Below are 53,642 nucleotides of genomic sequence, written 5' to 3' on the forward strand. Positions count from 1 at the left end.
CTGTAGAGTCCTGGAAGACCTGGAGTCTGATCCAGACCTGTAGAGTCCTGGAAGACCTGGAGTCTGATCCAGACCTGTAGAGTCCTGAAAGACCTGGAGTCTGATCCAGACCTGTAGAGTCCTGGAAGACCTGGAGTCTGATCCAGACCTGTGTTCTAAGGAATCAGAATGGTGATGTATTTTGCATACATACAGGACACTGCCGATGATGATGATGATGTATTTCCTGTTGACGTCGGCATCATGACCCACTGTGTTGTTTTAGTTTCTTTTCTTTCTAGTTTTTCTTTATTCCACTGAACGTCTCTGATGTTTCCTGAACCGAGTCTTTGTCCGTCCTATACCTCCACATTGTCCCCCAGAAGAACCAAAGCAGACAATCTGTTTCAGAGTGGACCGGTCAGGACCAGAAGTTCTAGAAGGTCAGTGAGAGTCTGAACCCAGTTCCCATTGTGGCCTGTCATCTCTGCTTTGTTCTGGTTTTAATGGTGACTAAAGAGACCAGAAGAAGAGTTCTGGTTCTGTCTGATGGTTGAATCTGTCAGACTGTCTATGTTACAGGACCAGCAGAGACCAGAACCAGTAAACCAACCATAGCAGTTCTGGTTTGAGATCAGAACACAGGTCCCAGATCAGAGTAAACACCCCGTCCCAGTTCTCCCAGTTTGTACTTACTGTGCTGGCGTGGCGGCTCCTCGGCTGGCGGCGGCGTCTGAGCGGTGGCGTCCAGAGGCCGGGACAAAGTCCTATCTACCTCGCTCGACCGCTCTCTCTCTAACGGGGTGTGTGCAAACACTTGACTCGGTAAAACACACCACATTAATAATTGACATATTTTTATGAGACGGTAACCATGGAGACCAGGAAGGACTATTGTCCCTTTCAAACCAACACGGTGACACATCAAACTTTCCTTATTTCCACTGAGATCGTTCAGCCGTGGAAAAGTCCCACGTCTCCATGGAAACCAGATGAGATGAAACCTGACGAAGACCAACAAGTCCCAACAAGGACAGAAAGACGGATCGTGTTGGAGGATCCAGGAACATCTGGACTCCAAGGCTGCTTTAGAACTGGAGAACCGGACCAGACAGGTTAGGAGACAGCTGCTGGGACATCCTGCAGACGGTCGAGAGGATATGGATGTCCTCCAAGGACCAACGTGTCCTCCAGGGACCAGCATGTCCTCCAGGGACAAACGTGTCCCCCAGGGACCAACGTGTCCCCCAGGGATGAGGTTCTCTTCACGGGACAACATGTCTTCCAGGGACACGTGTCTCCAGGGACCAGGATGTCTTCAAGGGACAAACATGTCTCCAGGGACCAGGATGTCTTCAAGGGACAAACGTGTCTCCAGGGACCAAGATGTCTTCAAGGGACAAACGTGTCTCCAGGGACCAAGATGTCTTCAAGGGACAAACGTGTCTCCAGGGACCAGGATGTCTTCAAGGGACAAAAGTGTCTCCAGGGACCAAGATGTCTTCAAGGGACAAACGTGTCCTTCGGGGACCAGGATGTCTTAAAGGGACAAACGTGTCTCCAGGGACCAAGATGTCTTCAAGGGACAAACGTGTCTCCAGGGACCAGGATGTCTTCAAGGGACAAAAGTGTCTCCAGAGACCAAGATGTCTTCAAGGGACAAACGTGTCCTTCGGGGACCAGGATGTCTTAAAGGGACAAACGTGTCTCCAGGGACCAAGATGTCTTCAAGGGACAAACGTGTCTCCAGGGACCAGGATGTCTTCAAGGGACAAAAGTGTCTCCAGAGACCAAGATGTCTTCAAGGGACAAACGTGTCCTTCGGGGACCAGGATGTCTTAAAGGGACAAACGTGTCTCCAGGGACCAAGATGTCTTCAAGGGACAAACGTGTCTCCAGGGACCAGGATGTCTTCAAGGGACAAACATGTCTTCCAGGGACAAACGTGTCTTCCAAGGACCAGAATGTCTTCCAAGGATCAGAATGTCTTCCAGGCACCGGCGTATCCTCCGGGGACCGGGATGTCATCCAGGGACCAGGATGTCCTCCGGGGACCGGGATGTCTTCCAGGGACAGGGATGTCTTCCAAGGACCAGAATATCTTCCAGGGACCAGGATGTCCTCTGGGCACCAGCGTGTCTCCAGGGACCAACGTGTCCTCCAGGGACCAACGTGTCCTCCAGGGACCGGGATGTCTTCCAGGGACCAGGATGTCCTCCAGAGACCAGCATGTCCTTTAGAGACCGGGATGTCTTCCAGGGACCAATGTGTCTTCCGGGGACCGGGATGTCTTCCAGGGACCAACGTGTCTTCCGGGGACCGGGATGTCTTCCAGGGACCAACGTGTCCTCCGGGGACCAGGATGTCCTCCAGGGACCAACGTGTCCTCCAGGGACCAACGTGTTTTCCGGGGACCGGGATGTCTTCCAGGGACCAACGTGTCCTCCGGGGACCAGGATGTCCTCCAGGGACCAACGTGTCCTCCAGGGAGCAACGTGTCATCCGGGGACCAGGATGTCTTCCAGGGACCAGGATGTCCTCCAGGGAGCAACGTGTCTTCCAGGGACCAGGATGTCCTCCAGGGACCAACGTGTCATCCGGGGACCAGGATGTCCTCCGGGGACCAGGATGTCCTCCAGGGACCAGGATGTCCTCCGGGGACCAACGTGTCCTCCGGGGACCAGGATGTCCTCCGGGGACCAGGATGTCTTCCTGTAGTCTTGTATCATCGATAAAACCATGAACCAAGCTGCTGGTCGGTTCTCATGGTCTCATCTTATCGCCATGGAAACACCGCTGCTGGAAAGCAGGAGGTTTTATTGAAAAGCAGCTGCATTCACTGACATCAGAAAATCTGAACTGTTAACTAGAAGAGAAACCAGGACAACAAATTCACGAAAACAGTTTTTAATTTTATCATATTAGGTCCTCCTCTGGACCAGAACCGCTTCTGGTCTGGTTCAGGACCACAAATCTGAGGGGTTTTATAACCACATCCGATCCGGATTTATTCCCACTGAATGCCTCGCGGTTCGGGTTTCACTTCCTGTCCTGAAGGTGGTGCTGAGGGACATGGAGGTCTGGATCACATGGAGGTCTGGATCAATTAGAGGTCTGGATCACATGGAGGTCTGGATCACATGGAGGTCTGGATCACATGGAGGTCTGGATCACATGGAGGTCTGGATCAATTAGAGGTCTGGATCAATTAGAGGTCTGGATCAATTAGAGGTCTGGATCACATGGAGGTCTGGATCAATTAGAGGTCAGGATCACATGTAGGTCTGGATCACATGGAGGTCTGGATCACATGGAGGTCTGGATCAATTAGAGGTCTGGATCACATGGAGGTCTGGATCACATGGAGGTCTGGATCAATTAGAGGTCTGGATCAATTAGAGGTGTGGATCACATGTAGGTCTGGATCACATGGAGGTCTGGATCACATGGAGGTCTGGATCACATGGGGGTCTGGATCACAGTTCTAGTTTTGTAATTCTCAGTCCAAGTTAAGACAGAACTACATCTTGATCTGGTTCCTCAGAACTATGCAGAAAGAACCGGGTCCCCGTAGGAGAACCGGGTTCCCGTAGGAAGACCGGGTCCCCGTAACATCTGATTGCGGGTCAGTGAACGTCAGAAGACGTCCAGACGTCATCAATTTCAGCAGGACAAACAACTGACGACGTCCTGACTCCTCCGTCGCCATGGTAACGAGTGTGGTAGTTAAAGCGTCCACTTCAAACACCTGCAGACAGGAAGGACAGAAAAGAAGAACCCATCAGTTCTGTCCATTTGGACCGGGAGCAGGATCCATCAAGATCAGCATCGAGCTGCCCAAAATGCATCTGGATGAAAATTCATCTGGTTTTTCTCTCAGTACTAGTACCTCGACCCTGGTTACTATCAGTACCTAGTCAGTACTAGTACCTCGACCCTGGTTACTATCAGTACCTAGTCAGTACTAGTACCTCGACCCTGGTTACTATCAGTACCTAGTCGGTACTAGTACCTCGTCCCTGGTTACTATCAGTACCTAGTCGGTACTAGTACCTCGTCCCTGGTTACTATCAGTACTAGCACCTCGTCCCTGGTTACTATCAGTACCTAGTCAGTACTAGCACCTAGTCCCTGGTCACTATCAGTACCTAGTCAGTACTAGCACCTAGTCCCTGGTTACTATCAGTACCTAGTCAGTACTAGCACCTCGTCCCTGGTCACTATCAGTACCTAGTCAGTACTAGCACCTCGTCCCTGGTCACTATCAGTACCTAGTCAGTACTAGCAACTCGTCCCTGGTCACTATCAGTACCTAGTGAGTACTAGTACCTAGTCCATGGTCACTATTAGTACCTAGTCAGTACTAGTACCTAGTCCCTGGTTACTATAAGAACCTAGTGAGTACTAGTACCTAGTCCATGGTCTCTATGAGTACCTAGTGAGTACTAGTACCTAGTCCTTGGTCACTATGAATACCTAGTCAGTACTAGTACCTAGTCCCTGGTCACTATGAGCACCGAGTGAGTACTAGTACCTAGTTCATGGTCTCTATTAGTACCTAGTAAGTACTAGTACCTAGTCCCTGGTCTCTATGAATACCTAGTCAGTACAAGAACGTAGTACCTTGTCTCTGCGAATACCTAGTCTCTGCGAGTACCTAGTCTCCGCAAGTCCCTGGTCAGTACGAGTACTTAGTTCCTGGTCTCTGTGTGTATGGAGTCAGTATGAGTTCTTAGTCCCTGACCTCTGTGTTTATGGAGTCGGTACAAGTACCTAGTCCCTGGTCTCAGAGTCCCTGGTCTGTGTGAATACCTAGTCTCTGTGAGTACCCAGTCTCTGCAAGTCACTGGTCTCCTTGAGTACCTTGTCAGTATGAGTACTTAGTCCCTGGTCTCTATAGTCTCATTCGGACAGAGACGTTATAAGAACTGGGTTCTGAGAACTAATAGCGTTCTAAGAACTGTCCTTCGCCAGAGAACCGTGTCACTTTGCATTCGGACATGAGTCGGAGACCCGATCGCTACCGATTTGACGCAACCATCTGCGACAGTGACGTGTTATTTTAGCGCCACTCAGCAACAAAACAAACCGCGAAGAGGAAAACACCACAAAGGAGCAAAAATGGAGAGCGACAAGGCCATCGTGTTCTTTGTGTGCTTTCGAACCCCCTCTGGATTTCCTCGGCTGAAAAAACGGCCAGCAGGGCTCTGACTTCGTCGTCCGTCCACTTATCAGCTGTGTTCTCCATGCTTCCGTAAACAGTGGTTTTTAAAAATGGCGGGGTCTGACGATGCGGAAATTAAGTAGCGGCGCTCAGCGCGAGGGCGTAGCTATCACCTACGTCAGCCTGCTTCGTCAGATGCGTTCCTACAGAACTAAGGAAAGACCCGAAAGTTGAGTAGGCGCTGAAATGGTTATAGGAACTCAGGGGCATGGTCCCTAAGTTCCGATCTGTCCGAATGCGCCAAAGAACTGAAAAGGTTACAGGAACGTCAAATGGTTCCTACAGTGCGAAAGAGGCTTATGAATACCTAGTCAGTACAAGAACCTAGTACCTTGTCTCTGCGAATACCTATTCTCTGCGAGTACCTAGTCTCCGCAAGTCCTTGGTCAGTACAAGTACTTAGTACCTGGTCTCTGTGTGTATGGAGTCGGTACGAGTACCTAGTTCCTGGTATTACGAGTCCCTGGTCAGACGAGTACCTAGTCCCTGGTCTCTGGGAGTACTTAGTCTCTGTCAGTACTTAGTCAAGACGAGTACCTAGTCCCTGGTCTCTAAGAGTACCTTGTCTTTTCGAGTACCTAGTCTCTGCGAGTACCGAGTGAGGACGAGTACTTAGTCCCTGGTGTCTGTGTGTATTGAGTCAGTACGAGAACCTAGTCCCTGGTCTCTGCGAGTACCTAGTCTCCATGAGTCCCTGGTCAATACGAGTACTTAGTCCCCAACTTTGTGGGTACGTAGTCTCTGTGAGTACCTGGTCTCTCTGTGGGTGCACAGACACCTGGTGCTGCAGTAGCGCCCCCCACAGGTGGTGCAGGTGTAGTGTGACGGGAACCCACACACGCAGCAGAAGTGTCGGGGGGGCAGAGAGGAGGGGGGCGCTGCCGCTGACAGGTAGTTAGGCTCCGGCTTCTCCGACAGGTTCTACCAAACAGAGAAGAGAAGAGGTCAGCTGACTGTCAGCTAATCTGGCAGTTGCGGAGAAGGGTGTCGTTCTTACGGGGGAGGGGCTATACTGTCCTTGACATAATATGATTGGTCACCTCGTGTGATTGATAGGACATTAACATCTATGCAGACTACCAGTATAATGCAGGTGCAGGTACAACTACTAATGTTAACCTGATGTTAGCATGAAGCTACGTAGCAGTACTAATCTTTATGCTAGCAGTACATTAGCTTTAAGCTAATGAGGGGAACTATGTCTATTTAGTTTTCTGTGAGTGTATTTATGGTTAACACATCAACTCAATCCATCCAGGTTTTTTACATTAAATCTTCGAAAGATGCAAACCCTTCAGGTTAGCGCTCACAGCGCTACATGATACGTTTCCATTTAAACAGGATGCTAGCTGGTTTTACAGTAGCTACAGCATGTAAATCTAACTATATCCTGGAACCACACCAGGATCCAGTCTACCACCAGACTGTAGACCAGACCTGGTCCCCCTACTACAACATCAGGATCTGGTCTACCACCAGACTGTAGACCAGACCTGGTCCCCCTACTACCACATCAGGATCCGGTCTACCACCAGACTGTAGACCAGACCTGGTCCCCCTACTACCACATCGGGATCCAGTCTACCACCAGACTGTAGACCAGACCTGGTCCCCCTACTACAACATCAGGATCCGGTCTACCACCAGACTGTAGACCAGACCTGGTCCCCCTACTACCACATCAGGATCCGGTCTACCACCAGACTGTAGACCAGACCTGGTCCCCCTACTACCACATCGGGATCCGGTCTACCACCAGACTGTAGACCAGACCTGGTCCCCCTACTACCACATCGGGATCCAGTCTACCACCAGACTGTAGACCAGACCTGGTCCCCCTACTACCACATCGGATCCGGTCTACCACCAGACTGTAGACCAGACCTGGTCCCCCTACTACCACATCAGGATCCGGTCTACCACCAGACTGTAGACCAGACCTGGTCCACCTCGTCCCACATCAGGATCCGGTCTACCACCAGACTGTAGACCAGACCTGGTCCCCCTACTACCACATCGGGATCCAGTCTACCACCAGACTGTAGACCAGACCTGGTCCCCCTACTACCACATCGGATCCGGTCTACCACCAGACTGTAGACCAGACCTGGTCCCCCTACTACCACACCAGGATCCGGTCTACCACCAGACTGTAGACCAGACCTGGTCCACCTCGTCCCACATCAGGATCCGGTCCACCACCAGACTGTAGACCAGACCTGGTCCACCTAGTCCCAAATCAGGATCCGGTCTACCACCAGACTGTAGACCAGACCTGGTCCCCCTACTACCACACCAGGATCCGGTCTACCACCAGACTGTAGACCAGACCTGGTCCCCCTACTACCACACCAGGATCCAGTCTACCACCAGACTGTAGACCAGACCTGGTCCCCCTACTACCACATCAGGATCCGGTCTACCACCAGACTGTAGACCAGACCTGGTCCCCCTACTACCACACCAGGATCCGGTCTACCACCAGACTGTAGACCAGACCTGGTCCCCCTACTACCACACCAGGATCCAGTCTACCACCAGACTGTAGACCAGACCTGGTCCCCCTACTACCACATCAGGATCCGGTCTACCACCAGACTGTAGACCAGACCTGGTCCCCCTACTACCACATCGGGATCCAGTCTACCACCAGACTGTAGACCAGACCTGGTCCCCCTACTACAACATCAGGATCCGGTCTACCACCAGACTGTAGACCAGACCTGGTCCCCCTACTACCACATCAGGATCCGGTCTACCACCAGACTGTAGACCAGACCTGGTCCCCCTACTACCACATCGGGATCCGGTCTACCACCAGACTGTAGACCAGACCTGGTCCCCCTACTACCACATCGGGATCCAGTCTACCACCAGACTGTAGACCAGACCTGGTCCCCCTACTACCACATCGGATCCGGTCTACCACCAGACTGTAGACCAGACCTGGTCCCCCTACTACCACATCAGGATCCGGTCTACCACCAGACTGTAGACCAGACCTGGTCCACCTCGTCCCACATCAGGATCCGGTCTACCACCAGACTGTAGACCAGACCTGGTCCCCCTACTACCACATCGGGATCCAGTCTACCACCAGACTGTAGACCAGACCTGGTCCCCCTACTACCACATCGGATCCGGTCTACCACCAGACTGTAGACCAGACCTGGTCCCCCTACTACCACACCAGGATCCGGTCTACCACCAGACTGTAGACCAGACCTGGTCCACCTCGTCCCACATCAGGATCCGGTCCACCACCAGACTGTAGACCAGACCTGGTCCACCTAGTCCCAAATCAGGATCCGGTCTACCACCAGACTGTAGACCAGACCTGGTCCCCCTACTACCACACCAGGATCCGGTCTACCACCAGACTGTAGACCAGACCTGGTCCCCCTACTACCACACCAGGATCCAGTCTACCACCAGACTGTAGACCAGACCTGGTCCCCCTACTACCACACCAGGATCCGGTACCCTCCTGATCCTCACCTCTTCCTCCAGCAGCGTAGTGAAGTTTTTCCTGAAGCGCTGCTTGAAGTGGTCGCCCCTCGTCTTCCTCTTCTTCTTCTCTGCAGAGACAGACAGAGGAAGGACATTGGATCAGAACCAGACATGAGACAGACATCAACGCTGGGACGGGTTTGGACCAACAGGACCGAGATTCAGAGCCTCACCTGGTTCTTCCGTCTCACTGAAGGCAGGTAGGCGGGCAGCAGGACCTGGGGGAGGCAGGGATGACAGAGGGTCGTCCTGGAAACAAGAAGAAATTAACTAAAAACTCTGATTGGATGGTGAGCTGCCAATCATCTCCACGATGATGATGATGATTTAACCTTTCTCCATCTTCATCACCAACCTGGAAGTTGTCTTTCTCCAGAGCCTCCAGCTGCCGGGTCAGTCTCCTCTGCCGGGTCGCTTCATCTAAAACCCGGCGTTGACCCGCTTCCACCCGGGCTGAGACACACACACACACACACACACACACACACACACACAAACACAGGTTTCATTTGTCAAGGATGTGAAAACACATAAGTAATCTCATTTCAAGAGGAGAAAACTGGTAAATTTAGCTCTAAAAAGAGTTAATTTGACTTTTCTATAAAAGTGTTTCAGACGAATTTTATAAACTTGACTAAAGATCAATAAAAAGTTGCTGCAGAATTTATAGAAAAGACGGATTTTTAGAAAAACCGATTTCGGTTTAAAAGCGTCGTTTCTCTAATGGAATCCGGAATAGCGGCAGAAAAGTCTCATCTGGGATCTATTTGTCATCGAACTTAACATTTTAACGTTTAGTAATTCTTTAATATTAAACATAATTTTAAAAAACGATTCTGTCGGTTTTTATTAGTTTTGTAATTGAATTAACACCCGGAACCTAAAAATAAAACTAAATAAAACTCCGCTATTTTTAAAGTTAAATGATCATTTCCAGTTTAACTGTAGCTGCCGAATATTACAGAGTTTAATCCCAGTCATGAAAAATTGATCCTGGTTTTAACAAACACCTGGTTTTGTCAGAAATCCCGGATTCCGTTAAACGCCTGGTTTTCCCAGCGGAACCCGGACCGGAACCAGAACGGAGGGAAACCCCGTTCCGGACCGGACCAGTTCATGTCCCGCATAGCGCCGCTTTAATAAAAAACCTCACACCATGTTGCTTTCATTCAATAAGCTGGTAAAATAAACCAAAACTCACCTGAGCTTTTCTTCTCCAGAACCATGCTGCCTGCACGGCGTCTGTACGGCGGCCGCGGAGGCCAAACCAGCCGAAGCGCTTTCTGCAGGCCGGAACGCGAGGTCGGTCAGAGATAAAGATGTGCCTTATAAATGTGTTTTTTCTGGCTGAATATTTGTTTTTCTTTTAGCGACGCTACTTAATGTTTTACAGCGGAAATACACAGCGCTGATGACGTCACCAATGAAGGGTGGCGTTTCTGTCGCCCCCTAGTGGTAAAACTGTAGTAATGCACTCCCAATAAATCTGTTTTTTTTTTTTTTTGTTTTTGTTTTTTTTTCCCCCTTTTTTAATGAAACCAAATGGTCTTTTTACTATATATGGATGGACAGACCGATTAGTCACCTGCACAACCAGGTAGGTTGGTGAGGATGATGATTCTGTGGCAAGAAAAACATGTATAAACATGTTGCTAGTACCTCATAAAAACATGCCAGTACCCCCAACATTCCCTCCATTGCTACCTCCTTTTCACATTCAGTCAATAAAAATGCAACACACACACACACACACACACCGCTGTGACACTTTCCTATGAAAACTTTATTCAGTCCCTAACAAATAATTTAATGCCATTTATACAGAGTTCTGGTACGAACAGAAAACTGCAGCCGTCAGGTGGAAACGTAGCTCCTCCAAATCAGTCTGGACATTTCTACGCCTGCTAGGAGACGACGTTCGCACCCCGCTGTCAGCAACGACAGGAAAACATGAAGAACTGAACTTAAAAAACTAAACCGCGAAGAGTAAAATACAGAAAGGCCCCTAGTGTTTCCCCCCGAAACAGTTTAACACCAAAAAGTCAAGTCTGAAGACCACCATTTCACATTTCCTGGCCAGCACACACACACACGCATGCGCGCGCACACACACACACACACACACACACATGAACATGGAGTGCGTTGCACTTGCATAGAGTCAGGTAGCATTAAGGCATCTTGGTGACGAATGAAAGTTCTGGACACGATGCGTTCAGGAACACGGAAATCTGACGTGTTTTTCCGGTTCTTCTGAAGTTCTGATGAAAAAAAGAGTTTTATCCAAAATAACGGTGCGTTCAAGGTCCCCTCTCTACACTATAATGATATAAAACCCGTTAAAAGACGATGCGTTCAAGGACATCATGACCACACACACGTGTGTGTGAAGCGACTATGGATCGACGAAGGACACCATGATGTATCTGGTCCCTCTGGTGGTGGGGAGACCCTCGTGGTAGTGCGTCAGCCGGCCGGGGTGCATGAAGGACCAGCCCTTCCTGGGAGACTCCACCTTACAGTCGTAGCGCAGGAACCTGCAGCCTCCACCCTGCACGCGCACGCACACACGCACACACACACACACACACACACACACACACGTCAAACCTGATGGGCGACGGGAAACGGCCTCCTGCTGGGAGGACGTCCTACCTCGTAGTCGATGCCTTTGCTGTTCAGAGCGATGTTGATGGTGAAGGTGGAGGAGTCGTGGTGCGGCCGCAGAGACGGCTGCTCGTCTGGACGGTAACGCACCACGAAGTTCATGATGGCCTGACCCTGCAGAGGACGACAGGAGCAGCCGGTCACATGACGAACCAGAACACTCCCAACACGGAACCAGAAGACTCCGAACACGGAACCAGAAGACTTAACACGGAACCAGAGCACTCAACACGGAACCAGAAGACTCAACACGGAACCAGAAGACTCCGAACACGGAACCAGAAGACTCCGAACACGGAACCAGAGCACTCCGAACACGGAACCAGAAGACTCAACACGGAGCCAGAAGACTCCGAACACGGAACCAGAGCACTCCGAACACGGAACCAGAAGACTCAACACGGAGCCAGAAGACTCCGAACACGGAGCCAGAAGACTCCGAACACGGAACCAGAGCACTCCGAACACGGAACCAGAAGACTCAACACGGAGCCAGAAGACTCCGAACACGGAGCCAGAAGACTCCGAACACGGAGCAAGAGCACTCCGAACACGGAACCAGAGCACTCCGAACACGGAACCAGAAGACTCAACACGGAGCCAGAAGACTCCGAACACGGAGCCAGAAGACTCCGAACACGGAGCCAGAAGACTCCGAACACGGAACCAGAGCACTCCGAACACGGAACCAGAAGACTCAACACGGAGCCAGAAGACTCCGAACACGGAGCCAGAAGACTCCGAACACGGAGCCAGAGCACTCCGAACACGGAACCAGAAGACTCCGAACACGGAACCAGAAGACTCAACACGGAACCAGAACACTCAACACGGAACCAGAAGACTCAACACGGAACCAGAAGACTCCGAACACGGAGCCAGAAGACTTAACACGGAACCAGAAGACTCAACACGGAACCAGAAGACTCAACACGGAACCAGAAGACTCCGAACACGGAACCAGAAGACTCCGAACACGGAACCAGAGCACTCCGAACACGGAACCAGAAGACTCAACATGGAACCAGAAGACTCCGAACACGAAACCAGAGCACTCCGAACACGGAACCAGAAGACTCTGAACACGGAACCAGAAGACTCTGAACACGGAACCAGAAGACTCAACACGGAACCAGAAGACTCAACACAGAACCAGAAGACTCAACACAGAACCAGAAGACTCCGAACGCCGAACCAGAAGACTTAACACGGAGCCAGAAAACTCCGAACACGGAACCAGAGCACTCCGAACACGGAACCAGAAGACTCAACACGGAACCAGAAGACTCCGAACACGGAGCCAGAAGACTCTGAACACGGAACCAGAAGACTCAACACGGAACCAGAAGACTCAACACGGAACAAGCATGAAGACTCCAGTTGGAGGCAGAGCAGGACTGTACCGTTCCTAAACTCTGGTCCTGGACCGTACCTCGGGTTCCGGGTCTGGACCGTACCTCGGGGTCCGGGTCTGGACAACATGATGCGGTCCAGGTCTGGACAGTACCTCGGGGTCCCGGTCTGGATCGTACCTCGGGGTGGGGGTCTGGACCGTACCTCAGGGTTGGGGTCTGGACAGTACCTCGGGGTCCGGGTCTGGACCGTACCTCGGGGTCCGGGTCTGGAGTACCTTAGGGTGGGGGTCCTCGACCGTACCTCGGGGTCCGGATCTGGACCGTACCTCGGGGTGGGGGTCTGGACCGTATCTCGGGGTGGGGGTCTGGACCGTACCTCGGGGTGGGGGTCTGGACCGTACCTCGGGGTGGGGGTCTGGACCGTACCTCGGGGTCCGGGTCTGGACCGTACCTCGGAGTCCGGGTCTGGACCGTACCTTAGGGTGGGGGTTCTGGACTGTACCTCGGGGTCCAGGTCTGGACCGTACCTCGGGGTCCGGGTCTGGACCGTACCTCGGAGTCCGGGTCTGGACCGTACCTTAGGGTGGGGGTTCTGGACTGTACCTCGGGGTCCAGGTCTGGACCGTACCTCGGGGTCCGGGTCTGGACTGTACCTTAGGGTGGGGGTCTGGACCGTACCTTGGGGTCCGGGTCTGGACCGTACCTTGGGGTAGTATCCCGGGTAGAGCTTCTCGGTGACCGGGTTGATGTACTCTCTCAGGAACTTGAGCCACTCCTTCTCGAAGCCGATCTGGTTCATGTGGATGTCCACAGTCGGGACGTTTTCATAACCGCCAGCCAGACGCTCGTCCTGTCGGACAAACAGAACTTTACCAGCAGCTCGCTCTTCTTTCTGAGTCTCATGCATCGGTCTGGACTAGTGGTACCTTGTGGGATCCTCCAGACCACTGACCATGGTCCTCCATGGTCTCCACCAGGTGATCGCACATCTTGTCAGAGAAAGCTGGGAACCAGTAGACATCTGGACAGGGCTGAAAAGACAGGAGTCCATGTTGGTCCATGAGGTGTCCACATCTCCATGTTCAGGACAACAGGGTTCTGGTCTAACAGGTCTTGACTCATCCAGGATTACCTGCTCCACAATATGGTCTTCCTCAAAGATCCTGGAGTAGTTCTCATGGATGTACTTCTCCTTCCAGTCCTGCACAGAGACACAGTGAGTTTCCTCCCGTTCAGCCTGCACCTGTTGCGTGTAGTAGCGTGTAGCGTGTTGAACTCACCACCGGGTTGTCGAAGATCTGCCACATGTCTGGATGCAGTCTGGACGTGTTGAAGCTGGACGAGGCCACCAGGCGCCCGAACTCGTCACGGTTCGTCACAAACATGAACACGCCCTGTGGACACACAGCTGTTACACACCGTCCACTCACATGTCACCAGGTGTGTACCACGTGTCACCAGGTGTGTAACGGGTGTGTACCACGTGTCACCAGGTGTGTAACGGGTGTGTACCAGATGTGTACCAGGTGTGTAACAGGTGTGTTGCAAGTGTGTACCAGGTGTGTTGCAGGTGTTGCAGGTGTGTACCAGGTGTGTTGCAGGTGTGTTGCAGGTGTGTACCAGGTGTGTTGCAGGTGTGTACCAGGTGTGTTGCAGGTGTGTACCAGGTGTGTTGCAGGTGTTGGAGGTGTGTTGCAGGTGTTGCAGGTATGTTGCTGATGTGTACCAGATGTGTACCAGGTGTGTTGCAGGTGTGTACCAGGTGTGTTGCAGGTCTGTACCAGGTGTGTTTTGCGGATGTGTACCAGGTGTGTTTTGCGGATGTGTACCAGGTTTGTTGCAGGTGTGTACCAGGTGTGTTTTGCAGATGTGTACCAGGTGTGTTGCAGGTGTGTACCAGGTGTGTACAGGGTTTGTAACAAGCTTGAGGTGATGGTACCTGGTCTCGGATGCTCCTGCAGAACACCATGTCCGGGTCCATCCCTTCGTCCACGTACAGGCTGACCTGGGACAGTTTGGACCGCAGGATGCTGCCTTTGATCAGGTACACCTGAGTGAGGTACGGCACGTTCCACAGACCGCTGTGGAGAACACACAGCCAGCAGGTGAACATCTGTAACCGTGTTGATGTCTCTCGTGTGGCTGTCCTGTGATTGGCTGTTGGCTTAACTTTTTAATCAGGAAAGTAGGACAAATGGACGTGCAGGTGCAGTCCGAACCAGCGACGTGACGTCACCGTTTGCAGGAAGGTTTCCTTCCGTCCTGCAGGACATGTGTGTGTTACTTACATCCTTTTTCCCTGCACGATCTCGATGTAGTCCTCAGATCTGGAGTAGTAGCCTTCTGGACTCAGAGCGCCCCAGAAGTTGCTCCACAGCTTCCCGTGTTTGGACAGCATGGGGGCTATGACTGACCTGGGAGACAGGTGGCCGTTACCATGGATACGGGGTGGTTCTCTGTGAAGGTGGAGGTTCAGGGGGAGTTCACCTACTTGTTTTCCTCCATCAAGATCCTCAGAGTGTCGGGGTTGGTCAGGGCCACGTCGGAGTCGATGCTAAAGTAGTAGTCGCAGTCTGGATCCTTCCTACAGGCCTCGCTGTCAACACAGTTCATGCACGTGTTCAATATCAGAAACAGGTTCTGGTCCAGATCCTGTCCCAGAGGTTCTGGTACGTTCTGCAGGGAGCTAGGAGAACATCTTCCCTAAATGCTCTGCTGGTTCTTCACTCACACTGCCATGGTTCTGGCCTTGTCCTCCTGCAGGTTCTCCTCGGGCCCAACCAGCACTGCGTCGGGGAACACAGACTTGTGGCGCTCCCAGAACTGCTGGATGTGGCGCTCGTGGTACACCACCTGGACCAGAGTGACACCAGAACACATCAGAACGGAGCAGAGGTCCGTTTTACAAACTACAACCAGGATGACAGAAGATGGTGGGGCTCCACTAGCATACTAGTTTAACTGGTTTTGGGAGGACCAAACCGCTCCGACAACTGCTTGTTACATCCTCCACGAGAAGCTTTGCCAACAACGGAGGTGCCAATGGCGGGTTGTCGCAGCTGCGTGTGTTTAAATACCACATGTTGGAAAAATGTTGGTACTTTGTCGCCACTTGGATCAGCTGTAACCCTGCGCCAGCTAACACGCAGAAGCAGCAACCGTCATGCTTTTCAGTGTAAACCACACCCACCCCAAACCGACCAATCACACAATGCTTCCTGAGAAACAAGTTCTGATTGGCTGAAGCGTCGATAACTGAACGACCACGTCTGGAAGAACGCCATTTTCTTTTAGCGGCCTTGAGAACAAGAAGAGGTTGTTTCTTCTGGTGGAGGACCGAGAGGACCTTCGGTCTGCTACAGACCACCGAGAGGACCTTCGGTCTGCTACAGACCACCGAGAGGACCTTCGGTCTGCTACAGACCACCGAGAGGACCTTCGGTCTGCTACAGACCACCGAGAGGACCTTCGGTCTGCTACAGACCACCGAGAGGACCTTCGGTCTGCTACAGACCACCGAGAGGACCTTCGGTCTGCTACAGACCACCGAGAGGACCTTCGGTCTGCTACAGACCACCGAGAGGACCTTCGGTCTGCTACAGACCACCGAGAGGACCTTCCGTCTGCTACAGACCACCGAGAGGACCTTCCGTCTGCTACAGACCACCGAGAGGACCTTCCGTCTGCTACAGACCACCGAGAGGACCTTCCGTCTGCTACAGACCACCGAGAGGACCTTCCGTCTGCTACAGACCACCGAGAGGACCTTCCGTCTGCTACAGACCACCGAGAGGACCTTCCGTCTGCTACAGACCACCGAGAGGACCTTCCGTCTGCTACAGACCACCGAGAGGACCTTCCGTCTGCTACAGACCACCAGACGGACCACAGCGGAGCTGTTGGTGATCCTGCTACCTATCTACAAACCTGACACAAGTAAAAATAAAACGTATGTTGGGGACGGTTCAGTCGGAACCGATGAACCACGTCGGGCCGACAAGGAAGAGGAACTGGATTCCTACGTTGTTGTGGATGAAGAGGTGGATCCTGGCCGTCGGGTAGTTCAGCGTCGTCAGTCGATTCAGGAACTCCTCCATGAAGGGAGTCGCATGTTCGATGAAGACGGCGACGTACACCAGCGGCATGTCCTCGTCCTGATCACACACACACACACACACACACACACACACACACACACACACACACACACACACACAGTTCAGACGTTCTGAAACAAACCTGCAGCGTCATCATCATCATCATCACCAGGTTAACGTACGGGGACGTCGTTGAAGAGCAGCAGGTCGTCATCGCAGATCCCACAGCCGTCCTCGTACGTCCAGGCCGTGGGGACGTAGTTTCCCAGGTAGTTGAGCTGCAGCTGCAGAGACGGGAGGAGCTACGTCACACGTCAACATCTGGAAGATCGATTACTGATCGCGTGTCAATGTTTCTGATCCAGAAGACACAACAGTATGGGCCAGTGTCGGAACCAGTAGGACGAGTGTCGGAACCAGTAGGATGAGCGTCGGAACAAGTAGGACGAGCGTCGGAACCAGTAGGACGAGCGTTGGAACCAGTAGGACAAGTGTCGGAACCATTAGGACGAGTGTCGGAACCATTAGGACGAGCGTCGGAACCAGTATGACGAGCGTCGGAACCAGAGTAGGACGAGCGTCGGAACCAGAGTAGGACGAGCGTCAGAACCAGAGTGGGACGAGCGTCGGAACCAGAGTGGGACGAGCGTCGGAACCAGAGTGGGACGAGCGTCGGAACCAGAGTGGGACGAGCGTCGGAACCAGTAGGACAAGCGTCGGAACCAGCGTGGGACGAGCATCGGAACCAGCGTGGGACGAATGTCGGAACCAGTAGGATGAGCATAGGAACCAGTAGGATAAGCATCGGAACCAGCGTGGGACAAGCGTCGGAACCAGTAAGACAAGCGTCGGAACCAGTAGGACGAGCGTCGGAACCATCGTGGAACGAGCGTCGGAACCAGTAGGACAAGCGTCGGAACCAGTAGAACGAGCGTCGGAACCAGTAGGACGAGCGTCGGAACCAGTAGGACGAGTGTCGGAACCAGTAGTACGAGCGTCGGAACCAGTAGGGCGAGCGTCGGTACCAGTAGGGCGAGCGTCGGAACCAGCGTGGGATGAGCGTCGGAACCAGTAGGACGAGCGTCGGAACCAGAGTGGGACAAGCGTCGGAACCAGTGGGACGAGCGTCGGAACCAGAGTGGGACGAGCGTCAGAACCAGTAGGACGAGCGTCGGAACCAGTAGGACAAGCGTCGGAACCAGAGTGGGACGAGCGTCGGAACCAGTAGGACGAGTGTCGGAACCATTAGGACGAGCGTCGGAACCAAAGTGGGACGAGCGTCGGAACCAGTAGGACAAGCGTCGGAACCAGCGTGGGACGAGTGTCGGAACCAGCGTGGGACGAGTGTCGGAACCAGTAGGATGAGCATAGGAACCAGTAGGATAAGCATCGGAACCAGCGTGGGACAAGCGTCGGAACCAGTAAGACAAGCGTCGGAACCAGTAGGACGAGCGTCGGAACCATCGTGGAACGAGCGTCGGAACCAGTAGGACAAGCGTCGGAACCAGTAGAACGAGCGTCGGAACCAGTAGGACGAGCGTCGGAACCAGTAGGACGAGTGTCGGAACCAGTAGTACGAGCGTCGGAACCAGTAGGGCGAGCGTCGGTACCAGTAGGGCGAGCGTCGGAACCAGCGTGGGATGAGCGTCGGAACCAGTAGGACGAGCGTCGGAACCAGAGTGGGACAAGCGTCGGAACCAGTGGGACGAGCGTCGGAACCAGAGTGGGACGAGCGTCAGAACCAGTAGGACGAGCGTCGGAACCAGTAGGACAAGCGTCGGAACCAGAGTGGGACGAGCGTCGGAACCAGTAGGACGAGTGTCGGAACCATTAGGACGAGCGTCGGAACCAGAGTGGGACGAGCGTCGGAACCAGTAGGACGAGTGTCGGAACCAGTAGGACGAGTGTTGGAACCAGTAGGACGAGCGTCGGAACCAGTAGGACGAGTGTTGGAACCAGTAGGACGAGCGTCGGAACCAGTAGGACGAGCATCTGAACCAGTAGGACGAGAATCTGAACCAGTAGGATGAGTGTCAGAACCATTAGGACGAGTGTCGGAACCAGTAGGCAAGTGTCGGAACCAGTAGGCAAGTGTCGGAACCAGCGTGGGACGAGTGTCGGAACCAGTAGGACGGGTGTCGGAACCAGTAGGACGAGTGTCGGAACCAGTAGGACGAGCGTTGGAATGAGAGTAGGACGGGCGTCGGAACCAGAGCTGGATGGGCGTCGGAACCAGAGCTGGACGGGCGTCGGAACCAGAGCTGGATGGGCGTCGGAACCAGAGCTGGACGGGCGTCGGAACCAGAGCTGGACGGGCGTCGGAACAAGAGCTGGACGGGCGTTGGAACCAGAGCTGGACGCGCTTCGGAACAAGTAGGACGAGCATCGGAACCGATGCTGGATGAACATTGGAACCAGTGCGGGACAAGTGTCGGAACCAGTGCGGGACGAGCGTCGGAACCGTAGGACGAGCGTTGAATCAGTGCGGGACGAGTGTCAGAACCAGTAGGACAAGCGTCGGAACCAGAGTGGGACGAGTGTCGGAACCAGTAGGCAAGTGTCGGAACCAGTAGGCAAGCGTCGGAAGCAGCGTGGGACGAGTGTCGGAACCTGTACGACGAGTGTCGGAACCAGTAGGACGAGTGTCGGAACCAGTAGGCAAGCGTCGGAATCAGAGTAGGACGGGCGTCGGAACCAGAGCTGGACGGGCGTCGGAACCAGAGCTGGACGGGCGTCGGAACCAGAGCTGGACGAGCGTCGGAACCGTAGGACGAGCGTTGAATCAGTGCGGGACGAGTGTCAGAACCAGTAGGACGAGTGTCGGAACAACTAAAATGAGTGTCAGCACCAGTAGGACGAGCATCGGAACCAGGACTGGGAAGAGCGTCGGAACCAGTAGGACGAGCGTCGGAACCAGTAGGACGAGCGTTGGAACCAGTAGGACGAGCGTCGGAACCAGTAGGACGAGCGTTGGAACCAGCGAGGGACGAGCGTCGGAACCAGTAGGACGAGCGTCGGAACCAGAGTGGGACGAGCGTCGGAACCAGAGTAGGACGAGCGTCGGAACCAGAGTAGGACGAGCGTCGGAACCAGAGTGGGACGAGCGTCTGAACCAGTAGGACAAGCGTCGGAACCAGCGTGGGACGAGCGTCGGAACCAGCGTGGGACGAGTGTCGGAACCATTAGGATGAGCATCGGAACCAGCGTGGGACAAGCGTCGGAACCAGTAGGACAAGCGTCGGAACCAGTAGAACGAGCGTCGGAACCAGTAGGACGAGTGTCGGAACCAGTAGGACGAGCGTCGGAACCAGAGTGGGACGAGCGTCGGAACCAAAGTGGGACGAGTGTCAGAACCAGTAGGACGAGTGTCGGAACAACTAAAATGAGTGTCGGCACCAGTAGGACGAGCATCGGAACAAGGACTGGGAAGAGCGTCGGAACCAGTAGGACGAGCGTCGGAACCAGTAGGACGAGCGTTGGAACCAGTAGGACGAGCGTCGGAACCAGTAGGACGAGCGTTGGAACCAGCGAGGGACGAGCGTCGGAACCAGTAGGACGAGCGTCGGAACCAGTAGGACGAGCGTCGGAACCAGTAGGACGAGCGTCGGAACCAGTAGGACGAGCGTCGGAACCAGTAGGACGAGCGTCGGAACCAGAGTAGGACGAGCGTCGGAACCAGAGTAGGACGAGCGTCGGAACCAGAGTAGGACGAGCGTCGGAACCAAAGTGGGACGAGCGTCGGAACCAGTAGGACAAGCGTCGGAACCAGTAGGACGAGCGTCGGAACCAGTAGGACGAGCGTCGGAACCAGAGTAGGACGAGCGTCGGAACCAGAGTAGGACGAGCGTCGGAACCAGAGTAGGACGAGCGTCGGAACCAGAGTAGGACGAGCGTCGGAACCAAAGTGGGACGAGCGTCGGAACCAGTAGGACGAGCGTCGGAACCAGTAGGACGAGCGTCGGAACCAGTAGGACGAGTGTCGGAACCAGAGTAGGACGAGCGTCGGAACCAGTAGGACGAGCGTCGGAACCAGAGTGGGAAGAGTGTCGGAACCAGCAGGACGAGCGTCTTCCAGCATGTTGTCTTGAAACGGCGGACTGGCTGAGGATGTAAGTCTGGAACATCAACACAACATGATGTGAAGAAGGAGGCCCGTGATTGGCCGGTTACCTTAGTGGGCCCATTTCCATGGATAATGACAGGAAGCGTGTCGTAGGCAACGTTTCTCACTCTGACCTTTGACCTTTCAAACTTCAGAACGACCTCGTCTGTGGGACACATGGACACGTTAATGTCGGACAGTTTGGAGGTCGGACCAGAGACCGGTTCTGGAAGGTTCTGGGTGGGTCATCTGTCCAAACAGGAAGTCTGGATCAATGTGGTTCTGATCTAAGCTGTGTGGGCCGGACAGTCTTACCGATGGCTCCGTTCAGGTTCTGGAAGATCCGGGAGCGATGGTCCAGAGTCATGTTGAACTTTGTCTGAGGAGACAAACACATCATGTGATCAGTGACATCATCAGGAGGAACCTTCATGTCTGCTTTAACAGCCAATCAGAAGCTTCAGCCACCACCAAACCGTCATACGACAAGAACAGCAGCGGCAGGAGGGAGACACAGGGACACTGGGACGAACAGACGACACGTTTCTGCCGATACCTTCACCGGGACTGGATGAACAGACGCCACGTTTCTGCCGATACCTTCACCGGGACTGGACGGATAGACGACAAGTTTCTGCCGATACCTTTACTGGGACGGGACAGAGAAACTAAACGTTTCTGTCGATACCTTTACTGGGACGGGACAGAGAAACTAAACGTTTCTATCGATACCTTTACTGGGACGGGACGAACAGACGACACGTTTCTGCCGATATCTTCACTGGAACGAACAGACGACAAGTTTCTGCCGATACCTTTACTGGGACGGGACAGAGAAACAAAACGTTTCTGCCAATACCTTCACCTTCACCGGGACTGGACGTACAGACACCATGTATCTGCCGATACCTTCACTGGGACGGGACGGACAGACACCACGTTTCTGCCGATACCTTTACTGGGACGGGACGAACAGACACCACGTTTCTGCCGATACCTTTACTGGGACGGGACGAACAGACGACACATTTTTGCCGATACCTTTACTTGGACGGGACAGACGACACGTTTCTGCCGATACCTTTACTGGGACGAGACGGACAGACGACACGTTTCTGCCGATACCTTTACTTGGACGGGACGGACAGACGACACGTTTCTGCCGATACCTTTACTGGGACGGGACGGACAGACGACACGTTTCTGCCGATACCTTTACTGGGACGGGACGGACAGACGACACGTTTCTGCCGATACCTTTACTGGGACGGGACGGACAGACGACACGTTTCTGCCGATACCTTTACTTGGACGGGACGGACAGACGACACGTTTCTGCCGATACCTTTACTGGGACGGGACGGACAGACGACACGTTTCTGCCGATACCTTTACTGGGACGGGACGGACAGACGACACGTTTCTGCCGATACCTTTACTGGGACGGGACGGACAGACGACACGTTTCTGCCGATACCTTTACTGGGACGGGACGGACAGACGACACGTTTCTGCCGATACCTTTACTGGGACGGGAGGGACAGACGACACGTTTCTGCCGATACCTTTACTGGGACGGGACGGACAGACGACACGTTTCTGCCGATACCTTTACTGGGACGGGAGGGACAGACGACACTTTTCTGCCGATACCTTTACTGGGACGGGACGGAGAGACGACACTTTTCTGCCGATGCTTTCATCGTTTTCAAGATCTCATTGCAGAAAAGTGTGAATCTGTTTGAACGTCTACGTTTACCTCGGATCTGAGATGGGACAGATCATGATTTCCTCATGTCCTTTCCGTCCACCAGAGACATAACATCACAGAAAAGTGAGCGGACCTGATGCTAATGCTTCTGGTCCAAACAAAGTTGAAGAGGAAAATAAGGATCATGCAGGTAAAGATAAACAAGGTAACCAACGGGTCCGCGAAGCCCGCTGGTTCAAGTCTGGGCTGGGTGGAATGGGTTCCAACAGCGGTCTGCATGCTGGGAGAGGCTCCAGGTAGGCGTGTACCTGTCAGATCCGGCTTCAGGTGCTGGTCTTACCCTTTGAGTCTTGTCCAGGTATATTCTGGTGTAGAACAGCTGGTCGTCATCGTTGTCTTTGTACTTCCACTGCTGGACAATGGCGCTGAGGTCCGCAGCGAAGCCGATGAAGCCTGAACACACACAGAGTCAGGGTCTCCCAGGGTATCCCAGTGTTTCCCAACGTGTCCCAGGGACTCCCAGTGTCTCCCAACATCTCCCAGGGACTCCCAGGGTCTCCCAGGGACTCCCATGGTCAACCAGGGTCTCCCAACGTCTCCCTAGGTCAACCAGGGTCTCCCAGTGTCTCCCAACACCTCCCAGTGTCTCCCAGGGTCAACCAAGGTCTCCCAACATCTCCCAGGGTCTCCCAACGTCTCCCAGTATCTCCCAGGGTCAACCAAGGTCTCCCAACGTCTCCCAGGGTCAACCAGGGTCTCCCAACATCTCCCAACGTCTCCCTAGGTCAACCAGGGTCTCCCAGTGTCTCCCAACGTCTCCCAGTATCTCCCAGGGTCAACCAGGGTCTCCCAACGTCTCCCAGGGTCAACCAGGGTCTCCCAGGGTCAACCAGGGTCTCCCAGCTGAAGACGTCCCGTGTCTCACCTCCTGAGTTCAGGTAGCGTTTCCCAGAATGCACGGCGGGGTACTTGGAGGCCAGCCGCTGGTCAGGCCAGCAGAAGCCCTCGGCGGAGAAGACCACGCGGTGACCAAACCGGGAGAATTTGGAGAGCAGCTCCACTGGACCGGAGGCAAAGATCACGTCGTAGCTGCAGGCAGAGAGAGACGCACTGAGCATGCTCAGAAAGTGCTGCGGCTCTGATGTCAGAGAGCTGGCAGTCAGGACGTCTGTGCACAGCGTCACGTATGACGCTCTTCTACACACGACGGCCTCAACGTGTTCCTGGTCTGATACAATACACCTCACCAGGGAGGTCCAGGAGGCATCCTGACCAGATGCCCGAGCCACCTCAACTGGTCCAGACTTCCCTCTCCCCAGCCACATTTGCCAACTCTGCGGGGGGGACCCCGAGGCGTTCCCAGGCCAGCCGAGAGATATAATCCCTCCAGCGTGTCCTGGGTCTTCCCCGGGGTCTCCTCCCAGAGGGACGTGCCTGGAACACCTCACCAGGGAGGTCCAGGAGGCATCCTGACCAGATGCCCGAGCCACCTCAACTGGTTCCTCTCGATGTGGAGGAGCAGCGGCTCTACTCTGATCTCCTCCCGGATGACCGAGCTCCTCACCCTATCTCTAAGGGAGAGCCCGGCCACCCTGCGGAGGAAACTCATTTCAGCCGCCTGTATACGAGATCTGGTTCTTTCGGTCACGACCCACAGCTCATGACCATAGGTGAGGGTAGGAACGTAGATCGACTGGTAAATCGAGAGCTTCGCCTTCTGGCTCAGCTCCTTCTTCACCACGACAGACCGGCGCAGAGTCCGCATTACTACAGACCACCTTCACCGCGCCGCAGGTCGCTACCTGCTTCACTAAGCCCTGGGTCTGGTCTGTCAGGCTTCTACCTGTTATTCTACCCACTCAGGCCTCGGCAGCTTTGTCTCAGGTGGGAAGAAGCAGGACAGGTAGGACTGGGCGATATGACCTTTTAGTAATATCACGATATTTTTATGCCATGTCACAATATACGATATATATCTCGATATTTACCTCAGCCTTGAATGAATGCTTTGGTGCATACAATCACATCAGTAAGATGATTTTGTGTCTCCATTAAAACATAACTGTTCATACTGCATTAAGATATGCTGATTTTAAACATTCATGCCAAAAGGATGAAATTGTAACGAAGCAAACTGATCAAAACCGTATTTATTGAACAGTTAAAGCAGCGGCAGAAACATGTCATTTTAAAACAAAATAAAGTGATTTTGCATGATGTAATAAATGCAACGTATGAAAATAGGTGCTCTAGGGGGGACTTTTCAAATGATGAAATAAATCTGTGGTACTACGACCTTTTGTGGTGACACTTCTGCGACATACTTTGCATACGACAGTTGTTTGGTCAACATCTTCTCTCCGGTATCCAAACCACCGCCAGATGATGGATCCTGCACTATTTTTCTTCTATTCTTTTCTATTTTTGCCACTGAAACAATCTATCCCTTTGAAAATTTATTTTGAATACCATTAAAACCACATTGTATAAATCTGCTTTGTCCTGTTTTATTAAATGTTAGATTATCAAATATCAAATTTAACCAAAGGATTGTTATGTTTTATGGAATGGCTAGCTGCATGTTCAACCCCCTATCTGGACTTGGGACTGCACAGTGACCCAAATGAGACACTTTGACAGAGATATGTTTATTTCTTTTTTATTTGTGTAGTTTTCTTACTTTTAGTTTCAGCTTGCTTTGGGTTGAACTATTATAAGGCTTTGCTTTATGGATACGTTTTTGAGTTGTCGTGTATTTTTTTAGTCGCAGAGTTTAGCGTAGAAATCAGTCTTATAATCCAGGCAGAATGTCCTCGTATCGTCTCCAATAAACGGCTTCAGACAGTTTTTAATTCAGGGTTTGATTCCCACTGCTTTCTGTACTTTCTAGAGACATGAGGAGCCAGATAAATATGCTTGTGTCACACACAGTGGATGAGGTGAGTAAGTGACAGAGGCTGTGAATGTAATCAAATAGAATGAATTATTTTTGCGTGACGTGAAAAACGTTGTAATTTCCGTCCCACTCTGTAATCCAGAGCGGGATCAGTGGTGGATTTGACTGTTCATTGTGACTGTAGGTGGAGTCGTGCAGGTGTCCTCTCTGCTCCTCTGACTGGCTGCAGCTGCAGCCGGAGCGACTGAGTGCTTTAGGACGGGGAGAGACTCTCCTTCTGACAATAACTTTACAATATGCGCTTTAAAGTCAGTCGCCAAAACACCAGGAAAGTCTCCAATAACTCCAGTAAAAGTCACTAGATTTGTCGCTTTTCACAAGAAGTCGCCAGATTTAGCGAGAAAGTGTCTCCACGCTGCCTCTCATGACGTAGCACGTAGCTCACGTTATGTACGTAACGAGGTGCGCTTGCTTTAACTCTCTGTGCAAAGCGGTGCAGAGTCGAGGAGGAGGGAGGAAACCCCGCCCACAGCTAAAAACACCTGCGTGGCAACAGGATACTCCAATATGACGAATATAGACATTTTCTATATCGCACAGGGGACTAGCCACGATATATCGAGTATATTCGATATATCGCCCAGCCCTAACGACAGGTGGGTCAGGTTTCTCAGCAGGACAGGTGGGTCAGGTTTCTCAGCAGGACAGGTGGGTCAGGTTTCTCAGTGAAGAAGACAGGCAGACAAAGACAGACAGAGGACAAAGGAACCAGGACAGGTGATGAAGATGAGCCAGGTGGAGTTTACCTGTCCACGAACATGACGACCAGCTCCTTGTTGTCCGAGTGTTTCAGCAGCTCCCTCTTCAACCACCTGACCTTCTGGCCTCCGCCCACCGTCCGAGCCACGTCACCCCCCTTCCACTCCTCACCCAGACCCAGCACCTGCACACACCATCATCATCATCATCACCATCATCATCATCACCACCATCACCATCATCACCACCATCATCATCATCATCACCATCATCATCACCACCATCATCATCATCACCACCATCACCACCATCATCATCATCATCACCACCATCACCGACCTGCACCATGCTCTTAAAGTCTCGTTTTCTGCCAGAACTTCCGATAGACTTTCCTTAACACTTGTTGCCTGATTTGGATGGTGTTGCTATGGAGACACAGCAGCACTAAAGGGCCACCATTAATATTTTGCACCAGAGGAACCAGTCAACATCGTGTCTCTGGACAGTGGGAGGAACCCAGAGAACCCGGAGAGAACCCAGCGTACACAGGGAGAACATGAAGACTCCACACAGAAAGGCCACCAGGATCGAACCAGCGACCTTCTTGCTGTGAGGCCACAGTGCTAACCACTACTCCACCGTGCCGCCTGTAATGTGGTCATGATGACTGCAAAGATCTGGATTTAACCGGTTTCTGGTTGTTTTACCTTCACGGTGTAGTTGAACTCTCTGGCCGTCCTCATGAAACGCTTGAAGCCCTCCGTCTCCTCCGTCGCCGCGGTGACGACCAGCAGGTTGTCTGTGGACACATCAGCCAGGTGATCAATCAACATGAAACGACATTCAGCTGATCGATGAAGTCCTGCAGCCGTTCCCCTGGGAGGAGGAGGAGGAGGAGGAGGAGGAGGAGGAGGAAGGCGGGGAACCCAGCCTCCTCCTCGCCAGGAGCATCACGGTGCCTCCAGGCGGCGTCCGAACGGAAACCAGGAGAACCTTCCAGGTTTCTACAGCAGCACGTCCCACGTCTGTTTCCTTCATAAATCAGGATCAACAGGAAGTTTAACACGGTGAGGGAACATCTGGCCACGCCCACATGTTGCCCATAAAAGGTAACGCCCTGTTGAATATTAATCCATCTCATTTCCATGACGGTTCTGCAGGAAAACAGAGGAATTTTCTGGAAAATGAGGAAGAAATTCCAACAGATAAAGTTGTAAAATGTAAAAGTATTTTATGTGGTGGAGACGGGATGGACATCACCACCACCAGAAAGACAGAGGAGGTCAGCAGGGGACAGATGCTGTCAGCGTCTCATCAGACCACCGGGTTTGGCAGCAGCGTTTGGTTCCAACGTGAGAGGATGATTGACAACACAATCACTCAGATTGGATGATTGATCAGGTGAACGCAGGTGAAGCGCTGACGTCATTTAGTAGCATGTTATGTAGCGTCTCCACTATCTGCAGACATCTGCAGCTGTACAACAGGTTTCCTCCTGGGCATGGAGGCACCTCCACCTGCCTCCATCTGCCCGATGGCCGCTACACCACGTCTGGCTGTGGAGAACATCGTTCTGTTCCTCTGCTCTGGGTTGGGAAAAGGAGCGGACCCGACCTGTCAGTCCCTTCCCTTTGGAAGGTGCCGGACTGGAGTCCAGAGTCTCCATGTTCCATGTCCACCAGCAGGGACAGATAAGCCACATTGGGGAGCATTTTATATCCAACCATCACTTCATGTTCTGTATCTGCAGGTGGAGGAAACACCTGAGCAGCCTGATGATGGGCTGTTGTCATGGCGACCGCCTCCTTTTACCTGCAGGTCTTCATGTAGAGCTTTATTAGTACGGCAGCTTCTGTACGACGTATTAACTGTGTGATGTGGCTTTTCTAACATGTAGAACTGCTTGGTTTCAGAACATTTTCCTGCTGGACGTTTTACGTGCTGGAGGAACTTTTTCTCTTCTTCTGCAGATGCTGTTAATGTCCAACATTCTGGGGGAAAGTTTACGTTTCATTTGGAACAAATGGCTCAGATTTCTTTTTATTTCCTGCCTTTGGTGTCGCCGTTTCCCGTTTGTCCAGATGTTGTCGTACGCCGGGGTCAGAGTTGGCGTGGAGGTCGGGACGTTTTACCGCCATGTCCTGCTTTTAGAAACCCCAGAACTAGAACTGGTCTACGGCGGGTCTGGTGCTGCAGGGTTAGACATGAGGCTCCGGGTCTGGTCCCTGGAGGTTCCAGGTGGGTCCTGGAGGTTCCAGGTGGGTCCTGGAGGTTCCAGGACATTCGAGGAGGTCCCCTCAACAAACACACGGTAAACATGGTGCTGGTTGGCACCAGCCTGCAGAGACCTGGAGGTCCTGCAGCTCTTCTGGCTGCTGTTCCTCCAGGTGTTCTACCAGATGTTCCTCCAGGTGTTCTACCAGGTGTTCCTCCAGGTGTTCCTCCAGGTGTTCTACCAGGTGTTCCTCCAGGTGTTCCTCCAGGTGTTCTACCAGATGTTCCTCCAGGTGTTCTACCAGATGTTCCTCCAGGTGTTCTACCAGGTGTTCCTCCAGGTGTTCTACCAGGTGTTCCACCAGGTGTTCCTCCAGGTGTTCCACCAGATGTTCCTCCAGGTGTTCTACCAGATGTTCCTCCAGGTGTTCTACCAGGTGTTCCACCAGGTGTTCCTCCAGGTGTTCTACCAGATGTTCCTCCAGGTGTTCTACCAGATGTTCCTCCAGGTGTTCTACCAGGTGTTCCACCAGGTGTTCTACCAGGTGTTCCACCAGGTGTTCCTCCAGGTGTTCCACCAGATGTTCCTCCAGGTGTTCTACCAGGTGTTCCACCAGGTGTTCTACCAGGTGTTCCACCAGGTGTTCCACCAGGTGTTCTACCAGATGTTCCTCCAGGTGTTCTACCAGATGTTCCTCCAGGTGTTCTACCAGGTGTTCCACCAGGTGTTCCTCCAGGTGTTCTACCAGGTGTTCTACCAGGTGTTCCTCCAGGTGTTCTACCAGATGTTCCTCCAGGTGTTCTACCAGATGTTCCTCCAGGTGTTCTACCAGGTGTTCCTCCAGGTGTTCTACCAGGTGATCCTCCAGGTGTTCTACCAGGTGATCCTCCAGGTGTTCTACCAGGTGATCCTCCAGGTGTTCCACCAGGTGTTCCTCCAGGTGTTCTACCAGGTGATCCTCCAGGTGTTCTACCAGATGTTCCTCCAGGTGTTCCTCCAGGTGTTCTACCAGGTGATCCTCCAGGTGTTCTACCAGGTGTTTTACCAGGTGTTCCTCCAGGTGTTCTACCAGATGTTCCTCCAGGTGTTCCTCCAGGTGTTCTACCAGGTGATCCTCCACGTGTTCTACCAGATGTTCCTCTAGGTGTTCTACCAGGTGATCCTCCAGGTGATCCTCCAGGTGTTCCTCCAGGTGTTCTACCAGGTGATCCTCCAGGTGTTCTACCAGGTGATCCTCCAGGTGTTCTACCAGGTGTTTTACCAGGTGTTCCTCCAGGTGTTCTACCAGATGTTCCTCCAGGTGTTCTACCAGATGTTCCTCCAGGTGTTCTACCAGGTGTTCCACCAGGTGTTCCTCCAGGTGTTCCACCAGATGTTCCTCCAGGTGTTCTACCAGATGTTCCTCCAGGTGTTCTACCAGGTGTTCTACCAGGTGTTCCACCAGGTGTTCTACCAGGTGTTCCACCAGGTGTTCCACCAGGTGTTCTACCAGATGTTCCTCCAGGTGTTCTACCAGATGTTCCTCCAGGTGTTCTACCAGGTGTTCCACCAGGTGTTCCTCCAGGTGTTCTACCAGGTGTTCTACCAGGTGTTCCTCCAGGTGTTCTACCAGATGTTCCTCCAGGTGTTCTACCAGATGTTCCTCCAGGTGTTCTACCAGGTGTTCCTCCAGGTGTTCTACCAGGTGATCCTCCAGGTGTTCTACCAGGTGATCCTCCAGGTGTTCCACCAGGTGTTCCTCCAGGTGTTCTACCAGGTGATCCTCCAGGTGTTCTACCAGATGTTCCTCCAGGTGTTCCTCCAGGTGTTCTACCAGGTGATCCTCCAGGTGTTCTACCAGGTGTTTTACCAGGTGTTCCTCCAGGTGTTCTACCAGATGTTCCTCCAGGTGTTCCTCCAGGTGTTCTACCAGGTGATCCTCCACGTGTTCTACCAGATGTTCCTCTAGGTGTTCTACCAGGTGATCCTCCAGGTGATCCTCCAGGTGTTCCTCCAGGTGTTCTACCAGGTGATCCTCCAGGTGTTCTACCAGGTGATCCTCCAGGTGTTCTACCAGGTGTTTTACCAGGTGTTCCTCCAGGTGTTCTACCAGATGTTCCTCCAGGTGTTCCTCCAGGTGTTCTACCAGGTGATCCTCCACGTGTTCTACCAGATGTTCCTCTAGGTGTTCTACCAGGTGATCCTCCAGGTGATCCTCCAGGTGTTCCTCCAGGTGTTCTACCAGGTGATCCTCCAGGTGTTCTAGCAGGTGTTCTACCAGGAGTTCTACCAGATGTTCGTCCAGGTGTTCTACCAGATGTTCCTCCAGGTGCTTTACCAGGTGTTCTACCAGGTGTTCCACCAGATGTTCCTCCATGTGTTCTACCAGATGTTCCTCCAGGTGTTCTACCAGATGTTCCTCCAGGTGTTCTACCAGATGTTCCTCCAGGAGTTCTACCAGATGTTCCTCCAGGTGTTCTACCAGGTGTTCCTCCAGGTGTTTTACCAGATGTTCCTCCAGGTGTTCTACCAGATGTTCCTCCAGGTGTTCTACCAGATGTTCGTCCAGGTGTTCTACCAGGTGTTCCTCCAGGTGTTCTACCAGATGTTCCTCCAGGTGTTCTACCAGATGTTCCTCCAGGAGTTCTACCAGATGTTCCTCCAGGTGTTCTACCAGGTGTTCCTCCAGGTGTTTTACCAGATGTTCCTCCAGGTGTTCTACCAGATGTTCCTCCAGGTGTTCTACCAGATGTTCGTCCAGGTGTTCTACCAGGTGTTCCTCCAGGTGTTCTACCAGGTGATCCTCCAGGTGTTCTACCAGATGTTCCTCCAGGTGTTCTACCAGGTGATCCTCCAGGTGTTCTACCAGGTGTTCCTCCAGGTGTTTTACCAGATGTTCCTCCAGGTGTTCTACCAGATGTTCCTCCAGGTGTTCTACCAGATGTTCCTCCATGTGTTCTACAAGGTGTTCCTCCAGGTGGAAGCTGCAGACATCTGCTGGATCAGGTGTAGGTGGGAAGCTGGACAGGACACGTGGACCTTCACCAGCCCACGTCCACGCTGTGAGAGACTTCAGGATGAATCAGCTGATTGGTTTCTCAGGAGAAGATCTCCAGCTCCCCACCAGAGACCTGGTTCTCCCTAAACTCGTTAAATTGTGACTTTGTGGAGCTAAAAGTCCAGGCTCCTCTGCGGCCTGTAAACAGGAAGGAAAGGCGGACCCGGAGCTCCACCGGGTCATGGTGGTCCGCCTGGCCGATCCCAGGACCCCGCAGGGCGGCCTTACCTGGAGAGAGGCTCCGCTGGTCTGCCGAGGCGGAGCTCAGGACGCAGAGAAGAGCCGCGAGGCAGAGAGGCACACAGGAGGACATGTTTCCTTCTTTCTGACCGGAAAAACGCTCCGATGTTACCGGACACCGTTATCCTCCTCTGCTGCACGAACGCTTGGACATCAGCTGCTCCTGCTGCACAAGTCTCGCGATGCTTGATCTCCCGAGATGTCAACACGACAAAGACCACTAGAACATAGACATTATATACATAGAGATGGTCAAAAAGCTCCTTGGCGGCAAGGCCCCGGGGGTGGATGAGATCCGCCCAGAGTTCCTTAAGGCTCTGGATGCTGTGGGGCTGTCCTGGCTGACACGTCTCTGCAGCATCGCGTGGACATCGAGGACAGTGTCTCTGGATAGTCGAATCTCGGATTGAGGAGGAGCAGTGTGGTTTTCGTCCTGGTCGCGGAACAGTGGACCAGCTCTATACACTCTTTGGGGTCCTGGAGGGGGCATGGGAGTTTGCCCAACCAGTCTACATGTGCTTTGTGGACCTGGAGAAGGCATTCGACCATGTCCCCCGGGGGCTCCTGTGGGGGGTACTCCAGGAGTATGGGGTACCGGACCCTCTTGTACGGGCTGTCCGGTCCCTGTACGACAGGTGTCAGAGCTTGGTCGGAGTATTTTCCGGTGAGGGTTGGACTCCGCCAAGGCTGCCCTTTATCACCGATTCTGTTCATAACTTATATGGACAGAATTTCTAGGTGCAGCCGAGGTGTTGAGGGGATCCAACTTGGTGGCCTCAGGATTGGGTCCCTGCTTTTTGCAGATGACGTGGTCCTGTTGGCTTCATCTGGTCGTGATCTCCAGCTCTCACATGAGCGATTCGCGGCCGAGGTTGAAGCGCCTGGGATGAGAATCAGCACCTCCAGATCTGAGACCATGGTCCTCAGCCGGAATAGGGTGGATTGCCCTCTCCGGGTCGGGAGTCAGGTCCTGCCTCAAGTGGAGGAGTTTAAATATCTCGGGGTCTTGTTCACGAGTGAGGGAAGGATGGAGCGTGAGATGGACAGACGGATCGGTGCGGCGTCTGCAGTAATGCGGGCTCTGCGCCGGTCTGTCGTGGTGAAGAAGGAGCTCAGCCAGAAGGCGAAGCTCTCGATTTACCAGTCGATCTACGTTCCTACCCTCACCTATGGTCATGAGCTGTGGGTCGTGACTGAAAGAACGAGATCTCGTATACAGGCGGCTGAAATGAGTTTCCTCTGCAGGGTGGCCGGGCTCTCCCTTAGAGATAGGGTGAGGAGCTCGGTCATCCTGGAGGAGATCAGAGTAGAGCCGCTGCTCCTCCGCATCGAGAGGAACCAGTTGAGGTGGCTCGGGCATCTGGTCAGGATGCCTCCTGGACCTCCCTGGTGAAAAAATTAAATCAGTTCTTCATTTTTACGTTTCCAACGACTCCAGAAAATTACATGAAAATCCGTTCATTTTGGGTTATCCTGAACACAAACAGATAAACAGACAAATAAATACCGGTAAAAACATAACCCCTGCCTCTGATCTCCTCTCGGATGACTGCCCCCGTCCCTAAGACAGAACCCGGCCACCCTGCCGAGGAAACTAACGGTGTTTTATGTGGTTCTATTTGTTTAATGTCTCTTTTCTTTCTTTCTGTTTTTGTTCATGTTAACTTCTGAATTGCAGTTTTGATACAAAACTTTATTTTCAGACTTTGTACAACTGTATCGCTATATTGATAAATTAATATATGTAAATAAAAGAAAGAGTCAACCATAGTCAAGTAAAATCAGCAACTATTCCCGTGTTTTGTTCAGCATACGGTTGCAATAACCGCCGAAATACTGAAAGCAGATGGAATGACATTCACAAGGTTGAATCCTAATTTATTAGACCAGATAAAAATAAATAAATCCAAATGTATCAATAAACAATCAAACACGTTAGTATCAAATTCATTTATAGATTTATTTATTTTGTAGCTACCTTATGTCTTAGTTAAATGGCATATAAAAATATTTTAGCACGTCGTTTTTAATGTTTTACATGATCTGTATCAAAACAATATCGCTGCCCTTTGTAACAAACCAAACTTTGAGAAAAATCAGGTAAAATTGGTGAAATTATCGTTGTGGTTGGACCCACACCTTACAGATAAATGCATGGAGACCCATCCAAGATGGCGCCGCGATGAGACGTCAGCTCGTATAGGCAGCGTGCGGCGTCTACGTGTATCATGTCTATGCACAAGAAGATGACGCTCGCTGTTGTAGCCAATCAGAAGCCAGGAGGCTTTGATTGACAGACTTTCTGGGAAATCGGCGCTCCGTAACGGCTCCATATGGACCAATCAGAGGCCGACAAATGGGAACCAAGAAGCTGCGAGTTTTTCTTCCAGAAGCAGAAAGTTAGTGAAAAAGATGCGTCTTTGCCACGTGTGTGACATTCCAGCTCGAGGGAGAGTCAGAGAGGACAAATAATCTTCACACAGATCGAAATCCGGATGTGTTAAAGATAATAAAGTTTTGGATTTATGAAGATAAAGAACATAAAATCTGTTCAGTTTTGTGTTTAAATGTGAATCTTATGGCAGGGCTGCTAACTTCCCAAAAAACCTTGGAGGGAAATTTAGTGAAGACAACACAAATTTTGCCGTATACAGAACGGCAAGACATTAGACCCAGGATGTTTCATTTTATGTAGGTTTAATAATAAAATGTACCACAATGTATGTATGTATATATACATATATATATATATACATATATATATATATATATATATATATATATATATATATATATATATATATATATATATACATATATATGTATATATATATATATATATATATATATATATATATATATATATATATATGTATATATATATATATATATATATATATATATATATATATATATATATATATATACATATATATGTATATATATATATATATATATATATATATATATATGTATATATATATATATATATATATATATATATATATACATATATATGTATATATATATATATATATATATATATACATACATATATATATGTATATATATATATATATATATATATATATATATATATATATATATATATATATATATACATACATATATATATGTATATGCTTAAAGCCCACCATTTTAATAGTCATTCATGAAGACAGGGTTCTGTCCAAGGCCAAGCTGTACCTGGTCTTGGTCCCACCATTGAAAAGATGCATCAGCATTGGAGGGCAGCATCAGGACCAGCTTTGCAATTGTTGCATGTTTCTGGAACAGTCTTGCTTCTAATACCTGTGAGAAATAAACAAAGAATAAAGTAGAAATAAGCTCTCAAGTGTCACAGTTTTCTTTTTTTTCTTCTCATTTTCATTTGGGAGAAATTAAGTATCCACAAAGGTTTTTTTTTTTTTTTTACCGCCTTTGCATTTTTACTCTCATGTAACTCCTAAAAGTAAATCTATTCATCTACATGACTACATGACTTTTCCTAAAATGACAATTTTTGTGCTGGTTCTGCAGGCTGGGAGAACAAAGTTAGTTAACATCTCCAGCTTCTGGTTCTGCAGGCTAGGAGAACAAAGTTAGTTAACATCTCCAGCTTCTGGTTCTGCAGGTTGGGAGAACAAAGTTAGCTAACATCTCCAGCTTCTGGTTCTGCGGGCTGGGAGAACAAAGTTAGTTAACATCTCCAGCTTCTGGTTCTGCAGGTTGGGAGAACAAAGTTAGCTAACATATCCAGCTTCTGGTTCTGCGGGCTGGGAGAACAAAGTTAGTTAACATCTACAGCTTGTGGTTCTGCTGATTGAGAGAACAAAGTTAGTTAACATCACCAGCTTCTGGTTCTGCAGGCTGGGAGAACAAAGTTAGTTAACATCTCCAGCTTCTGGTTCTGCAGGCTGGGAGAACAAAGTTAGTTAACATCTCCAGCTTCTGGTTCTGCAGGCTGGGAGAACAAAGTTAGTTAACATCTCCAGCTTCTGGTTCTGCAGGCTGGGAGAACAAAGTTAGTTAACATCTGCAGTAATTTACAAATTAAACATTTAAATGTCAAAATAAATTTGACAAAATGCCCAAAATGCATTTAAAATGTTTTTACCACAGTCACAACGAATTATCAGAAGTTATTTAAATTGTAAGGACAGACATACCTGAAAAGTGGGAACCCTCTGACGGAGATGTCTCGCGCTGCTCAGTCTGGGACGCACGTCAGGTCACGCGCTGCACACATCCGGTGTGTGATTAAACGTAGAGGGATTATTATAACTCTGTTTGTAGCCTGTACCTCTCACAGTATCTACGGGCATTATTTATCCATCACTTTTTTTCAGGCTGAATAGATAACTAAGCTGGGAAATATGTTCAAGACCATTTTAACATGAATAATTTGAAAAAAAACCAAAAAACGTTTGGTGCGTTTTGCAGCGTGAGATGTTGGTGGCGTGGCGTGAGAGTTGGCATCTCTAAACTTTGTGCCACTGGGGAGTGAATCTTAATTCTTTATATCTGAATATGGTTGTGTGAATGCTTTTAAACAGTTCTGCAACATTTTTCTGTTTCTCTTTAGTCTTGCAATAGTTTATCTCTGTTATGATTATCCTCCTACATAACCTTTATAAGAATCACAGACTCACCATACAGTTCAAACTGCTTCTTTACTGAACGAGTCCGATCAACCATGTTCAGAATCACTCCGCCGACACATCACAACAGCTGCACATCAGTCCAACATAAAGTAGTGCTTACGACACCGAACTCACAGTGCAGCAAACTTAGAGCAGGAATATAACTTCCATCTGAACACGTAACACTCTGTCTCGCTCCCACCAGGTCTGGTTCGGTGTCAGAGGCAAAAGAACGCCCACCACGACAGGTTTCAGGTCCAGACGATTAGCTTCATGAGAAAATAATGATCCTCTAAGATGTCTGGAGCTGCAGCTGAAAAGAAAGACGTCCGCCGGGCCACACTGCAAACAGAGCCGTTAAAACCCAAAGGCTCACAAGAGTAACTGCACAGCACACTGCGGGGGGGTCGCCATATCCCACCCCGTTCAGGGCCACTGCAACCACAGGTAAGGTCACGCCCACATGGAGCGCCGCCCGTCCACCAGACTTGTAACACTTCTACAAACAATTCCTAAAAGTTTGGCTCCAAGATAAACAAAACACAAGAAGTGTGTAGAAAAGATAGAGATGACTTATCCTGCCCCGGTCTGACGACTGGACCCTGCCGAGGGGCGGCGGAGCGGCCAAGGGGTGGAGCGGTCGAGGGGCGGAGCGGCCGAGGGGCGGAGCGGCCGAGGGGCGGAGCGACCGAGGGGTGGAGCGGCAGCGGCCGAGGGGCGGAGCGGTCGAGGGGCGGAGCGGCCGAGGGGCGGAGCGGCCGAGGGGCGGAGCGGCAGCGGCCGAGGGGCGGAGCGGCCGAGGGGCGGAGCGGCCGAGGGGCGGAGCGGTGTTGCGACTCCCGGCCAGAGAGACAAGCTGGTGAGGCTGGAGGGGTTAGATATGGATGCTGTCTGGAATGGACGGCGGAGATGCCCCTCCTTCCTCCTGCTCATCCCCGTCTCTACCATTTCTCTCCTCTGCTGCAGATCCCCCCCGCCTCCACATGGTCCGACACGTCCACGCTACGGCATCTATTATTTAGTATGTATTGTTATTGTGTGAATGCTTTTTAAAGCAGGCAGACGAGTTTAAAGACCGACATCAGACCTTCTGGTTGCGTGTTACACGAGACTGTTTTTATCAGCAAGCTACGACTTTTAGATGTTGACTGGCCGTCACCCAGAACCTAGCCCGCTGTTGTCCCGGCCAACCCCTGGAACTTGGCCTGCCCCCTGTCTCCACCACCAGGTCGTCCCCCAGAACTAAGTCACCTGCCGCCTTGTCCTCCTGGACTCTATGTTTTGCCCTGGTCCCTCCTCCCACCGGCTCTGGACTCTTGCGTTTGGGCCGTCCGGTGTCCGGCCTGTGAGGGGGGTTGGGGGGGTTCTGTCATGATGTGATGTTTCGTGTTCCCTTTAGTTCCTGATTTCCTGCTTTATTTCGTTGTTTTCCTGTTTAGTTAACCTGTGTCATGTCTCTTGTTTAGACCTTGTTCCTGTTCTTCAGATTCCCCTCGTTAGTTCCATCCATCCCGTCCGTTTCTTGTTCTGTGTTTCAGTATTTCTACCCTCGGTTTCTGTTCCTCGTTGCTGCTTCGTTCTGTTAGTCATGTCTTAGGTTCCTGTGTTTTCATGCCATCTGCGTTGTCTTGCTTCAGTTGTTGGAATAAACCGTCTAGATTCTGCCTTCCTGCCTCCCGTCCTGCGTTCTGGTCCACTCCTCCCCCACACAGCGGACAGTTTGGTTCCCATAGTTCATCTTTCTACCATTTAACCACATGTAAACAAAATGTTAGGCTTCATGGATTCAGCTTCAACAAGTCCAGTTTAACCATCTTCATCTTTTGTTTAGCTCATTTCAGTTCAGCCGACAACCATCGTCTCAACATTTACCAGTTTGAGCTCCAAACTCTTCTGGTTTCGCCTCAAGCTGAACAATGCTTCAGGTAGCAGAACATCTTCAACGCAGCTTCATTTCATCCTCGTTTTAAACCATTTAAACCACATTTAAATATCAGTTTCTGCTTTAAACACTAAACACTCAGCTTTTTGGTTAACTTTTAGGATTACAGTTCAGGTATTTATGCATGAAGGCATTCACACTGCTGCTCTGCTCGTCCAGTGTGAACCTGTAACTAAACAACATTTATGGCAGATGGCGATGGAGACGACCTGCAGGAACTTTCCAGGACAGCCTGGTCCTTCCTGCTTTAGCAGCAACAATACTTCAGAGTTTTCCTGCATCTTTCTGTTTCAGTCACAGTAACCCGTCCTTCCTCCTCGTCCCAACCTCAGCCTTCATCACCGTGAACAGACCGAGGTGAGGACGAACCTGACAACCAGATAAACCACGCCGTTTCTGCTCGTTTCCATCAGAAAACGTTTATTTGGACGAACCAGGCCCTCGATGACATCATCCCTCTGTGAGGTCATCGTTGAAGTGGAGGAAGATGGCGGGAACGTAGAGGTCTCGGTCCAGCCCGAGCCGCTCCAGCTCGCCGTCGTCGTCGGGGACGCCGTTGTCGCTCAGCGTCTTGTTCATGTCGAGGACGTCTCCGTGGTGCTTCCAGGTGTAGCTGCGGGCGTGAGCGTTGTAGGGCAGGAAACGCTGCAGGATCTCGTCCAGAGTCTCCTCCGAGCACACCTGAAGAGCCACAGCAGAGTGTTTACCATCCCGCTGCTGTTGGCGCTACGCTAGCGCTGTTCTTCAGCGTCCGCCGGCAGTCAGCGACTAAGTCGCCTTGCAGCGTGAGTCGGTCAGTTGGGACGAGCCTTCTGGGTGTCATATAAAATCTGATGGTTTACACAGAAATAGTCAGAAATGAAAACGCCGCAGGCCGTTTTACACGGAATAAAGTTAAAACAGGTTCTGAAAGATCAAAGTTTTACCGCATTGAAGGACCTTTTCATGCTTCTGACAATCACAGTTTACGTTTGGTGCAGCGTGACATCATGCTCTGCAGACAAGCCAACTGTCCCATGGCGAAGGGAACATGGCTGCTGCAACACGCCGCTCTTCTGTTCAGTCCTCCACAGGTTACACGCCACAAAGGTGACGTTCGCGAGGAGTCGATAGGCGACGAAGCCAGCAGCTCCCCGACCCGTCTGTTCTGGTCCTACTTGTCCTCTAACAGGGCTTTTCTACCAAAGCAGAACCGGTCCTGGTGCCAGAACCAGTGCTGAGGTGGTTCCGCTGAGGTGCGAGCCAAGAACCGGTTTGGTTTGGACCGAAAGAGTCGGGTCGGTGCGGCGTCATCGCCGCCGGTAACCAACAACAGAATCCAGGATCTGGGTTTGTTTTGGGTCGTTGGTTGCTGCTGCATCCAGCTCCTTGTTCTGGTCTCCAGAAACCTGCTGTAAAGCTTTTAAACTAATTTGTTGTCATATTATTATAGTTATTATTACTGTAAATATAGTTATTACTGTATATATAGTTATTATTACTGTATATATAGTTATTACTGTACATATAGTTATTATTACTGTATATATAGTTATTACTGTATATATAGTTATTATTACTGTATATATAGTTATTACTGTACATATAGTTATTATTACTGTATATATAGTTATTACTGTACATATAGTTATTATTACTGTATATATAGTTATTATTACTGTAAATATAGTTATTACTGTATACATAGTTATTATTACTGTATATATAGTTATTATTACTGTAAATATAGTTATTACTGTATATATAGTTATTATTACTGTATATATAGTTATTACTGTATATATAGTTATTATTACTGTATATATAGTTATTACTGTACATATAGTTATTATTACTGTATATATAGTTATTACTGTAAATATAGTTATTACTGTATACATAGTTATTATTACTGTATATATAGTTATTATTACTGTAAATATAGTTATTACTGTATATATAGTTATTATTACTGTATATATAGTTATTACTGTATATATAGTTATTATTACTGTATATATAGTTATTACTGTACATATAGTTATTATTACTGTATATATAGTTATTATTACTGTAAATATAGTTATTACTGTATATATAGTTATTATTACTGTAGACAGTTATTATTACTGTAAATATAGTTATTACTGTATATATAGTTATTATTACTGTAGATATAGTTATTATTACTGTATATATAGTTATTGCTGTATATATAGTTATTACTGTATATAGATATTATTACTGTATATATAGTTATTATTACTGTATATAGTTATTATTACTGTATATATAGTTATTATTACTGTAAATATAGTTATTATTACTGTAGACAGTTATTACTGTATATTTAGTTATTATTACTGTATATATAGTTATTACTGTAGATATAGTCATTACTGTATATATAGTTATTACTGTATATATAGTCATTATTACTGTATATAGTTATTACTGCATATATAGTTATTATTACTGTAAATATAGTTATTACTGTATATATAGTTATTACTGTATATATAGTTATTACTGTATATAGTTATTACTGTATATATAGCTATTACTGTATATAGTTATTACTGTATATTTAGTTATGACTAGACATAGTTATTACTGTAAATATAGTTATTACTGTATATAGTTATTATTGCTGTATATATAGTTATTATTACTGTATGTATAGTTATTACTGTATATAGTTATTATTACTGTATATATAGTTATTACTGTATATAGTTATTATTACTGTATATATAGTTATTACTGTAAATATAGTGCTTATTACTGTAAATAAAGTGCTTATTACTGTATATATAATTATTATTATTGTATATAGTTATTACTGCATATATAGTTATTATTACTGTAAATATAGTTAAAACTGTATATATAGTTATTATTGTATATATAGTTATTATTACTGTATATAGTTATTACTGCATATATAGTTATTATTACTGTAAATATAGTTATTACTGTATATATAGTTATTACTGCATATATAGTTATTACTGTATATATAGTTATTACTGTAGACATAGTTATTACTGTAAATATAGTTATTACAGTATATACAGTTATTACTGTATATATAGTTATTATTACTGTATATAGTTATTACTGTATATATAGTTATTATTACTGTATGTATAGTTATTATTACTGTATATATAGTTATTACTGTATATATAATTATTACTGTAGATATAGTTATTAATACTGTAAATATAGTTATTATTGTATATATAATTATTATTACTGTAGACATAGTTATTATTACTGTAAATATAGTGCTTATTACTGTATATATCGTTATTATTTCTGTATATATAGTTATTGTTACTGTATATATAATCATTACTGTAGATATAGTTATTATTACTGTATATAGTTATTATTACTGTATAGTTATTACTGTATGTATAATTATTATTACTGTATATATTGTTATTACTGTATATATAATGATTACTGTAGATATAGTTATTATTACTGTAAATATAGTTATTACTGTATATATAGTTATTACTGTATATAGTTATTATTGCTGTATGTATAGTTATTATTACTATATGTATAGTTATTACTGTATAAAGTTATTACTGTATATATAGCTATTACTGTATATAGTTATTACTGTATATTTAGTTATTATTAGTGTATATATAGTTATTACTGTAGACATAGTTATTACTGTAAATATAGTGCTTATTACTGTATATAGTTATTGTACATAGTTATTACTGTATATATAGTTATTACTGTATATAGTTATTATTGCTGTATATATAGTTATTATTGCTGTATGTATAGTTATTACTGTATGTATAGTTATTATTACTGTATATATAGTTATTACTGTATATAGTTATTATTACTGTATATATAGTTATTACTGTAAATATAGTGCTTATTACTGTAAATAAAGTGCTTATTACTGTATATATAATTATTATTATTGTATATAGTTATTATTGTATATAGTTATTATTACTGTATATAGTTATTACTGTATACATAGTTATTACTGTATATAGTTCTTATTGCTGTATATATAGTTATTATTACTGTATGTATCGTTCTTATTACGGTAAAAATAGTTATTAAACTATAAATATACTTATTATTACTGTATGTATCGTTCTTATTACGGTAAAAATAGTTATTAAACTATAAATATACTTATTATTACTGTATGTGTAGCTTCTGGTCTCCGGACCAGTTCTTCTGGCTTCTGGTCTCCAGACCAGTTCTTCTGGCTCTGGCTCTGAACCAGTTCTTCTGGCTCTGGATCTGAACCAGTACTTTTGGCTTCTGGCTCTGAACCAGTTCTCCTGGCTTCTGGCTCTGAACCAGTTCTCCTGGCTTCTGGCTCTGAACCAGTTCTTCTGGCTCTGGCTCTGAACCAGTTCTCCTGGCTTCTGGCTCTGAACCAGTTCTTCTGGCTCTGGCTCCGTACCAGTTCTTCTGGCTCGGGACCAGTTCTTCTGGCTTCTGGCTCTGAACCAGTCCTTCTGAATCTGGCTCCGGACCGGTTTTTCTGGCTTCTGGCTCTGAACCAGTTCTTCTGGCTTCTGGCTCTGAACCAGTTCTTCTGGCTCTGGCTCTGAACCAGTTCTCCTGGCTTCTGGCTCTGAACCAGTTCTCCTGGCTTCTGGCTCTGAACCAGTTCTTCTGGCTTCTGGCTCTGAACCAGTTCTTCTGGCTCTGGCTCTGAACCAGTTCTTCTGGCTCTGGCTCCGGACCAGTTCTGGAACCAGCTCGGGCGAAAAGCGCCCATAATTACTTTACTATCTCACCATCTCCACGGTTGCTGGCTTTGCGTTCAGATTCAACTGGATCTGTTCTCCTGCCCGTCTACAGAGGATCGTCGCCCGGTGTGACTTTACGGAAGGCGGCCTCTCCGCCACGCCACCACGGGATTCAGGCCGTAACGCAGAATGTGAGGCTGGAAGGGATCAGACGTTCCCTTGACGGCGCCGTTAGGATGCCAGGAACCCTCTGCTAGCTTACGTACCCGTTCAGGAATGTTTCAGCTTGACTATGTGAGGAACAGCTCAGCGAGCTTGTTGTCATAGCAACAGCAATGAGCAGGTGCAGATGTGTGTAACATAGAAACCCCCTTCGCCTCCAGAAACCCAGAATGCACCTGGAGTGGAGCTCCCACCTGCAGCAGCTGCTCCTGTAACGTCAGCGTGTTGACGACCCGTATCCATCTGGCCTTGGCCGACAGCAGGCCCACCTGGTAGCGGCGGTCCCGCCACCACGGCTCGCCGACGTCGCTGTCCCAGTCGGAGCGAGGGCCGGCGGGGGGGACGTGTACGAAGCGGCCCCGGGGGGTGTAGTACTGCACACAGCTGGTCAGGGGATCCACATACTTCAGCACCTGGTGGAGGTCATGGAGGTACAAGTACCTGCAGTTTCATCATTACACAGCAGAGTACCGGAAGAAGTAACGGTGCAGGAAAGTATACCATCCTGATTGATCTGAAGTCTGATCAATACTCACGTCCTCCGTTTCCGGGTCAAACCAGTTGCTGATGTCCTTTCCTGCACACTCCATGATGGGCAGCAGCAGCACGTCACCTGTACACACGTAGTACTCACTAGTACTACATACATACTACTGCAGCAGCAGCACGTCACCTGTACACACGTAGTACTCACTAGTACTACATACATACTACTGCAGCAGCACGTCACCTGTACACACGTAGTACTCACTAGTACTACATACATACTACTGCAGCAGCAGCACGTCACCTGTACACACGTAGTACTCACTAGTACTACATACATACTACTGCAGCAGCACGTCACCTGTACACACGTAGTACTCACTAGTACTACATACATACTACTGCAGCAGCACGTCACCTGTACACACGTAGTACTCACTAGTACTACATACATACTACTGCAGCAGCACGTCACGTGTACACACGTAGTACTCACTAGTACTACATACATACTACTGCAGCAGCAGCACGTCACCTGTACACACGTAGTACTCACTAGTACTACATACATACTACTGCAGCAGCACGTCACCTGTACACATGTAGTACTCACTAGTACTACATACATACTACTGCAGCAGCAGCACGTCACCTGTACACACGTAGTACTCACTAGTACTACATACATACTACTGCAGCAGCACGTCACCTGTACACACATAGTTCTCACTAGTACTACATACATACTACAGCAGCAGCACGTCACCTGTACACACGTAGTACTCACTAGTACTACATACATACTACAGCAGCAGCACGTCACCTGTACACACATAGTACTCACTAGTACTACATACATACTACTGCAGCAGCACGTCACCTGTACACACATAGTACTCACTAGTACTACATACATACTACAGCAGCAGCACGTCACCTGTACACACATAGTACTCACTAGTACTACATACATACTACTGCAGCAGCACGTCACCTGTACACACATAGTACTCACTAGTACTACATACATACTACTGCAGCAGCAGCACGTCACCTGTACACACATAGTACTCACTAGTACTACATACATACTACTGCAGCAGCAGCACGTCACCTGTACACACATAGTACTCACTAGTACTACATACATACTACAGCAGCAGCACGTCACCTGTACACACGTAGTACTCACTAGTACTACATACATACTACTGCAGCAGCAGCACGTCACCTGTACACACATAGTACTCACTAGTACTGCATACATACTACTGCAGCAGCACGTCACCTGTACACACGTAGTACTCACTAGTACTACATACATACTACTGCAGCAGCAGCACGTCACCTGTACACACGTAGTACTCACTAGTACTACATACATACATACTACAGCAGCAGCACGTCACCTGTACACACATAGTACTCACTAGTACTACATACATACATACTACAGCAGCAGCACGTCACCTGTACACACATAGTACTCACTAGTACTACATACATACATACTACAGCAGCAGCACGTCACCTGTACACACATAGTACTCACTAGTACTACATACATACTACTGCAGCAGCACGTCACCTGTACACACGTAGTACTCACTAGTACTACATACATACTATTGCAGCAGCACGTCACCTGTACACACATAGTACTCACTAGTACTGCATACATACTACTGCAGCAGCAGCACGTCACCTGTACACACATAGTACTCACTAGTACTACATACATACTACTGCAGCAGCAGCACGTCACCTGTACACACGTAGTACTCACTAGTACTACATACATACTACAGCAGCAGCACGTCACCTGTACACACGTAGTACTCACTAGTACTACATACATACTACTGCAGCAGCAGCACGTCACCTGTACACACATAGTACTCACTAGTACTACATACATACTACTGCAGCAGCACGTCACCTGTACACACATAGTACTCACTAGTACTACATACATACTACTGCAGCAGCAGCACGTCACCTGTACACACGTAGTACTCACTAGTACTACATACATACTACTGCAGCAGCAGCACGTCACCTGTACACACATAGTACTCACTAGTACAACATACATACTACAGCAGCAGCACGTCACCTGTACACACGTAGTACTCACTAGTACTACATACATACTACAGCAGCAGCACGTCACCTGTACACACGTAGTACTCACTAGTACTACATACATACTACTGCAGCAGCAGCACGTCACCTGTACACACATAGTACTCACTAGTACTACATACATACTACAGCAGCAGCACGTCACCTGTACACACATAGTACTCACTAGTACTACATATATACTACAGCAGCAGCACGTCACCTGTACACACGTAGTACTCACTAGTACTACATACATACTACTGCAGCAGCAGCACGTCACCTGTACACACATAGTACTCACTAGTACTACATACATACTACAGCAGCAGCACGTCACCTGTACACACATAGTACTCACTAGTACTACATATATACTACAGCAGCAGCACGTCACCTGTACACACGTAGTACTCACTAGTACTACATACATACTACTGCAGCAGCAGCACGTCACCTGTACACACGTAGTACTCACTAGTACTACATACATACTACAGCAGCAGCACGTCACCTGTACACACGTAGTACTCACTAGTACTACATACATACTACTGCAGCAGCAGCACGTCACCTGTACACACGTAGTACTCACTAGTACTACATACATACTACTGCAGCAGCACGTCACCTGTACACACATAGTACTCACTAGTACTACATACATACTACTGCAGCAGCAGCACGTCACCTGTACACACGTAGTACTCACTAGTACTACATACATACTACTGCAGCAGCAGCACGTCACCTGTACACACATAGTACTCACTAGTACTACATACATACTACTGCAGCAGCAGCACGTCACCTGTACACACATAGTACTCACTAGTACTACATACATACTACTGCAGCAGCAGCACGTCACCTGTACACACGTAGTACTCACTAGTACTACATACATACTACAGCAGCAGCACGTCACCTGTACACACGTAGTACTCACTAGTACTACATACATACTACTGCAGCAGCAGCACGTCACCTGTACACACATAGTACTCACTAGTACTGCATACATACTACTGCAGCAGCACGTCACCTGTACACACGTAGTACTCACTAGTACTACATACATACTACTGCAGCAGCAGCACGTCACCTGTACACACATAGTACTCACTAGTACTACATACATACTACTGCAGCAGCAGCACGTCACCTGTACACACGTAGTACTCACTAGTACTACATACATACTACAGCAGCAGCACGTCACCTGTACACACGTAGTACTCACTAGTACTACATACATACTACTGCAGCAGCAGCACGTCACCTGTACACACATAGTACTCACTAGTACTACATACATACTACTGCAGCAGCAGCACGTCACCTGTACACACGTAGTACTCACTAGTACTACATACATACTACTGCAGCAGCAGCACGTCACCTGTACACACATAGTACTCACGAGTACTACATACATACTACAGCAGCAGCACGTCACCTGTACACACGTAGTACTCACTAGTACTACATACATACTACTGCAGCAGCAGCACGTCACCTGTACACACATAGTACTCACTAGTACAACATACATACTACAGCAGCAGCACGTCACCTGTACACACGTAGTACTCACTAGTACTACATACATACTACAGCAGCAGCACGTCACCTGTACACACGTAGTACTCACTAGTACTACATACATACTACTGCAGCAGCAGCACGTCACCTGTACACACATAGTACTCACTAGTACTACATACATACTACAGCAGCAGCACGTCACCTGTACACACATAGTACTCACTAGTACTACATATATACTACAGCAGCAGCACGTCACCTGTACACACGTAGTACTCACTAGTACTACATACATACTACTGCAGCAGCAGCACGTCACCTGTACACACATAGTACTCACTAGTACTACATACATACTACAGCAGCAGCACGTCACCTGTACACACATAGTACTCACTAGTACTACATATATACTACAGCAGCAGCACGTCACCTGTACACACGTAGTACTCACTAGTACTACATACATACTACTGCAGCAGCAGCACGTCACCTGTACACACGTAGTACTCACTAGTACTACATACATACTACAGCAGCAGCACGTCACCTGTACACACGTAGTACTCACTAGTACTACATACATACTACTGCAGCAGCAGCACGTCACCTGTACACACGTAGTACTCACTAGTACTACATACATACTACTGCAGCAGCACGTCACCTGTACACACATAGTACTCACTAGTACTACATACATACTACTGCAGCAGCAGCACGTCACCTGTACACACGTAGTACTCACTAGTACTACATACATACTACTGCAGCAGCAGCACGTCACCTGTACACACATAGTACTCACTAGTACAACATACATACTACTGCAGCAGCAGCACGTCACCTGTACACACGTAGTACTCACTAGTACTACATACATACTACTACAGCAGCAGCACGTCACCTGTACACACGTAGTACTCACTAGTACTACATACATACTACAGCAGCAGCACGTCACCTGTACACACGTAGTACTCACTAGTACTACATACATACTACTGCAGCAGCAGCACGTCACCTGTACACACATAGTACTCACTAGTACTACATACATACTACAGCAGCAGCACGTCACCTGTACACACATAGTACTCACTAGTACTACATATATACTACAGCAGCAGCACGTCACCTGTACACACGTAGTACTCACTAGTACTACATACATACTACTGCAGCAGCAGCACGTCACCTGTACACACATAGTACTCACTAGTACTACATACATACTACTGCAGCAGCAGCACGTCACCTGTACACACATAGTACTCACTAGTACTACATACATACTACTGCAGCAGCAGCACGTCACCTGTACACACGTAGTACTCACTAGTACTACATACATACTACTGCAGCAGCAGCACGTCACCTGTACACACATAGTACTCACTAGTACTACATATATACTACAGCAGCAGCACGTCACCTGTACACACGTAGTACTCACTAGTACTACATACATACTACTGCAGCAGCAGCACGTCACCTGTACACACGTAGTACTCACTAGTACTACATACATACTACTGCAGCAGCAGCACGTCACCTGTACACACGTAGTACTCACTAGTACTACATACATACTACTGCAGCAGCAGCACGTCACCTGTACACACATAGTACTCACTAGTACTACATACATACTACTGCAGCAGCAGCACGTCACCTGTACACACGTAGTACTCACTAGTACTACATACATACTACTGCAGCAGCAGCACGTCACCTGTACACACATAGTTCTCACTAGTACTACATACATACTACTGCAGCAGCAGCACGTCACCTGTACACACATAGTTCTCACTAGTACTACATACATACTACTGCAGCAGCACGTCACCTGTACACACGTAGTACTCACTAGTACTACATACATACTACTGCAGCAGCAGCACGTCACCTGTACACACATAGTACTCACTAGTACTACATACATACTACAGCAGCAGCACGTCACCTGTACACACGTAGTACTCACTAGTACTACATACATACTACTGCAGCAGCAGCACGTCACCTGTACACACGTAGTACTCACTAGTACTACATACATACTACAGCAGCAGCACGTCACCTGTACACACGTAGTACTCACTAGTACTACATACATACTACTGCAGCAGCAGCACGTCACCTGTACACACGTAGTACTCACTAGTACTACATACATACTACTGCAGCAGCAGCACGTCACCTGTACACACATAGTACTCACTAGTACTACATACATACTACTGCAGCAGCAGCACGTCACCTGTACACACGTAGTACTCACTAGTACTACATACATACTACAGCAGCAGCACGTCACCTGTACACACGTAGTACTCACTAGTACTACATACATACATACTACAGCAGCAGCACGTCACCTGTACACACGTAGTACTCACTAGTACTACATACATACTACTGCAGCAGCAGCACGTCACCTGTACACACGTAGTACTCACTAGCACTACATACATACTACTGCAGCAGCAGCACGTCACCTGTACACACATAGTACTCACTAGTACTACATACATACTACAGCAGCAGCACGTCACCTGTACACACGTAGTACTCACTAGTACTACATACATACATACTACAGCAGCAGCACGTCACCTGTACACACGTAGTACTCACTAGTACTACATACATACTACTGCAGCAGCAGCACGTCACCTGTACACACGTAGTACTCACTAGCACTACATACATACTACTGCAGCAGCAGCACGTCACCTGTACACACATAGTACTCACTAGTACTACATACATACTACAGCAGCAGCACGTCACCTGTACACACATAGTACTCACTAGTACTACATACATACTACTGCAGCAGCAGCACGTCACCTGTACACACATAGTACTCACTAGTACTACATACATACTACAGCAGCAGCAGCACGTCACCTGTACACACATAGTACTCACTAGTACTACATACATACTACAGCAGCAGCACGTCACCTGTACACACGTAGTACTCACTAGTACTACATACATACTACAGCAGCAGCACGTCACCTGTACACACGTAGTACTCACTAGTACTACATACATACTACAGCAGCAGCACGTCACCTGTACACACATAGTACTCACTAGTACTACATACATACTACTGCAGCAGCAGCACGTCACCTGTACACACATAGTACTCACTAGTACTACATACATACTACTGCAGCAGCAGCACGTCACCTGTACACACGTAGTACTCACTAGTACTACATACATACTACAGCAGCAGCACGTCACCTGTACACACATAGTACTCACTAGTACTACATACATACTACTGCAGCAGCAGCACGTCACCTGTACACACGTAGTACTCACTAGTACTACATACATACTACTGCAGCAGCAGCACGTCACCTGTACACACGTAGTACTCACTAGTACTACATACATACTACTGCAGCAGCAGCACGTCACCTGTACACACATAGTTCTCACTAGTACTACATACATACTACAGCAGCAGCACGTCACCTGTACACACATAGTACTCACTAGTACTACATACATACTACAGCAGCAGCACGTCACCTGTACACACGTAGTACTCACTAGTACTACATACATACTACTGCAGCAGCAGCACGTCACCTGTACACACATAGTACTCACTAGTACTACATACATACTACTGCAGCAGCAGCACGTCACCTGTACACACATAGTACTCACTAGTACTACATACATACTACAGCAGCAGCACGTCACCTGTACACACATAGTACTCACTAGTACTACATACATACTACTGCAGCAGCAGCACGTCACCTGTACACACATAGTACTCACTAGTACTTCATCTTTACTACTACATCTGTACTACTACACCAGCAGTGCTACATCTGAAAAACATCATCAGTAGTACTTCCTTAGTGGTACTGTCATCAGCTGAGTGTGTTCAGAGTGAATATGTATGAACAGAGCAGTAAAACGTACTTTATAGACACGAGTCTTAATACGAGACAAACATGACTGGAGTACCAAAACGCAGTTTTTAATTAGTGATAAAGGATAAAAAGATGTTTTATTTTGCTCACTTCAAACTTTTATATTAATATAATAAATAAAATAAATTATATTTTATATCAGGCTCAAGTTCTTTTCAAGTAAAGTCTTAAAGATTTGGGCTTTAAAAGTGAAATGAGCCCTTAAACTGAGTAAAAGCTGAAGCACTTCATCACAGGTACACGTGCACCACCTTTTTTCAAGTGTGTGCTCTACGCATGCGCACAGCGCACCTTGGAAGCGGCTCATCAGCGGACTCAGGTCGCAAACTTTGCCCAGGAACGACACCCAGAGATCGGCCTCGGTGTTGTGCGCCGCCACTTCAGAGGGAGTGAAGAACCGAGGCCGCTGCATCGGACAGGAAACACGCACACGCGAGGTTACAGAGTGAACGAGACGTTTCCGTGGCAGGACTGTTGTCACGTTACTATGGTAACGTGGACCGAGGGGGCGGGGCTTCCGCAACTATCAACATCCGGTCCGCAGTTTGTTTTTTTTGGGAACTTTATTGAACAGATATAGAAACAAAACAAAGGCACGTGCTCTTCACGCACTCTCACGTAAACAGTTCACAGACCGAACTTACAAAATATTGTAATAGAAAATGTTTTGTATTTATCAAAACAGACAAGTAAATGAAAACGTTTCTGTTTATGAATTCCAAACAGGAACTTCAGAAACATTTCCAGAAAAACTTCCTGCCAAATACTGAGCCAGTAAACGTCATTCTGTTCTCAGTAAAGATCACCATTACTACTACACCAGTAGTACTACAACAGTACTACTACACCAGCAGTACTACACCAGTAGTACTACAACAGTACTACTACACCAGCAGTACTACACCAGTAGTACCACACCAGTACTACTACACCAGTACTACTACACCAATATTACAACACCACCAGTACTACACCAGCAGTATTTCACCACCAGTACTACACCAGTAGTACTACACCAGCAGTACTACACCAGTAGTACCACACCAGTACAACTACACCAGTACTACTACACCAATATTACAACACCACCAGTACTACACCAGCAGTATTTCACCACCAGTACTACTACACCAGTATTACTACACCAGTAGTACTACACCAGTGCTACTACACCAGCAGTACTAAACAAGCAGTTCTACAACAGCAGTACTACACCAGTAATACTACACCAGAAGTACTACACCAGCAGTACTACACCAGTACTACTACACCAGCAGTACTACACCAGTAATACTACACCAGAAGTACTACACCAGCAGTACTACACCAGTACTACTACACCAGCAGTACTACACCAGTACTACTACACCAGCAGTACTACACCAGTAATACTACACCAGAAGTACTACACCAGCAGTACTACACCAGTACTACTACACCAGCAGTAGTACACAAGTAGTACTACACAAGCAATACTACACCAATATTAAAACACCACCAGTACTACACCAGCAGTATTTCACCACCAGTACTACACCAGTACTACTACACCAGAAGTACTTCACCAGCAGTACTAAACCAGCAGTACTAAACCAGCAGTTCTACACCAGTAGTACTACACCAGTACTACTACACCAGTAGTACTACACCAGTGCTACTACACCAGCAGTACTAAACCAGCAGTTCTACAACAGCAGTACTACACCAGTAATACTACACCAGTACTACTACACCAGCAGTAGTACACCTGTAGTAGTACACAAGTAGTACTACACAAGCAATACTAGACCAATATTACTACACCAGCAGTACTACACCAGTACTACTACACCACCAGTACTACACCAATACTACTACACCAGTAGTACTACACCAGTACATGTACACCAGCAGTACTAAACCAGTAATACTACACCAGTACTACTACACCAGCAAGACTACACTAGTACTAATACATCAGCAGTACAACATCACCAGTACTACACGAGCAGTACTACACCAGTACTACTACACCAGAAGTACTTCACCAGCAGTACTACACCAATAGTACTATACCAGTACTACTACACCAGCAGGACGACACCAGTAGTACTACACAAGCAGTACTAGACCAGTAGTACTACACCAATATTACTACACCAGCATTACTACACAAGAAGTACTACACCAGCAGTACTT

The 53,642-nt window shown here is 48.6% G+C and overlaps 3 protein-coding genes across 3 annotated transcripts; all 3 read right to left on the reverse strand.

Moving 5' to 3' along the window:
• Positions 1-2,963: 2,963 nt before the first annotated feature.
• On the reverse strand, positions 2,964-10,392 carry znhit1 (zinc finger, HIT-type containing 1). Its single transcript, XM_079257302.1, has 6 exons — positions 9,915-10,392; positions 9,069-9,166; positions 8,887-8,962; positions 8,702-8,781; positions 5,955-6,124; positions 2,964-3,727 (listed from the first exon to the last, which is right to left on the reverse strand). The coding sequence occupies exons 1-6, from the start codon at positions 9,937-9,939 to the stop codon at positions 3,706-3,708; spliced, it is 471 nt and encodes a 156-aa protein (XP_079113428.1). The 5' UTR covers positions 9,940-10,392; the 3' UTR covers positions 2,964-3,705.
• An 83-nt stretch (positions 10,393-10,475) lies between these two features.
• Positions 10,476-31,943, reverse strand: plod3 (procollagen-lysine, 2-oxoglutarate 5-dioxygenase 3). The gene is made up of 19 exons (XM_079257301.1): positions 31,781-31,943; positions 27,008-27,099; positions 26,348-26,484; positions 23,571-23,734; positions 22,986-23,098; positions 21,250-21,313; positions 21,003-21,100; positions 17,015-17,116; positions 16,758-16,889; positions 15,467-15,588; positions 15,227-15,331; positions 15,024-15,149; positions 14,675-14,816; positions 14,016-14,129; positions 13,868-13,936; positions 13,662-13,766; positions 13,439-13,585; positions 11,369-11,494; positions 10,476-11,264 (listed from the first exon to the last, which is right to left on the reverse strand). Exons 1-19 carry the CDS (start codon positions 31,863-31,865, stop codon positions 11,109-11,111), a joined length of 2,199 nt encoding a protein of 732 aa, XP_079113427.1. The 5' UTR covers positions 31,866-31,943; the 3' UTR covers positions 10,476-11,108.
• A 6,884-nt stretch (positions 31,944-38,827) lies between these two features.
• cyb5d1 (cytochrome b5 domain containing 1) lies at positions 38,828-51,876 on the reverse strand (the record flags this gene model as incomplete). The annotated part of the gene is made up of 4 exons (XM_079258065.1): positions 38,828-39,058; positions 43,524-43,742; positions 43,866-43,942; positions 51,756-51,876. 4 exons carry the CDS (start codon positions 51,874-51,876, stop codon positions 38,828-38,830), a joined length of 648 nt encoding a protein of 215 aa, XP_079114191.1.
• Between the last annotated feature and the right edge of the window lie 1,766 nt (positions 51,877-53,642).

Source organism: Telmatherina bonti (assembly GCF_933228915.1).
Source record: "Telmatherina bonti genome assembly, chromosome: 18".
Taxonomy (NCBI): Eukaryota; Metazoa; Chordata; class Actinopteri; order Atheriniformes; family Telmatherinidae; genus Telmatherina; species Telmatherina bonti.

Coding starts and splice junctions, on each gene's coding strand:
- znhit1 (XM_079257302.1), bottom strand. CDS start 9,939: ATGGTTCTGGAGAAGAAAAGCTCAG. Junction 9,167..9,914: donor TCTGGAGAAGAAAAGCTCAG/GTGAGTTTTGGT, acceptor TGTGTGTCTCAG/CCCGGGTGGAAGCGGGTCAA. Junction 6,125..8,701: donor CTACGCTGCTGGAGGAAGAG/GTGAGGATCAGG, acceptor TCTGTTTGGTAG/AACCTGTCGGAGAAGCCGGA.
- plod3 (XM_079257301.1), bottom strand. CDS start 31,865: ATGTCCTCCTGTGTGCCTCTCTGCCTCGCGGCTCTTCTCTGCGTCCTG. Junction 21,101..21,249: donor GAACCTGAACGGAGCCATCG/GTAAGACTGTCC, acceptor TGTGTCCCACAG/ACGAGGTCGTTCTGAAGTTT. Junction 16,890..17,014: donor TGCTCTTCAACGACGTCCCC/GTACGTTAACCT, acceptor GTGTGTGATCAG/GACGAGGACATGCCGCTGGT.